Source organism: Somniosus microcephalus, chromosome 14, assembly GCF_052327205.1.
Source record: "Somniosus microcephalus isolate GS21.2 chromosome 14, FLI_Smic_1.0, whole genome shotgun sequence".
Taxonomy (NCBI): domain Eukaryota; kingdom Metazoa; phylum Chordata; class Chondrichthyes; order Squaliformes; family Somniosidae; genus Somniosus; species Somniosus microcephalus.
The window spans coordinates 12,370,717-12,442,805 of NC_141000.1; the positions used below are offsets into that span (position 1 = coordinate 12,370,717).

At 47.2% G+C, this 72,089-nt stretch overlaps 1 long non-coding RNA gene across 1 annotated transcript; it reads left to right on the forward strand.

Moving 5' to 3' along the window:
* The first annotated feature begins 16,370 nt into the window (after window positions 1-16,370).
* LOC147107335 (uncharacterized) lies at window positions 16,371-30,631 on the forward strand. Its single transcript, XR_015080917.1, has 2 exons — window positions 16,371-16,488; window positions 30,211-30,631. It is a non-coding gene; the product is annotated as an uncharacterized LOC147107335 (long non-coding RNA).
* The last annotated feature ends 41,458 nt before the right edge of the window (window positions 30,632-72,089 follow it).

The window sequence follows — 72,089 nt, forward strand, 5'->3', positions numbered from 1 at the left end:
AATGATAAAAGTGTGGACATTAACCGGAATAATGGACTATTGATTAAATATTAATATAGATGGTTAGTGGCATTTAAACCAAATGGTGCTAAAATTATCGAGGTAAATCATTATCTTAAGCAGTCCCGGTACAGAGCTTCATGTGCCAGGTACGCATATCAGTAATTTGGGCACTGGCTTCCAATGGAAAGTCATCGTACAATCTCAATAAATATAGGATCATAAAATTCACAAAGATTGACTGTAGCCAAGAATATTTTGGAAGTAGCTATTGAAAACACTGTGGATCTCAAAAGTTCAAAGAACTAAAGGTGAAATGGTTTGGCTTGTGTTCATGGACATTTGGTAGAAACTTACATGTTACAAATTTAATAAAAGCTTTTAATTAGTGAGCTAGCTACAAATCGGTGTACAAAAATTAATGGGTTACAATTCAATTCTGTTTGGATAAAATTTGGCGTAACTAATGATAGATTCAGAATCAAGCCATAGGGGAAGAAATTGGCCTCCTTTGTGCCTCCTGTTAGCACCTCCGGGGGGCGATAATGGGCCGCTAAGGGCTTACCGACTGGGCGCGGCGAAATTACCGACACCCGCGAACTTCCATGGCCGGTTAGCGCTGGCGCTAAAACTTACCGCCTGGATCGCCTGCACCCCAGAGATCGTGACGTCATCCGGTGCGCAGCGCCCCGTTATCGCCCTGGTTGTAAAATTCGCTTCCGCTCCCCCTGCAGCATCGCCAGGCGTCAACAACGGCAGCTGCAGGAGGCGTTGTCCCCTCGGCCGGCCACTTGGGAAGCGCTAATTAAAGGCAGTGGTGGTCAGGTAGGGCAACATTTAATAATGTCTCCAGTGTGCTGTATTTTGATTTTTTTCCAGCCCGCGATTGATCAGCCCTGCGCTCTCTCAGAGCGCTCGGGGCTGCTGTGCGCGTATCGCAGGTTCTGTCAACGACCATTCCCAGCCTCAGCCTTCAATGACCGCAGCATTGGCCCTTCCCTTTAAGGGAGGGACGGAGCCTGTAAAACCGGCGGCACTGCTCGGAACATTGCTCAGCGCTCTGCCGCTCCCACCCCTCTCGCTCCCTGTAGCGCTCTAAGGGAAGTGATAGCGCTTGATTTAGTGCTCCATTTCCCTCTTGGAGCGCTGAACCGGAAGTTCCTGTCGGAATCAGTTGTGTAGCGCCCGGCGATACTTTTGTGCTCCCGCAAAATTTATCGCCCCAAACGGGGCGCTACGCGATTTCTAGTCCATAGAGTTTAATTTACATGTACTTTCTTTATTGGTTCATGTCATGTTCTATTGCTGTTTTAGAAAATTATTCTCAGATTGGGTACTATTTTTAAATTGTAGGCTCAGCACAGGAATAAAGTGACTGGAATTGCTGACATAATTGCTTGGGAGACCAATGGTATATCAACCAAACTCATTAAAAATAATTCTTAATCATCTTTAATGCATCGGCACCTTGTGGGATTCAACACTCAGTACTGTACTATGATTAAAATTTGACTACGCTCTTTTTTTTTAGAGGTTATTCTGTTTAACCCTCAACCTCCTGAATAAACAGGAAGGTTGCATTATACCAGTAGGTTCTTTGCTCTAAGTCAGCTGATGAGCCATTTTAATAAGGACAGGAATGTTAGACAACCCGTTTAATAATAACACCAGGTAACATAAAAAGTGACACTTTGCTGTCAAGGTGGTCTGTACCTTCAATGCCACAAAATTTATCTCCTTTAAATCCTGTGGTCAGTTAGGGGTTAATTGCTGCTGGTGAGAGAAGCTTGCAGATTAGCAGCTGCATATATATTTCATGCTGCAAGACAGAAGAAACCCACAAAAAATAACTGTCTCTCTCTTTTATAAATATTTTTCACACTTTTAAGTGGGACATCTGAGGTGGGACATAAGAACATAAGAACATAAGAAATAGGAGCAGGAGTAGGCCATTTGACCTCTCGTGCCTGCTCCACCATTTAATGAGATCATGGCTGATCTGATCTTGGGCTCAGCTCCATTTCCCTGCCCACTCCCCATAACCCTTGACTCCCTTATCGTTCAAATATCTGTCTATCTCCACCTTAAATATATTCAATGACCCAGCCTCCACAGCTCTCTGGGGCAGAGAATTCCACAGACTTACGACCGTCTGAGAGAAGAAATTCCTCCTCATCTCAGTTTTAAATAGGCGACACCTTATTTTGAAACTATGCCCCCTAGTCCTAGATTCCCCCATGAGGGGAAACATCTTCTCTGCATCTACCTTGTCGAGCCCCCTCAGTATCTTATATGTTTCAGTAAGATCACCTCTCATTTTTCTAAACTCCAATGAGTATAGGCCCAACCTGCTCAACCTTTCTTCATAAGTCAACCCCTTCATCTCAGGAATCAACCTCGTGAACCTTCTCTGAACTGCCTCCAATGCAAGTATATCCCTCCTTAAATAAGGAGACCAAAACTGTACGTAGTACTCCAGGTGTGGTCTCACCAATACCCTGTACAGTTGTAGCAGGACTTCCCTGCTTTTATACTCCAGCCCCCTTGCAATAAAGGCCAACATTCCATTTGCCTTCCTGCTTACTTGCTGTACCTGCATGCTAACTTTTTGTGTTTCATGTACAAGGACCCCCAGATCCCTCTGTACTGCAGCATTTTGTAATCTCTCTCCATTTAAATAATAATTTGCTTTTTTATTTTTCTTACCAAAGTGGATAACCTCACACTTCCCCACATTATATTCCATCTGCCAAATGTTTGCCCACTCACTTAGCCTGTCTATATCCCTTTGCAGATCCTTTGTGTCCTCTTCATAACTTGCTTGCCCACCTATCTTTGTATCATCAGCAAATTTGGCTACATTACACTCGGTCCCTTCATCCAAATCATTAATATAGATTGTAAATAGCTGAGGCCCCAGCACTGATCCCTGTGACACCCCACTAGTTACAGTTTGCCAAACGGAAAATGTCCCATTTATCCCGACTCTCTGTTTTCTGTTAGTTAGCCAATCCTCTATCCATGCTAATATATTACCCCCAACCCCGTGAGCTCTTATCTTCTGCAGTAACCTTTTATGTGGCACCTTATTAAATGCCTTCTGGAAATCCAAATACACCACATCTACTGGTTCCTCTTTAGCCACCCTGCTCGTTACAGCCTCAAAGAACTCCAGCAAATTTGTCAAACATGATTTTCCTTTCATAAAACCATGCTGACTCTGCTTGACTGCATTATGATTTTCTAAATGTCCTGCTACTGCTTCCTTAATAATGGACAGACGCAAGATATTTATGTGGATAGATACAAGGGTACATTTTACAATTATCAGGGAAAGTTCTGGATAACCAATCCTGGATATTCAAATTAAATGAAACTCTAGAACATTTATCCAACATTACTTAAATCCTGCCTCCACAATTATTCTTGTTCCCCCAGAGCCAACAGAACAGGAAGTCTCATGTAAAGTTTGCCCCTCCTGGATTGGTGTAGTGAAGCATTGGAGAGAAGACAAAGAGAACTGACCTATCCCCGCTCCTCGTTCAATTGGAATGCGGTCCATAGAAAGATTGTTGAAGGCTATAGAGCTGATTTGCCCTCTCGTTGAGTGCAACTCTGTGCCAGAAGTACATCTCACAAAACCAGCCCTATCAAGTTGTCATTTAGTTTATAACAATAATACAATGAATTCATAATAAACACAGGTTTGATTAAGAGTAAGAGATGTGAGCATAACTGCCCTCAACATCAAGGCAGTATTCAACCAGGTATGGAACCAAGGAGCTCTAGCAAAACTGAGGTCAATAGAAAAATGCTCCAGTGGCTGGAGTCAAACCTGGCACAAAGATGGAAATGGTTGTTGGGGACCATTCATTGCAGCCCCAGGACATTGCCGCAGACATTCCTCAGGGCAGTATCCTGGGCTCAACCATCTTCAGTTGCTTCATCAAATACCTTCCTCCCATCATAAGGTCAGGAGGGGGCATGTTCATTGCTGATTTGACTTGTGCTCACAATTTCTCCAGTAATGATGTAGCCTATAGCATGACTTAGACAACAAGGCTTAAACTGACAAGTGCCGTGCAATGACTATCTTCAACAAGGAAAAGTCCATCCGCTGTCTTCTGACCTTCAAAAGCACCATCATCTACAACTTGGGGGTCACCAATGACCAGATGCTTAATTGGGCAAACAACATAGCTACAAAAGCAGGGTAGAGGCTGGGTGCTCTGTGATAACTGGCTGCTGACCTCTCATAGTCTCTCTAGAACCCTCAAATCAATGGTATGATGGAATACCCATCACTCGCCTGGATGGGTACAGCCACATCAACACTCAAGAAGCTGAACACCAGTCAGTCAGCTTGATTGGTGCTCTGTGACTGGATTCAATATCTTCCCCCTCCACCACTGGCGCACTGTGGTTGCAGTATGTACTATCTACAGAATGCATTGTAGCAACTCATCAAGCTTACTTTAATAGCATCTCCCAGCCCTGCGACCTCTACTATCAAGAAGGGCAAGAGTGTCAATGTCATAGCAAGTCATAAATCATCCTGACTATGACATATATCGCCATTCCTTCACAATCTTGTAATTCCCTACCTGACAACATTATGGGAGCACCGTCAGTACAAGAACTGCAGCAGTTTAAGGAGAAAGCACACCATCACCTTTTTAAGGGAAAATTCGGGATAAGCAATAAATATGGTTTTGCCAGCAGCATCCACAGCCCGAGAACAAATTTAAAAAAATTAGGACTAAGCAATTTGTTGGGGGATTCTATGAAGATACCACTTCAAATAGGTGAAGGCTAAATAAAGTTGAATGAATTCCATTCATTTCTTGTGGAATCATTCATAACCATTTTGTCAGATTAACTGCTTGAGAAGATTAGCATCATCTGATGGGAATTGTGCATAGCTGCATTATTTTTGTTGATTACCATCTATTTGAATTGGATGTAGCTTATGTAGATTATGTTTTCCTTTCTTTTTTCCTGCTAATTTTCTCTCTCCTCTTTGTTGGGGAATGGCTTCAGGCATGCTGCTCATTACCATTACTTCTCTGAAGTAGCGATTCTTCATGTGAACTGAGACAGTGGCCGGGATCTTACCTGAAGAGGCATGTTGGGAGCGGAACTGCTACCTTTCGGGTTCTAGTCCCGTCCCTAGCAACGTCCGACGCACAGACACTACTTTGCATCAATTGGCCTTGTTAAGCCTGCCCTGCGGGCTTGCCGGCCAATGAAGAGAAAGCCGGTGTCAGATGACCTCAGTTGATGACGCGTCATCTGCCGGTTTTCTTAAAGGGGCCACCACCATTTCTTTTTGACAGATGATTTTTTTCAAAGTTTGACAGCATTGAGGTGCTGCAAACACTGACAATCACTGTAAAAAGGTGAGCGCTTGCACCCAGGCTCTCCAGTGACTCTCTCCTTAGGCTAAAACAGATGGCAGCTACAGGTGAGGTTACAGAAGTGATCTGTCACTGGTGAGAGAGGTTCTCCCAATGGGGTGGGACTACACAAACACTTCAAAGCTTGGCACGTACAGAAAATTCTAAACGCATGAAAAATGACTTTCCCAACATTTTCTTACCTCTGCAACTCACCAGTGTCCCATTGGATCCTTCACACTACTTCTGCAGCTGTCATCTGTACACAAACATTACAGTAGACCCACAGTACGCCACACTTACCCTGGCGGGGTTTCCTGATATCGGGAAGCCCGCAGTAGAAGTGTCAAAACTGGAAAAAGCCTCTTAACTGCTGGTTAACTACCTGTTAACAAGCAGTTAAGTGGCTATAATCCTCTTCCTGCCGCTCGGAGTCAGGCCCCTGCGCAAATTGGGGACTGGACTCCCGGGAAGATTGATTGGAGGCATGTTGGAAACGGGTTTGGGACCCACTGACAATCTTTTTGATTTTTCCAGCAGTCCCGCCTCCAAACCCGACCCCTGAGCGCCGGCCAAATCGCCCCCAATGTGTGTTGGTAGGTTATTCAAGCGTGATGACATCACAGCCACGCCTGGCCTTTCACACTGTCCTCCAAGAGAAGAGAGTGAAGAGACAAAAACAACCATTGTAATGCAGGGAAATGCAGCAGCCAATTTGTGCCCAGCAACCTCTCATAAACATCAATGAGATGAACAATAAGACAATCTGTATTGGTGATGTTAGTTGGGGGATAAATATTGGCCAGGACACCAGGAGAACTCCCCAGCTCTTCTTCAAAAAGTGCCATATGATCTTTTAAGTCCATCTGAGACGGCAGATGGGGCCTCGGTTTAAATGTCTCATCTGAAAGATGGCACTTCCAACAGTACAGCACTCCCACAGCACTCCCTCAGTACTACACTGGAGCTCATGGGCAGGATTTTCATTGGGCCGTGGAGGCGGGATTGGAGGCATGTGGGGGGGTTGAAATCTCAAAATTGGGGGGCACGAACCCATCCCGCCCCCAACCCGTCTCCATGCCAATTTCAAAGAAGGTGGATACCCGACCTGTGCTGGGACCCGCCTCCCCAAGGCGGGAAGGGGATTAGTGCCAATTAACTACCTGTTAACAGGTAGTTAACAGGCAGTTTTTAGCCTAATCCCTATTTTTATTCCTGAAGTGTGGGATTCCCGACGGCTCCAAACCACGCCAAGTTAGCGAGGCGGGCCGTCGGGATGAAAGGCTTGGAGGGTTCGAGATGTCCGGTGTTCAGGTGAGTGATGGGTGCATGAGTGAAGAGGTAAGTGTGTTTGGTGTGTGTAAAGTGTTTAAAGAAGTTTAATTACCTTTACTTACCTTTACAGCCTTCCTTCCTTCAGGTCTCGGGGGTCCCTCATCTCACCGGCACAGAAAGCAGAATGGCCGTGAGCTGTCAAAAGTTGCAGCATTCAGCTTTCTGTTCTGGAGAGATCTCTAAATCAGCCTGGGAGGAAGGAATTAACTTCGTGTACAGATTGTCAGCCGAGAGCGAGAGTCCCGAAGGCTGTGTTGCCTGCCAGGGTTAAGGACATCTCCTCTGGACTGGAGAGAAACTTGGAGTGGGAGGGGGAGGATCCAGTTGTCGTGGTCCATGTTGGTACCAACGACATAGATAGGACAAGGAAAGAGGTTCTGCTGAGGGAGTTTGAGCAGCTAGGGGCCAAATTAAAAAGCAGAACCACAAGGGTAATAATCTCTGGATTATTACCTGAGCCACGAGCGAATTTGGCTAGGACAAATAAAATTAGAGAGTTAAATGCGTGGCTCAAAGACTGGTGTGGGAGAAATGGGTTTTGCTTCCTGGGACACTGGCACCAGTACTGGGGCAGGAGGGAGCTGTTCCGTTGGGACGGGCTTCACTTGGCCAGTGCTGGGACTAGAGTCCTGGCGGATCATATAACTAGGGCTGTAGAGAGGGCTTTAAACTAACTAGTGGGGGGGAGGTTTCTAGAGAGCAAATAATAAAAATGACAACAGAGAAGGTCATAGACTTAGGTAGCAGTGAGGAAATTAAAAACCAGAGCGTGTCAGGAAGGGGCAGAAGGTATGGAGTAAAAGGTAAAGTAATAAAAAGGGCAAAAGCAGGAACTAAGTGTCACAAAACATCTTTGAAAGTTTTCTATCTGAATGCACGTAGCATTCGTAACAAAATAGATGAGTTAATGGCACAAATAACTACATATGGGTATGATCTTGTGGCCATTACAGAAACATGGCTGCAGGGTGACAATGCCTGGGAATTAAACATACCAGGTTATTTAATGATCAGGAAGGACAGGCAGGAAGGAAGGGGAGGTGGGGTGGCTATGTTAATAAAGGAAGGAACCACTGTAATACAGAGAAAGGATATTGGGTCAAAAGATCAGGATAATTAAACAGTTTGGGTGGAGGTAAGGAATAATAAGGGGAAAAAAACACTAGTGGGCGTAGTCTATAGGCCTCCGAACAGTGGCAACTCTGTTGGACGGAGTATCAATCAGGAAATAGTTGAGGCTTGTAATAAGGGAACATCTATAATTATGGGGGATTTTAACTATCATATTAATTGGACAAATCAAATTGGGCAGGGCTGCCTTGAGGATGAGTTCATTGAGTGTATTAGGGATGGGTTTCTTGAGCAGTATGTAACTGAACCGGCCAGGGGGCAAGCAACCTTAGATCTGGTCCTGTGTAATGAGACAGGATTAATTAAAAATGTCCTAGTAAAGGATCCCCTTGGAATGAGTGACCATAACATGGTTGAATTCCATATTCAATTAGAGGGTGAGAAGGTTGGATCTCAAACAAGCGTGCTAAGCTTGAATAAAGGAGACTATGAAGGTATGAGAGCGGAATTGAGTAGAGTGGATTGGGAAAATAGATTAAAGGGTAAGACGATACATGATCAGTGGTGTACATTTAAGGAGTTATTTTACAACTTCCAAAAAATATATATTCCACTGAGAAGAAAAGGGTGTAAAAGAAAAGACAGCCATCCGTGGCTAAGTAAAGAAATTAAGGATAGTATTCAACTAAAAACAAGGGCATATAAGGTAGCCAAATCTAGTGGGAGGATAGAGGATTGGGAAAACTTTAAAAGACAGCAAAAATAACAAAAAGATTGATTAAGAAAGGGAAGATAGATTATGAAAGTAAATTAGCAAAAAATATAAAAACAGATAGTAAGACTTTTTACAGTTATATAAAAAGAAAAAGGGTGGCTAAAGTAAATGTTGGCCCCTTAGAGGATGAGACCGGGAAATTAATGGTGGGAAATATGGAGATGGCAAAAACACTGAATGAATATTTTACATCAGTCTTTACAGTAGAAGACACTAAGAATATCCCAACACTGGACAAACAGGGGGCTAAAGGGGGGGAGGAGCTAAACACGATCAAAATCACTAAGGAAGTGGTACTCAGTAAATTAATGGGACTCAAGGCGGATAAATCACCTGGACCTGATGGCTTACATCCTAGGGTCTTGAGGGAAGTGGCGGTAGGGATTGTGGATGCATTGGTAATAATTTTCCAAAACTCCCTGGACTCGGCAAAGGTCCCGGCAGACTGGAAAACTGCTAATGTAACACCCTTATTTAAAAAGGGCAGTAGACAGAAGGCTGGAAACTATAGACCGGTTAGCCTAACATCTGTGGTAGGTAAAATTTTGGAGTCCATTATTAAGGAGACAGTAACAGGACATTTGGATAATCATAATTTAATAGGACAAAGTCAGCATGGTTTTATGAAGGGGAAGTCATGTTTGATAAATTTGCTGGAGTTCTTTGAGGAAGTAACATATAGGGTGGATAAAGGGGAACCAGTGGACGTAGTGTATTTAGACTTCCAAAAGGCATTTGACAAGGTGCCACACAAAAGATTATTGCTTAAGATAAAAAATCACGGGATTGGGGGTAATATTCTGGCATGGATAGAGGATTGGCTACCTAACAGAAGGCAGAGAGTTGGGATAAATGGTTCATTCTCAGACTGGCAATCAGTAACTAGTGGTGTTCCACAGGGGTCAGTGCTGGGTCCCCAACTCTTTACAATCTATATTAACGATTTGGAGGAGGGGACCGAGTGTAACATATCAAAGTTTGCAGATGATACTAAGATGGGAGGGAAAGTAGTGAGTGAGGAGGACATAAAAAACCTGCAAGGGGACATAGACAGGCTAAGTAAGTGGGCAGAGATTTGGCAGATGGAATACAATACTGGAAAGTGTGAGGTTATGCACTTTGGCAGGAAAAATCATAGAGCAAGTTATTATCTTAATGGCAAGAAACTGGAAAATACTGAAGTACAAAGGGATCTGGGGGTCCTGGTGCACGAAACTCAAAAGGTTAGTATGCAGGTGCAGCAAGTGATTAAGAAGTCCAATGGAATGTTGGCTTTCATTGCTAGGGGGATAGAATATAAAAATAGGGAGGTATTGCTTCAGTTGTACAAGGTATTGGTGAGACCGCACCTGGAATACTGCGTACAGTTTTGGTGTCCATACTTAAGAAAGGACATACTTGCTCTCGAGTCAGTACAAAGAAGGTTCACTCGGTTAATCCCGGGGATGAGGGGATGGACATATGAGGAGAGGTTGAGTAGATTGGGACTCTACTCATTGGAGTTCAGAAGAATGAGAGGCGATCTTATTGAAACATATAAGATTGTGAAGGGGTTGGATCGGGTGGATGCGGGGAAGATGTTCCCGATGATGGGTGAAACTAGAACTAGGGGGCATAGTCTTAGAATAAGGGGCTGCTCTTTCAAAACTGAGATGAGGAGGAACTACTTCACTCAGAGGGTGGTAGGTCCATGGAATATGCTGCCCCAAAAAGCTGTAGAAGCTACATCATTACATAAATTTAAAACAGAAATAGACAGTTTCCTAGAAGTAAAGGGAATTAAGGGTTACGGGGAGCGGGCAGGAATTTGGACATGAGTCTAGGTTCGGATCGGTCATGGCCCTGTGGGTAGCGGAGCGGGCCCAGGGGCCGTGTAGCCTGATCCTGCTCCTATTTCGTGTGTCTAATTCTGTTAGATTCAGGAGATGGTTCTGTGATAGTGGATTGGCGGTTAGGATCAGATCAGCCATGATCTTATTGAATGGCGGAGCAGGCTCGAGGGGCCGATTGGCCTACTCCTGCTCCTATTTCTCATGTTCTTATGTTCTTATGTTCTTATGATATTTCATCTGTCAAAAGCTCTTGACAGATGAAATGTCAATCTGTGACGTCACCTGTTGCCGGGTGGCCCTTAATTGGCCTGCTGAGCCCACTGGGCGGGCTCAACAAGGTCAATCAAGTGAAAATCGCGTGGGTTGGCCACAACTCAATGGAGGCGGGACTACAACCCCAAACGTTGTAGTCCCGCCTCCTACACGCCTCCAGAATCAAAATCCAGCCCCATGTCTCTGGAGTGGGGCTAGAACCCACAACCTTCTGACTCAGAATGCTGCTACAGAGCTAAAGCAGATGTCCTACAAGTATAAAATGCAACTATTTTGTGGTTTAGAGTAATATTTTACGACTTTCAAAACTTGTAACTAGTTTAATAATTTGAGGGGGAAATACTAGCACATACAAAAATCTCCTATTGCCTCTTTTTTTTATTTCCCCATTATAATAGTTCTTATGAGGGATGTGCTGTTGTATCACCACGAGTCAAAATATTTCAGTGGTATAAGGGTTACAATTACACAAAAAAGCAGTATTGGAAGCCTATTGTTCTCAGTGACTGTTGCGTACCTCATTAAAACTTGAATCTGGTCTAGGGGGACCTACATGATGATAAAAGATGTGAACCTGTATTCATTGCAGTTTTTGGTATGAAGGATTATTTTTGTTATGTTCCCACAGCGCTGGCAGTTTTGGATTTCATTTGTTGTTTAGCTGACTGGGACTGGTGTAGGTCAGAGTCACATTCACACATAGAAGATGGCAGGCTCAAATTACTGGCTTGGGCGAAGCTGTCAGCTATGAGACGTGGGTAATTTAACTGAGAAGCTCCCTGTGAAAAGCTTTGTTCAATACAATCATGGCTTTTCTAAACTTATGTTGTCATTAGATATCATTTGAGTCTTTAACAATGTGGGATGTTTTAATGAGCTGTACAATGACTAAAAAATTTGGCTGTCTAATGTATTTTAAGAATCAGATAATATGGCAATTTGGACTTTATGTTTGAATCTCTCCATTCAGGTTTCTGTCCCTACCACAACATCGAAACAGCTCTAACCAAACTCATACATGAACTCATCCTCTATGACTGTGATTGTGGTGTATTGGGCCCAGATATTCTGATGCCTACAGGTGATTACGCGCTGTGTACCCACCCGTAGGGACATCGGAAATGCCGGTTTCAGGCGTGCACTGCGCATGCGCTGGAAACTCGCATTTCCGATCTGTCAAGAAAGCTCTTGACAGATCCTCCTACTGCCCTGGAGAAGGGCCTCTGCGGGCGGATAGTTCCGCTTTTTGGAGACTCTCTGCCCGCAGAAAACCCTTACAATTATTGCGCCTGGTAAAAGCAGGTGCAAGGCCTGCTTTTACCAGGATAAGAATTGAAAAAAGTAAAAAAAACAAATTTTTTCCACTGATTTATCATTTAAAAATACTTTAAAAAAAGGTAAGTTTATTTTTAGCCCTGTAAAAAACTTCAATTATTTTTTCAAAAATTTAAAGTTTTGTTTAAAATGCTTAATTTATTGTAATTTCAAGTCATTTTAAAAATGTGATTTTTAAAAAATTTATTTAAAGTTTTACTATGTTTTTGGGGTGATCTCCATTCATATATTTGACAGGTCTTCCTGTCAAATGTATGAAGGGAGATTCCCTTCTGTGATTGGCTCCCCATGGCCCACATGATCACAGGGACGCTGCGAACTACCTGCGCCTCTGGGATACGTGTGCCCTGCACACCGGCAGTTTGGAGAGGCCCAGGAGCGGAACTCTGTGCCTCCTGTGAGCCCTCCAGTAAGGGCACAGATTTTTCCAGATCGCAGGCCTGCCCCCGCGGAAGGCCGGCGATCGGAATATCTGGGCCAGTATCTCTCCACATTTTGCTTGACCTCTCTGCAGCCTTTTACAGTCGACCACACCATCCTCCTCCAATGCCTCTCCTCGGTTGTCAAGTTCAGTTTGATTGCCCTCATTTGGTTCCACTCTTACCTATCTGATTGTAGCCAGATCAACCAATCAGCAATGTCTTCTCTTCCTGCTCCCATGGAATCCTCCAAAGATCTATCTTCTCCTCTACATGCTGCCCTTTGGCAGCATCATCTGCAGATGGAGGTTAGCTTCCACGTGTATAATGTCGAAACCCAGCTCTACCTCTCCACCATCTCTCTCCAACCCTCCACTCCGTGTTGCCAGACTGCTTGTGTGATATCCAGGCATGGATGAGCTGCAATTTCCTCCGATTAAATGTTGGGAAGATTGAAGGCATCGTCTTTGGCCCCTTCCACAAAGCTCCATACCCTTGCCGCTGATTCCATCCCCCTCCACGGCTACTGTTTTAGGCTGAGCCAGGCTGTTCGTAATCTTGGCATCCTACTCAAACTTGAGCTGTGCTTTTGACCCCACATCCTCGCCATTACAAAGACCTCCTACTGCCACCTCCATAACATTGTCTACCTCAGTCCCTGCCTCAGCCCTGCTGCTGCTGAAGCCCTCACCTTTGCCTTTAGCACCTCCAGGATCAACTATTCATAGAAACATAGAAACATAGAAGACAGGAGCAGGAGTAGGCCATTCGGCCCCTCGAGCCTGCTCCGCCATTCAATGTGATCATGGCTGATCATCCAAATTCAGTACCCTGTCCCTGCTTTCTCCCCACACCCCTTGTCATAAATCGCAACTTCTACAAGAAGTAACTCAGGAAGTACTACTGAATGGCCAGCTGAGGGCGCCATCCGAGGAGTATAAATACTCGGGCGTGGGCCCACCTTGACCAGAGACAATCTGGAAACAGGAAGCTAGTGACTACTAACTAGACCTCCATGTTTTGTTACAAGTCGATTAAAGCCTTGCTTTATGTACAACCAAGTGCGTAGTGAGTCTTTATTATGTCACCCCTTGATCCCTTTAGCCTTAAGAACTATATCCAACTCCTTCTTGAATATATTTAATGTATTGGCCTCTACTGCCTTCTGTGGTAGAGAATTCCACAGGTTCACCACTCTCTGGGTGAAGAAATTCCTCCTCATTTCTGTCCTAAATGGCCTACCCCTTATCCTTAGACTGTGACCCCTGGTTCTGGACTCCCCGACCATCGGGAACATCCTTCCTGCATCTAGTCTGTCCAGTCCTGTCAGAATTTTATAAGTTTCAATGAGATCCCCTCTTATTCTTCTAAACTCCAGCGAGTACAAGCCCAATCGACCCAATCTCTCCTCATACGTCATTCCTGCCATCCCAGATATCAGCCTGGTGAATCTTCGCTGAACTCCTTCCATGGCAAGAACATCCTTCCTCAGATAAGGCGACCAAAACTGCACACAATACTCAAGATGTGGTCTCACCAAGGCCCTGTACAACTGCAGCAAGACATCCTTGTTCCTGTACTCAAACCCTCTCGCTACGAAGGCCAACATACCATTTGCCTTCTTAACCGCCTGCTGCACCTGCATGCTTACCTTCAGCGACTGGTGCACAAGGACACCCAGGTCTCGTTGCACTTCCCCTTCTCCCAATCTATTGCCATTCAGATAATAATCTGTCTTCCTGTTTTTGCCACCAAAGTGGATAACCATTCCAATGGTCTCTTGGCCAGCCTCCCATCGTCCACCCTCCATAAACTTCAGTATCCTACCCTGCACCAGGTCCCGCTCACCTATCACCCCTGTACTTGCTGACCTACATTTTCTCCTAGTTCTCCCATGCCAAATTCTCATCTTGTGTTTAAATCCCTTCATGGCCTTGCTCCTCCCTATCTCTGTAATCTCCTCCAGCTCTACAGCACCCCTCAAACACTCCATTGCTCTTACTCTGGACTTTTGTGCATCCCTCTCTCTCTTTGCCCCACCAATTGGCAGCGTGCCTTCAGCAGCCTATGCCCCACCCTCTGGAACTCCCTCCCTAAACTCCTCTGCCTCTCCCCCTTTAAGACCCTTCTTAAAACCCACCTCTTCGACCAAGCTTTTGATCACCCCATCTACTATCTCCTCCTTTGGCTTGAGTAGCCTGCATTGACAAACACAATTTCCATTTGATGATTGCTTATTCATATCCCACCCTAGATTATGAGGAAATACACAAATGGCAATTTTGGTACAGTTGAAAATGCCTTATTATTGATTTTGGTAGAAAAAGATCCCTTTGCTCCTGATCCATGCTGAGCTGAATAAACTGGTGTGCCTTCCTCACGAGAGCTGCAGTCACATCAGAAATGTACCATTTTGTTGCATACTGGCTGATTCCTCGGGCAGGATTTTCATTGGGCTGTGGAGGCGGGATTGGAGGCATGTGGGGGTTTAAAATCACAAAATCGGGGGGCACAAACCCATCCCGCCCTAACCCGCCTCCATGCCAGTTTCAACGGAGGCGGATACCCGACCTGTGCTGGGACCCGCCTCTCCGAGGCGGGAAGGGGATTAGTGCCAATTAACAGCCTGTTAACAGGTAGTTAACAGGCAGTTTTTAGCCTAATCCCTATTTTTATCCCTGAAGTGTGGGATTCCCGACAGCTCCAAACCACGCCAAGTTAGCGAGGCGGTCCGTCGGGTTGAAGGGCTTGGAGGGTTCCAGATGTCCGGTGTTCAGGTGAGTGATGGGTGCATGAGTTCAGTGGTAAGTGTGTTTGGTGTGTGTAAAGTGTTTAAAGAAGTTTAATTACCTTTACTTACCTTTACAGCCTTCCTGCAGGTCTCGGGAGTCCCTCATCTCACCGGCACAGAAAGCAGAATGGCCGCGATCTGTCAAAAATTGCAGCTTTCTGCTTTCTGTTCCGGAGAGATCTCTAAATCAGCCTGAGAGGAAGGAATTAACCTGGAGTACAGATTGTCAGTGTTTGACAGCTTCAATGAGCTGTCAAATGCTGATATTTCATCTGTCAAAAGCTCTTGACAGATGAAATGTCAATCCGTGATATCACCTGTTGCCGGGTGGCCCTTAATTGGCCTGCTGAGCCTGCTGGGCAGGCTCAACAAGGTCAATCATGTGGAAATCGAGTGGGTTGGCTAGAACTCGATGGAGGTGGGACTCCAACCCCGAAAGTTGCAGTCCCGCCTCCTACACGCCTCCAGTATCAAAATCCAGCCCCTCGAGTCTGTTGTGGATCTCTTGAAGTGCCAATGATATAGAAATTCAGTGCAGCGGTTACTTATGCTAGGAATTTCCTCAGGATTTCTCCCGCTCTGCCCCTGTAATTTTGGCAGACGTTTGGCAGATTCCCATTTTTTCCACAAGTGAACCGTTTGCTGACAAGAGTTATAGTGGCAGAATGAGAGAAGCCCTGAGGAAGTTCACCCCTGTTGACTTCCACTGGCAGTGCTGTTCCTCACTTTGACCTTGGCTACAGAGCTTCCCATGGCATGCGGAACAACCCAGTGATAAGTTCTGTGTGACACTGTTGCTTGGTGAGCTTCAGGTAGCTATGCATTGTTCAGCAGCTTCTGGGCTTGGGATAGCTGGTTGGCCCCATCACTGAGCCTCCAACAGCTTGCTGTTCCCATTCTATAGTCTCTGTTTATCTACTATTTCAGAGTTCACAATTGGTCCTGTACCAATTCTGCTGCTAGCCACTAGGCACAGGAAAAAAAAGATAATGGGCCAGTAATTCCGGTCCCAACGCGTGAGTACGGACGGGGTACTCACGCGTGGGCCCGTTGGAAGTGCCGGATTTCAGCATGGACAGCGCATGCGCGGGAAACCGGCATTTCCTGTCCTCTGAACCAAGGGGATCAGAGGACGAACGCGTGCGCGCAGGAGTCTGTGCGTGCGCGCTGAAATTCCTTTTTTTCCACAGGTTTGCGTGTGTGTAAGGGCCTCTCCTTTTTACGAATGTAAAAAGGAGATGTAAGGACTTGATTCTTTAAGGTAAGTGGTCTATTACTTAAAATTATAACATTTTTTCCACAGCTTTATTGTTTTTAAGGACTTTACAGTAAGGTAAGTAGTTTTAGACCCGATTTTTAAAAAAATTATTTTTTTCAAAAATTTGATTAATTGTTTAAAATAGTTTTTAAAAGTTATTTATAGTTTATTTAATTATTGGGATGTTTTTTAAAATTTTATTTAAAGTTAAACTAGTCTTTTGGGCGCCCGTACTTTTCATGAGTTTGACAGTTCTTACTATCAAACTCATGAATGAAGTTTCCCCTCCCCTGATTGGCTGCACAGTGCTCACCTGATCCCAGCCGGCACATCGCACTAACTACGCCGTTGGATCAGGCAAGCACATCGCGCCGACATCTGAACCGGGTCAGTGACAGGAATTCCAAGCAGGCCCGGGCTTCAGATGTCGGCGCGCCGGGTGAGTGCACATCGGGGGCTTGCACGCGCGGCAAGCCCCCAATCCTAATTTCTGGGCCATTGCCAGCACATAATCCTCAGCTGCAGCTGGTATATACTTTCCTTACAATCCGAAGAAGTGCCTCCAGCAGTTTCATGTGCCAAATATAGCTATGTTGCTCAAGTGAAGAGAAATTGTATCTGACCCATAATGATGTGTTGTGTGAAACAACTAGTGAACATTAAAGCTTCATTCATTGGACTTGATTCATAAATTTAGCCTTTTCTTCATTTCACAGAAAATCACAGAAACCCCACAGTGCAGATAGAGGCCATTTCGGCCCATCGAGCCTGCACTGACACATATCCCACCCGATCCCCATAACCCCATGTATTTAATCCCCCTAACACTAAGGGTCAATTTATCACAGCCAATCAGCCAATCAACCTAACCCGCACATCTTTGGACTGTGGGAGGAAACCGGAGCACCCGGAGGAAACCCACGCAAACACGGGGAGAATGTGCAAACTCCACACAGACAGTCACCCGAGGCCGGATTCGAACCCGCGTCCCTGGCGCTGTGAGGCAACAGCGCTAACCATTATGCCACCATGCTGCCCTTTGGGCAGCAAAGCTTATGTTTGGCATATAAATCGATTTGTTGCACTTCTTCAGATTCAGTTAAGTTAAAGGTTCAGCAGACATGTATCAAAGTATAACTGAGGTGTGATGGGTGATTAGAGTACATGACAACACGCGGCGAATTTACCGATCCTACGGTTCCAGCATGCAGCCACACTCAAATGGTTGGTGAATTTACCTATACTGCAAGTTAGTGCCTTTGTACTATTATATTATAGAAGAAGTACCACATAATAGACTTGTTAGCAAAATTAAAGCCCATGGGATTGAAGGGACAGTGGCAGCGTGGATACGAAATTGGCTACGGGACAGAAAGCAGAGAGTAGTGGGAATTTTTCCGAGAGTAGAGGGAATTATACAGTGGTATAAAAACAGAAAATGCTGGAAATACTCAGCAGGTCAGGCAGCATCGGTGGAGAGAGGAACAGAGTTAGCGTTTCAGGTCAATGACCTTTCGTCAGAACTGGAAAAAGTTAGAGGTACAACAGATTTTAAGCAAGTGCATAAACAGGGAAAGGGGGGAGGGGAGAAAAGAACTAATGGGAAGGCCTGTGATAGGGTGGAAGGCAGGAGTGATTAAAAGACAAAAGGTATGATTGTACAAGGCAAAAGGAGATGGTAATGGGACAAGTAAAGAAACAAAAGATGGGTCTAGGTGAAGTGTAAATGGGAATAGCAGAATCATCAAAAGCTGCTGTCCGAAAAAAATGGGGGCTGGGGTTATGATTTGAAATTGTTGAACTCAATGTTGAGTCCAGAAGGCTGTAAAGTGCCTAATCGAAAGATGAGGTGCTGTTCCTTGAGCTTACGTTGTGCTTCATTGGAACAATGTAATAGGCTGAGGACAGAGAGATCAGAGTGGGAGTGAAGCGGAGAATTAAAGTGACAGGCGACCGGAAGCTCGGGGTCACGCTTGCGGACTGAATGGAGGAGTTCCGCAAAGCGGTCACCCAATCTGCGTTTGGTCTCCTTAGTGTAGAGGAGACCGCATCGTGAGCAGCGAATACAGTATACTAAATTGCAAGAAGTACAAGTAAATTGCTGTTTCACCTGGAAGGAGTGTTTGGGGTCCTGAACAATGGGAAGGGAGGAGGTAAAATGGCAGGTGTTGCTTCTCCTACACTTGCACGGGAAGGTACCGTGGGAAGAGGAGAGGGTGTTGGGGGCGATTGAGGAGTGGACCAGGGTGTCGTGGAGGGAACGGTCCCTTTGGAATGCTGAAAGGGGAGGTGAGGGGAAGATGTGTTTGGTGGTGGGATCATGCTGGAGGTGGTGGAAATGGCGGAGGATGATCCATTGAATGTGGAGGCTGGTGGGGTGAAAGGTGAGGACAAGGGGAACCCTATCATGATTCTGGGAGGAAGGTGAAGGGGTGAGAACAGAAGTGTGGGAAATGGAATGGACACAGTCGAGGGCCTTGTCAACCATGGTAGAGGGGAATCCTCAGTTGGGGAAAAAGAAAGACATATTGGAAGCACTGGTATGGAAGGTGGCATCGTCAGAGCAGATGCGACAGAGACGGAGAAACTGGGAGAATGGAATAGAGTCTTTACAGGAAGCGGGGTGGGAGGAAGTGTAGTCCAGGTAACTGTGGGAGTCAGTGGGCTTATTGTGGATGTTGGTCGATAGCCCATCCCCAGAAATGGAGACAGAGAAGTCGAGGAAGGGAAGGGAAGGGAAGGGAAGGGAAGAGTCGAAGATGGGCCATGTGAAGGTGAGGGAAGGGTGGAAATTGGAAGTGAAGTGAACAAAATTATCCAGTTCAGGGCGAGAGCAGGAAACGGTACTGATACAGTCATCACTGGAAAAAGAGATGAGGGAGGGGACCTGATTGGACTGGAACAAAGAATGTTCCACATATCCCACAAAAAGGTAGGCCAAGCTAGGACCCATGCGGGCTCTCATAGCAACACCTTTTATTTGGAGGATGTGAGTGGAGTCGAAAGAGAAGTTGTTCAATGTGAGAACAAGTTCAGCCAGGCGGAGGAGGGTGGTGGTGGATGGGGACTGATTGGGCCTCTGTTCAGTGGAGTGCCCTCAGGCCATCCTGGTGGGGGATGGGGGGATTGGACGTCCATGGTGAAATGGAGATGGTTAGGGCCAGGAAACTGGAAACTGTTAAAGTGGCAGAGGGCGTCGGAAGAGTCGCAGATGTAGGTGGGAAGGGACTGGACAAGGGGAGAAAAAAATTATACAGTGGTGTTCCCCATGGGACAATATTAGGACCACTGCTCTTTTAGATATATATTAATGACCTGGACTTGGGTATACAGGGCATAATTTCAAAGTTTGCAGATGACACGAAACTCAGAAATGTAGTAAACAATGAGGCGGATAGTAACAGACTTCAGGAGGACATAGACAGACTGGTGAAATGGGCAGACACATGGCAGATGGAATTTAACACAGAGAAGTGTGAAGTGATACATTTTGGTAAGAAAAATGAGGAATATAAACTAAATGGTACAATTTTAAAGGGTGTGTGCAGGAACAGAGACACCTGTGGCTATCTGTACACAAATCTTTGAAGGTGGCAGGACAAGTTGAGAAGGCTGTTAAAAAAGCGTGTGGGATCCATGGCTTTATTAATAGAGGCACAGAGTATAAAAGCAAGGAAGTTATACTAAACCTTTATAGAACACTGGTTAGGCCTCAGCTGGAGTATTGTGTTCAATTCTGGGCACCACACTTTAGGAAGGATGTCCAGGCCTTAGAGAGGGTGCAGAAGAGATTTACTAGAATGGTTCCAGGGATGAGGGACTTCAGTTACGTGGAGAGACTGGAGAAGCTGGGGTTGTTCTCCTTAGAGCAGAGAAGGTTAAGAGGAGATTTGATAGCGGTGTTCAAAATCTTGAAGGGTTTTGATAGAGTAATTAAGGAGAAACTGTGATAGAAGGGTCGGTAACAAGAGGACACAGATTTAAGATGATTGGCAAAAGAACCATGAGGATTTTTTTTAAACACAGCGAGTTGTTGTGATCTAGAATGCGCTGCCTGAAAGGGTGGTGCAACAGATTCAATAGTAACTTTCAAAAGGGAATTTGAAGAGAAAATAATTTGCAAGGCTATGGGGAAAGATCAGGGGAGTGGGACTAATTGGATAGCTCTACCAAAGAGCCAGCACAGGCATGATGGGCCGAATGGCCTCCTTCTGAGTGGGAGGGGATGGGGGTGAGGCAGGTAAATGCTGGGACTTTCCTATTCCTGATATATATAAATAACCTGGAATTGTAGCCTCAATGAAAATTAACTAAATTGGCAGGTGAGTTAGGTGGAAATGTGGGCTCAGAGGTGTCTGCCTAAATCTTACAAAAAGAGAGCTCAACAAGGTTTGTATATGAGCAGTGGTAAATGGAGTTTAATATAGACAAATGCTAGGTACTGCATGTTAGAAGTAAAAATTGGGGGCATGTTTACTCCATGCGTGAGATAGAAGTTGTTTAGGACGAAGCTGAAAGAGACCAAATTATACTAGTTGACTCATCATTCATCACATCTAATATGAGGCAACAATAAGCAAAGTTAATTGGATGCTGTGTTATGTTGACAAATCAGTTGCTTCCAAATCTCCAGAGGTTATGCTTATGCCATATAACCCTGGGCACAGTATAAAAGGAAAGCAATGAGGCTGATCCTTGATTTCAAAAGGCATGAAATAGGAGGAATGCCTGATTAGCTCGGCTCTTCAAATCAAAAAAGACACCTCAGCGAGGTCCTTGTTGAGGTACGCAAGATATTTAATGGAATGGACACCCCAAAAATGCCTTCCAAAATGTTAGGGGACAGCAAGACAAGATGGTACAGGTTTCAGAATGTGAAGAGAAGATCTAGGACAGGTATCAGGGAGCATTTCATTGCACAGAAGTTGTTCAACAGCTGTAATGGAATGCCACGAGGAGTCACCTCCAGGACATTGGAATTATTTAACAAACAGCTCGATGCTATAACGGGAAGACAGTAAAGGATTGCTATTCTGGATCAAATGGGCCACAGAGCCTTCTTGTTCTGAGGCAGTTTTGTTGCTTGTCATTTTATTACACATGACTATGCATATTTCCTTTTTGTTAAGTGCTGAACAACTTTAAAATAGCTCTCATTGAGTAGCTTTTTAACCATGCACAGTTGGCCGTCGCTCCTCTTCGTTCCCACATATGGTACAATGAGGTCATTCTCAGTAATAGAAATGACGTATCTTTGTAATTATCCCAAGGTCAGGCATCTTCAAACTAATTTCTTTCTCTGTCTGGTGGGTATGTGAGAATCCATTGACTGACTTGGTTATATTCAGCTCCGCCTCATACATTCTTTGTTTCTGGGGAGGTGCCTGTCAGTGCCATAAATTATGTGTCTTCAGTGCATTATATCCTCCAGCAGTCCTTCCTTAACAGTGCCATCAAATCTTGCTTTCCTTTCTCTTGACTGTGTTGTGCTGCATTTCCACTCACTGTTTCAGTTGAAAGCTGGATTAAGCAATGTAAGCAATACTTAATGAAAGTAAGTAACTGTCGGATTGAGTAGTAGCTATGCTACATTATTACAGCTGTAGTCTGATTGGCTATTTTATTGTTTGTTCCTAATAACACAGTTGTGTGACAAAGAATGAAATTGGGCACAACATTGTATGATACTGCTTGAGCACTGTAGGCCACAAATAGCAAACCAAGGAAGGTCTAAACCTCAGTGAAAGAGAGGTAGAGTTGTTTTGGTTGTAATGCTGAAAATAATTTCTCTCATTTTTATCTTATTATGTCCGTGTATAATTGAGACACGGACTGCAGGAGTTGATTATAACAAGTCTTTACTGAATGGAGACAACCTGGAAACTAAAACTACAGAAGCCTGCTAGGGCCTTTTATACAGGGGTGGTCACTGCTGGTACTGCAGTCTGAGATCAGTTATTCCCTTAAAGGTACATACACAACAATTCCTCCCCTTTTAGATAAACAGTACATAACATTCATTTAACAACTAAATAATAACAAATTACAATTACAATTACGGTTGCTAGATACATTGGTTGAAGTTAAGCAATTATAAGTTCAGTCTTTGAGGAGGCTTCCTGATTCTGTCTGGATAACGCCTCTTTGGGATATCAGGTTCTTCTGGCAAGGTTGAGTCAGGATCAATGTCGTTGTTTGGTTCATCTGCTTCCAATATCACCGATTCTGCGGTAGATGCAATTGGTACTTCGGTTTCATTGCCAGGTGTATCAGATCGTGGTGTGGAGTTGACGTTTTCCAGTGACCCTAGAATCTGGTCAGCATGGCGTCTTACAATGCTCTCTCCAACGTCCACGGTATACATTAGAGGTCCTTGCCGTGTACAGATCGTTCCTGGCTGCCATTTCTCTGTGCGGTAGTCCCGGGCCAAAACTGGTTGACCTATCTTAAAACTCCTGGTCGGCCTTTCATTCATATTCTGAAGCTGCCTGTTCTCCACATCTCTTCTGACGTTTGGCTTAACCAAATCCAAGCGGCATCGTAGTCTTCGATTGAAGAACATCATGGCTGGAGTTTGGTTGGTAACCGCATGTGTCGCATTCCGGTAGGCAAACAAGAAGTTATCCACCTTGTGTTGTAGGGGTATATCTTCATTACACATTGCCTTGATAGCCTTCTTGAATGTTTGAACAAACCTCTCGGCCAATCCATTAGTGGCTGGATGATATGGGGCGGATGTGTAATGCTTAACACGATTGTTCTTTAAGAACCTCCGGAACTCTTCAGACACAAACTGTGGTCCATTGTCAGAGCAAATCTGTTCAGGCAGCCCATTCCTGGCGAATATGGTTCATAAGACTGTGATAGCTTTTTCTGTGGTGGTTGAGGACACTTTTATTACCTCTGGCCACTTTGAATGTGCATCCACCGCAATTAAAAACATCGAGTCCATAAAGGGACCAGCAAAATCAATGTGCACCCTTTGCCATGGAGATGAGGGCCACTCCCATGGATGTAGAGGGGCTTGTGGTGGGGCGTTTTGGACCTTCTGGCATCCTGTACAGCTCTTGGTCATCTCTTCGATTTCTCTATCGATTCCCGGCCACCACACAAACGCTCTGGCTAAGTTCTTCATTTTTACCCCTCCCAGATGACCCTCATGAAGCTCATTGAGCACTCTATCCTTCAATTTGGGTGGAATTACTACTCTGGATCCACACATCAAGGTTCCTCTGCACACTGACAGCTGTTCTCTTCTCAGCGAGAATGCTGGCAGCAGTGGTTCGCCATGTGCTGGCCATCCCTTCACCGTTAAATCATAGACCCAGGAGAGTGTCGGGTCATTTCGTGTTTCCTTTTCTATGTTTGCATTTGTCACAGGGAGACATTCGACTATAGTCGAGTGGAATAACTCCACTGGATCCACTGCCAGTTCTTCTTCCACCGTCGGCAACGGTAGGCGCGACAATCCATCAGCATTCCCATGCTATTTAGTTCCTTTGTACTCGATGTCATATTGGTGTGCCCCTAGGAAAAGGGACCACCTCTGTAGCCGTTGTGCCGTCATTATCGGTACGCCCTTCTGAGGGTTGAAAATGGAGACGAGAGGTTGATGATCAGTTAGTAGAGTAAATTTCTGACCGTGCAGGTAGTGATTGAACTTCTTCACCCCCCACACCAGGCTGAGGGCCTCTCTGTCAATCTGGGCGTAGTTACGCTCGGCTGAAGTTAACGAGCGTGACGCAAAAGCTATCGGCCTCTCTGAACCATCAAGGAATTTATGTGACAGTACCACCCCAATGCCGTAGGGAGACGCATCACACGCCAGTCTTATCAGTAGTGATGGGTTGTAGTGAGCCAATACTTCTCTTGAAGTGATTAGGTCCTTACTCTTCTGAAAGGCCCGCTTACATTCATCGCTCCAGTTCCATGCTACTCCCGTTTGTAGTAGGGCGTTCAGTGGATGCAGAATTGTGGACAAATTCGGCAAAAACTTATGGTAGTAATGCACCAATCCGAGGAATGACCTCAGTTGCGACACATTTTCAGGTGCTGGAGCCTTAACTACCGCTTCAATTTTGTCAGGGGACTTATGCAACCCCTCTTCATCAATCACGTGGCCACAATACGATATCTGTTTCTTAAAAAACTCGCACTTGGGGCGATTGGCTTGTAGCCCATGTTCACGTAGTCTAGTGAGCACCTGCTCTAGGTTGGCAAGGTGTTCACTGTCATCTTCACCTGTCACTAGGATGTCGTCCAAGTAACACTGAGTCCCCGGAATCCCTTGCAGGACTTGTTCCATCGCTCTTTGCCATATCGCCGGAGCTGATGCTACGCCGAATACCAGTCGATTATACTGGTAAAGACCTTTGTGAGTGTTTATCGTGAGATACTTCCGAGAGGATTCTTCAACCTCCATCTGCAAATATGCTTGTGCTAGGTCAATTTTTGTAAAACGCTTCCCTCCAGATAGTGAGGCGAAGGTATCTTCTATCTTTGGAAGAGGATATTGTACTGTGTGAAGGACTGGGTTCACCGTCACCTTGAAGTCCCCACAGATGCGAACCTTCCTTGGCTCCTCAGACTTATTGTTTAACGTTTTCTTCATGACAGGAACGATGGGTGTCACCCACTCGCTCCAGTCTACCTTAGATAACACGCCTGCATTCTCCAGATTCTCCAGCTCTGCCTCGACGGCTGGGCGAATTGCATATGGCACCAGTCTTGCTTTGAAAAACTTGGGAATTGCATTATCCTCTATTTTTATCGAGGCGGTTACGCCTTTAAGAGTGCCCAGTTCTTGTTGAAATACCTCTTTGGCGTCAGCTAAGATTGTTGACAATCGTCCAGGAGTGACGTCGTCATCCTTTTTACCAGCCACCGTCAGTGCCTGAATGGAGTGCCAGTCTAAACTTATCTTTCTGATCCATTCACGTCCAAATAACGGTGGTCCACCATCTTGCAGAATGTAGAGATACAATTTCCGTATTTTCTTGCCGTTGTATTCGACAGGCACCCTTATTTTTCCTCTGGGGTATACTTTTTGCCCCGTATATGTCCGCAAGACAATGGATGTCTCTCTCAAGGGTATGTGTGAGAATAGCCGCTCGTAGTCTCGTCGATTCATGACGGTTAGAGCTGATCCTGTATCCAATTCCATTTTGACTTGGGACCCTGCTATCGTGAGGGTGACCCAAATGGTTTGGTGATCCTCTTTTGCGATTACGTTGTGAAGTTTGAGACAGCTTAGTCTCTTGTTCCCGGATTCACTATCACTCATCTGGTCTTCGGAACTACTGCCCGTCATCTTTTGAACTTTCCTGTACGGTTCCTTAGTAGCCTTTTTGTTGTCGTTGGTCTTCTTCCCAGACCTGCAAACTCGTGCAATGTGTCCCATCTTTCCACATTGCCTGCATATTTTGTCCTTGGACCAGCAGTCCTTCTGGTCATGGTTTGTTCTGCCGCAGCAATAACATTTTGCAAATCCCCGTGTCATTTCGTGGGTGCCGTATTCCTGTGGCTTTTGTTGTATTTCCGCAGCTCCCCTTGCTGCTGCTTCGTACGATACTGCCACGCTGAAAGCCTTATCTAGCATCAGCTCTTTCTCTGAGAGTAACCTCTTCTGGGTTCCTTCACTCAGGAGTCCACAGACATATTTGTCCTGTAAGGTATCTGCCAGTCCTGCTCCGAACTGGCAGTGCTTTGATAGCTTGCGTAGTTCCGTAAGGTAATCAGCATTGCTCTCATTTTTATGCTGATTTCTCCTGTGGAATTTAAATCTTTCTGCTATCAGCAGCGGTGTAGGATTTAGGTGTTCCTGTAGGATAGCAACAATTTTGTTAAAACTCTTCGCCTTCGGTTTGGCTGGAGTAATCAGGTCCCGCAATAGGCCGTACATTCTTGCACCCATTAAATTTAGCAATACCGTTGCCTTTTTCTCATCGGCTATTTCGTTTGCCTCGCAATATACCTCGACTCTTTCCACATACGTGGTCCAGTCTTCTATTGCATTATCGAAGGCAGTGATATCGCCAGTCTTTGGCATCTTGAAAATCTAAGATGGTGCCTCCCGCGCTTTGCCTTCGTTCCCGATGGATCAAAATGGCGCCTCCCGCGCTTTTCTTCTTCCCCGCCGAGTTAAAATGGCGCCTCCCGTGCTTTCCCGCCGCTGCCGCTGCCAACGCCGCTCTCCGCGGTATTTTTATTTTTCTATCGCGCTTCAATATTTGCTCCGTTAATTGAAGAACCATTCCTGTTGTGGAGCGGACCCTCTGGGAGACTTCCCTCCCTCTCCTTAGGTCCGAACGCTGCCCGGCTGCGAAGCACCGGCCGCGCCCTGTGTGCTCCACCCTCTCTCTCTCTCTTTGCTTCCCGACTCGCTGCCCGGCCCCGTTGCAGAGCCACCCGATCGAGCTCTAGCCCGCCGCAGCCCAGGAAGGATCAGTGCACTACCTGCCACCAGCCCGATTAGCTGGGAAACCACAGACTGGAGAACCAAGCCTGGCTCTCGACAGTCTCTCCTGCACTTTTCAATTCGATGATTTGGAGGGCGATTGCCCACGGTTGACGCCCGTTTCTCGAGTTTCTTTGGATTATTTTTTTTTCTTTCTTCTGGCTTCGACCTTCAATAACGTCGTCTGAGGTGCTGCCGAGTTGCAGGTAAGTTCGTTTCTTACTCGTCGTCAGTATTATGTCCGTGTATAATTGAGACACGGACTGCAGGAGTTGATTATAACAAGTCTTTACTGAATGGAGACAACCTGGAAACTGAAACTACAGAAGCCTGCTAGGGCCTTTTATACAGGGGTGGTCACTGCCGGTACTGCAGTCTGAGACCAGTTATTCCCTTAAAGGTACATACACAACATATCTCTTTTAGCCCAATGTTTCTTTCTGCCTTTTTTACCTCTCTCTCTTAATCCAATCTTTCTTTCCCTCACTTTATTTCATTTTCTGTACCTGATTTGACATTGAATTCAATATTCCAACTTACACTTTCTAGTTCAGATTCTGCGCTACTCATTAATGATTCTTCATCTGTTTGGTTGAGGAGATACACAGTTGCTTGCCCTATCCACACAGGTCCCAGATGCCCTGTAGAGGGCGCCGTGCTTTTTGGATGGCTGGCTGACAGGCCCTGGCCATGCAAAAGCCCATCGGAGGACGAGAGCAAGTCTAATGAACGGCTAGCGCCATTTGTTCGCCGCTGACCACAAAATCCAGCCCATTATCCTTGCAAACTGTACACAATGTGACTTGCTGTAGTTGCAAGATTAATCAGGGCAGTTTTCACAACTAGGAGTGAATTCCTGATGCAATTTACCGCTATGAAGCCTTCAGATGGAATCATATACAAAGAGAAAGATGGGAGAAATCCTTTTCAACAAGCGTAACAGAACCGATTTACATTTTATATAACAAATTAAAATTTATTCTGACCCCCCACAATAATTATAATTTAAATGCAACATATCAAAAGTTAAAATGAACAGAATAAGGAGAAATTTCATGCCCATCAGCACATTACACACCCTCTAATTGTATATCAAACACTATTTCCTTTCATTAAGACAATATAATTTCTAATGAGGCAACCAAATTCCTGGACTACAATTATTTCTTAATTTGATCCAGTCTGATATCTTGAGCCTTACCCTGTAGTCATTTTATTGTCTGAAATAAATTAAGAAATATTAATAACTGAAAGTTTAGCCAGTTGTATCTTATGCAGCTTTAAAATCTGAGCACTCATTTTCACTTTATATGATTATAATTATAATAAGAACAAACACAATACTAAACTGACAACTTAGAAGGTAAATAAATCACCTGGCATAACACTGAGCCAGAGAGACCAAGGGCTAAAAATCCGGGTGTTTTACGACACCCGTTACCGGCATAGTAGGACCACTGCATTTCTTGATATATATCAATGACTTGGACTTGGGGGTACAGGGCACAATTTCAAAATTTGCAGATGACACAAAACTTGGAAGTACAGGAAACTCTTGTTTAAACGGCACCTAAATATCCGGAATTCTCTAATAACCGGCAAAATTCATACTCCGAAAACAACACCTCAATAACCGGCAATGTTGCCGAGTCTGAGTCTCCCGCGGTGTCCGAGTTAGTCAGTGGGGGTAGTTCTCCAAACTGCCACTACTCGGCTTCTTGGCGCTGTTGGAAGTCCGAACACCTCAATAACAGGAGCCTGACTCTCCCGTGCTGCCAGTAGTCTCTTCCGATCTGCCATTTTTCTGTGTGTCTCTCCATCTTTATCATGAATTATCTCCCCCATCTTGCATTATGGAATTCCCAAAAGTTGATCAAAGCAAAAGGAAGAGAGTGGTGTTAACTTTAAAACAGAAAATCGAGATATGCCAAAGACTAGAAAGGGGAGAGAAGCGTATCAACATTATGAATGAATTCAAAATCAGTTCGTCAACAATCTACGACATCAAATCGCAGAAGGATAAGCTGCTCAAGTTTTATTCAAGCTCGGAGACATCTAAGAGTGTAGAGAAACGGCGTACGCTTCATAAGCCTAAGCTTGAAGAGCTGGATACCGTGCTTTATGAGTGGTTTTCTCTTAAGCGTTCAGAGGGTGTTCCGCTTTCCGGACCCATGCTAATCGAGAAAGCGAAGGATTTCTACGCAAAGATGGAGCTCACTGACAAGTGTGCTATCTCCGAGGGATGGCTAACGTACTTCAAGTTACGGCACGGGATACGACGACTCGATATTTCCGGGGAGAAGAAATCAGCTGATCACGACGCCGCTGAAGAATACTGCGATTATTTCAATCGGATTGTGCAGCAACATGATTTGTCGCCAGCACAGCTATACAATGCTGATGAAACTGGCTTATTTTGGAGGTTTTTGCCAGAATCAACGCTTGCTGGGGCTAGTGAGGCTAATGCTTCAGGTTACAAGAAAAATAAAGATCGTGTAACTGTGCTAACATGTGAGAACGCTGCTGGGTCACATCGGGTTAAACTTCTTGTTATCGGGAAGTATAAAAATCCCCGTGCATTTAAAAATGTGAGGCACTTACCTGTTGAGTACAAAGCTCAAAGAAATGCTTGGATGGATAAGGAAATCTTTTTGTATTGGTTCCATCATATTTTTGTTCCATCTGTGAGGGAACATTTCCGTAAAATAGGGAAACCTGAAGATAGCAAATGCATTTCATTGCTTGATAATTGTAGAGCCCATCCGCATGAATCCGAGTTGGTTTCTGGAAATATTTTCACCATTTATTTGCCACCAAATGTAACTTCTCTCAGACAACCCATGGACCAGGGCGTTATCCAAAATCTCAAGTGTCATTACAAGAAAGACTTCCTACGTAAGCTGATAAACCAAGATGACACTTCACAATTTCAGAAGGAATACAATCTTAAAGATGCCATCTTTATTGCTGCATGTTCCTGGAACTTGGTGAAAGGTCACACTTTGAGGCAAGCCTGGTGCAAATTGTGGCCTTCTGTAATGTTTGCCAAAGGTTCTTCTTCAGAGGAGGAATTTCATGGGTTCAATGTTCATCCCAAGAAGAGTACAATAATGGAAATGGCTGGCATGGTGAAAAATGTAGGCCCAGCAAACCCTCTACGTAACCTCAGTGAAAGTGATATTGAGCAGTGGGTTGATGCAGATAGTGAAGTTGGTGTTGTGCATATGCTAAGTGATGATGAAATAATTGAGATTTTTTTGAATCCAAAGAAAGAAAAAGAAAGTGAGATGGAAAGTGAAGAGGATGAGACTTCTGAAGAGAAGAAGATTTCTTGGGCTAAAGCTGCAGAAGGATTGGCTTTAATCCTCCAATTTGCTGAAAGGCATCCTTGCTACTCTGCCTAAGAAGTTATGCACCTCCATATTCTGCACTCCACCTTTCTACAAAAAAGGCAAGAGTCCACTAAGCAAGCAGACATCCGGGACATGTTTAAGAAAGCTTCCAAAAGAGTTGAAGCAGTGGAAGTGCCTGAAGAATCTGTTGAAGTGCATGATCCTGATGAACCAGCTGGCATGGATATTCCTGATGAACCAGCTGACTTGGAATAAGTGTACAGTCAACTACAGTATACAGTCATTTATAAGTTTTGTTTTACTGTTAAGTAATTAAAGAGTTATGGATTACCCTCAACTGGCAGTACTGTACTTAATCAAGCATCTTCCACCGTCCATTTTACACAACATTCTGTAGGAGAGTACCCAATTATACTGCACATTTCTTGATTTTTTAATTTTTGTTTGTTAAAAATAGCCTCGGTAGATAACCCTCTCCGTCATCCGGAATTTTTAATCCACCGGCACCATCCCGGTCCTGTCGATGCCGGATACCAAAGAGTTTCCTGTATAGTGAACAGTGAGGAAGATAGTGATAGACTTCAAGAGGACATAGACAGGCTGGTGAGATGGGCGGACACGTGGCAGATGAAATTTAATGCAGAAAAGTGCGAAGTGATACATTTTGGTAGGAAGAACGAGGAGAGGCAATATAAACTAAAGGGTACAATCCTAAAGGGGGTGCACAAACAGAGAGACCTGGGTTTTTTAATGCACAAATCATTGAAGGTGGCAGGGCAGATAGAGAAAGCAGTTAAAAAAGCAGACGTGATCCTGGGCTTCATAAATAGAGGCACAGGGCTGGAGTTTGTCAATGGGGACGTGATGGAGACGGGACTCCCACTTTTTGGGTTGTAGCCCCGCCTCCATCGATTTGTGGCCAACCCACGTGATTTTCCCTTGATTGACCTTGTTGAGCCCGCCCAGTGGGCTCAGCAGGCCATTTAAGGGACACCCGGTTACAGGTAATGTCAGGGATTGACATTTCATCTGTCAAGAGCTTTTGACAGATGAAATATCAGCGTTTGACAGCTCTGTGAGGCTGTCAAACACTGACAATCTGACTTCTAACTTGAGTCCTTCTCCACAGACTCAGTTAGAAATCTCTCCAGAACAGAAAGCAGAATGCTGCAACTTTTGACAGCTCACGGCCATTCTGCTTTCTGTGCCGGTGAGATGAGGGACTCCCGAGACCTGAAGGAAGGAAGCCTGCATTAGTAAGTAAAGGTAAGTAAAACTTATTTAAACACTTTACACACACTTACCTCTGCACTCATGCACCCATCACTCACCTGAACACCGGACATCTCGAACCCTCCAAGCCCTCAGCCCGACGGTCCGCCTCGCTAACTTGACGTGGTTTGGAGCCATCGGGAAGCCCACATTTCAGGGATAAAAATAGGGATTAGGCCAAAAACTGCCTGTTAACTACCTGTTAACAGGCAGTTAATTGGCACTAATCCCATTCCTCCCTCGGGGAGGCGGCTCCCAGCACAGGTCGGGTACCCGCCTCCTGGGAAACAGGCATGGAGGCGGGTTGGGGGCGGGAAGGATTCATGCCCCCCGATTCTGCAATTTTAACACCCCACACGCCTCCATTCCCGCCTCCATGGCCCTGGGAAATTTGAGCCCATAGAATACAAAAGCAAGGTACAGGAAACTTTCTGTTATCCGGCACGGACGGGACCGACGTTGCGCCGGTTCATCAACAATTCCGGATAACCGAACGCTATAGTAAAAGATATGGAGCTCAGAGCTCCGTATAAAGCAACAAACCCTGCTTCAGAACAATCGACACAAGTTGCAAGCGTCTCTGTAGCTTAGCAATAGCTGCAGCTACACCCTTGCACAGCAGCAAATGGAGTAAAAAAAGTAATAAAAGTAATAAAAGTTACCTGAACCTACTCCTGAATTTTGCTGGTTAACTGACATTTCCGGTTATTTAGGGGCCGGTTAATCAAAAGTTTCCTGTAGTTATGATGAACATTTATAAAACACCGGTTCGGCCCCAACTGGAATATTGTGTCCAATTCTGGGCACCTCACTTTAGGAAGGATGTGAAGGCCTTAGCGAGGGTGCAGAAAAGATTTACGAGAATTATTCCAGGGATGAGGGACTTCGGTTATGTGGATAGACTGGAGAAGCTGGGGTTGTTCTCCTTAGAGCAGAGAAGGTTGAGAGAAGATTTGATAGAGGTGTTCAAAATCATGAGAGGTCGAGACAGAGTAGATAGAGAGAAACTGTTCCCATTAGCAGAAGGGTCGAGAACCAGAGGACACAGATTTAAGGTGATTGGCAGAAGAACCAAAGGCGACATGAGGAAAAACTTTTTTATGTAGCGAGTGGTTAGAATCCGGAATGTACTGCCTGAAAGGGTGGTGAAAGCAGATTCAATCACGGCTTTCAAAAGGTAATTGGATAAGTACCTGAAGGAAAACAATTTGCAGGGCTACGGGGAAAGGGCGGGGGAGTGGGACTAGCTGAAGTGCTCTTGCAGAGAGCTGGCACGGGCTCGACGGGCCGAATGGCCTCCTTCTGTGCTGTAACCATTCTATGATTCAGCTAGTGGCCGGTCCCGCGGCGTCCGCCATTTGCCAAGGACCATCAGTGCTGCTGGTACAATCAATGGCCCTGCAAATGTAAATTAGGGAGAGGGTGACGTTAGTTGCCGTGCAACTCTGACTTAACATCACCTTGGCGAACTTGGACCTTAGGCCTGACTTCAGCACTGGGTCCTAAGCCATGAAAAACCAGCATTCAGCAGACTGACAAAGGCGCTGCTAGCACCTCTTAAAGGGACACACAGGGCTGCATTTTGCCAATGGGAAGCTTTGGAGGCGGGACTCCCACTTGTCGGGTTTTAGTCCCGCCTCCATCGACTTCTGGCCAACCCACGCTATTTTCCCTTGATTGACCTTGTTAAGCCCGCCCAGCGGGCTCAGCAGGCCAATTAAGGGAAAACCGGTGACAGAGAACGTCAGCGTATGACGTTTCTTCTGTCAGAAATTTTTGACAGATGAATTGTCATCGTTTGACAGCCCTGTGAAGCTGTCAAACACTGACATTCTCTGTTGTTTGATGAGTCCTTGTATTCAAGACTCATTAAACCTATCTGCTGAGCAGAAATTAGATGGTTGTTGCATTGGAGAATGCAGCAGCCATTCTGTCATCTCTGCCGGTGAGATGCGAGACTCTCCGCATCCCCAACTGTTGAAGTCTGCAGGAAGAAACAAAGGTAAATAAACATTTCCTATCACTTTACACTCATCTCACACACTTACCTCTCCACACTTGCACCCATCACTCACCTCCGCAGCGCACTTTTGGACCCCTCCGACCCCCGCAGACCCACTGCTCGCCTCGCTGACCCTGGCAGGGTTTCCAGATATCGGGAAGCCTGCACTTGCAGGGATAAAATGGGGATAATCCTCTTAACTGCCTGATAACTACCTGTTAACAGGCAGTTAAGTGGTTGTAATCCCCTTCCCGCTTCGGGGAGGCGGCTCCCAGCACGGGTCGGGTACCCGCCTCCTGGGAAGATGGCACGGAGGCAGGTTGGGGGGCGGGATGGGCACCCGCCCCCTGATTCTGCCATTTCCTGGCAGTCCTGCCTCCCCAGGGCTGGCAAAATCCCCCCCCCCCCACATCTTTCAGGTAAGTTTGCATTTAAGCTTTTGGATTGGATTTTTTTGATTTTGTTGAAGTAGTAGCTTGCTGCAATATATTTTAAAAGTTTTTTTTAAGTGTGCAGGGAGCGCTGCTGGACACTTGCAAGGCCTCGGATGGTAAAGGAAGGCCTCTGAGAAGATAGAAAATGCTGCAAATACTCAGCAGGTCAGGCAACATCTGTCGAGAGAGAAACAGAGGTCACGTCTCAGGCTGAGATGCTGCCTGACCTGTTGAGTGTTTCCAGTACTTTGTGCATTTATTTCAGATTTACAGCATTCGCTCGCATAGGGAAGAGGAAGACACAGAAGAGGAAGGCACAGAAGAGGAGGAAGCAGAAGGAAGGATACAACCCAGACAGCCCCTTTCTGGCTGGGATATCCGGGATGGAATCATCTGCCTGCAGTGCCAGTGAACACAACCCCAATTCCACTTTCAACGTTTGTCCCACACCTTACCTTCCATTTTCGGTGGGTGTTAACCCGCGGCTGCGGTGGCACAGATAGCTTTTGTGTCGCAATTGAAGTTACCTGTTTTAACAACAGAAGATGTTGGAAAAACTCAGCAGGCCAGGCAACATCCGTGGAGAGGGAAATAGAGTCAACGTTTCAAGTCAAAACCCTTCTTCAGAACTGAGAAAAAAGGCAGGAAATGAAACAGATTAAAAGGCAGTTTGGGGACTGGGAAACGGGGGAGGGGATGAAAGAAGAGACATTAAGAGATAGTCAAGGTGAGATGAGATGGTAATAGGACAGGTAAAGAAACAAACAATGGCTCTAAATGAAGTGTGAAATGCGCTGGCAGAGTGAAAGACAGCTGCCATGTGGGAGAGAGAAAAAAAAGGAAAACGCACAAACCAAAAGTGTGGATAAAAAATATGAAAATATAATAGGGGCCGAGGTTATGATCTGAAATTGTTGAACTCGATATTGAGTCCGGAAGGCTGCAAGTTACCTGTTTTGATCCCTTGTCTATAGTTAAGTTAGCTGATCTTATCTGGGATGGTTGTAGATGATACAATTAGTCTGAGTGCCCTTAGATGAGAAACAGGAGGGGAAAAAAATCAACGATCCACTGAACCCTCCTGGAAAGTGTGGACATCAACTAGGGACAAAATCTGGCTCAGCTGTGACATTTCCCATGAATTAGTCTGCTGTGGCTCAGTGGGTAGCACACTCGCCTCTGACTCATGAAGGTTGTTGGTTCAAGTCCCACTCCAAGAACTTGAGCACATAAAGCTAGGCTGACACTCCAGTGCAATGCTGAGGGAGTGCTGCACTGTCAGGAGATGCCATCTTTCGGATGCGATGTTAAACCGAGGCCCTGTCTGTTCTCTCAGGTGGATGTGAAAAAGCCCATGGCACTATCTTGAAGAAGAGTAGGGGAGTTATTACCCGGTGTCCTGGCCAATATTTATCCCTCAACCAACGTAACAAAAACAGGTTATCTGGTCATTATCACATTGCTGTTTGTGGGAGCTTGCTGTGTGCAAACTGGCTGCTGCGTTTCCTACATTACAACAGTGACTACACTTCAAAAGTACTTCATTGGCTGTAAAGCACTTTGAGATGTCCGATGGTCGTGAAAGTCGCTCTATAAATGCAAGTCTTTCTTTCTTTTTGCTAATGCTCATTTTATAGGCTGTCACATGAAGAACAGCCATTTGGGTGAAATACAGCTGGGCTACCAGCACCCAAACACTGCCTGAAGGAGAGAAGAGCAGAACAGGAAAGAACCATTGAGAAAACCAAACATCACCATTAAAATAACAGACCAATTGACCTTGTACACGATTTATATTAAAAGTCTGCAGTTGGGTTTTCTACTGCCATCGACAGGGAACTGCCAGTGGTGGTAGTAAAAGAAAGAAAGACTTGCATTTATATAGTGCATTTTATGATATCAGGATGTCCCACAGTACTTTACAGCTAATGAAGTACTTTTGAAGTACTGTTGGAAACGCAGCAGTCAATGTGTACACAGCAAGGTTCCACAAACAGCAATGAGATCTGTTTTCGTGATTTTGATTGAGGGATAAATATTGGCCAGGTCACTGGGGAGAACTCTCCTGCTCTTTTTCGAAATAGTGCCATGGGACCTTCGTCCACCTGAAAGGGCAGACGGAGCCTCAGTTTGACGCCTTGTCCGAAAGACGGCACCTCCGACAGTGCAGCACTCCCTCAGCACTACATTGGGGAGTCCGTCTAGATTTTTGTGCTCAAGTCTCTGGAGTGGGGCTTGAACCCACAACCATCTGAGATCAGAGGTGAGAGTGCTGCCCACTGAGCAACTATTGCAAGCTATTGAAACAAATGCTTGTTTAGCCCTACCTTTGATTGCAGCACTGCCTCAGCCTCGAATATAAACAGAAGAGTGGCATTCCATTGGAGACAAAAGCAGCCAAAAGAAATGCCTGCCATTGGGTTGAAGTACTCTTACTTGCCTTGCTACTGTAAGTTTTACTGCCACTGCACGGAACAGACAGTCCCCAGACATTGGAGAAAATGGTGCCAATGAAATAGTCACAAAGAGCAATTTTCAAGCATGCACATATGAAAGCTTGTGGATTCACAATTGTTTAAATTTGATTTGATGCTGCTGGAACTGCCCTGCTGGATAAATGGGACCGTTTTCGACAGTCGTGACACCGGGAACTAGCACAAAACAACCACTTCAGGAAGCCCCTCGCCAATATTTAAGGCGATTAAGGACTCATCGAAGCATGTTGTTATAAATCTCATCATCATAAAGAAACTACTCATGAAATAACACTGGACAGCCAGCTGGTGGCGCCGTCCAAGGAGTATAAATACTCGGGCGTGGGCCCAGCTTGCTCAGGGACATTTTGTAAGACAGGAACTAGTGAAGTACAACTAGACCTCCATGTTCTGAAACAAGTTGATTAAAGCCTTGCTTTATACTCAAACCAAGTGTGTAGTGAGTTTTATTACATCACACGTCTTCCTCAAATGGCTGGTGCAGTAGCAGCTGTTCACCAGAAGGAAGCTGAGGAGGAGGTGGTATCACGTGACAAAGAGAACTCGTAAGGCCTGCATGACTCACCAGGCTGTAACTGAAAGTCATGCTTAACATACTTCTGGTTCAGCATATAAAGCCTGAGAAGGTTATTCCAGGAACTGCAGAGTGAATTACAACTTATCCATATTGAAAAAAAAACACCTTGCATGTAATGCACATCTGTTGGGCATTACATTTCAAAGCAGTTGTCACACATTTGGCAAAAAGAAAATCATAATTAGCTCAAATATCATAAGGACTAAGAAAGGAGAAATCACTATTTGTTAATTGAACAATGTTGATTGGGTGAACTCTACCGAGCAATGAATCCTTCCATTTATTCCATGAATAAATTTAAAAAAACTATTAGGAGAGAGCTACAAATCAGCAACCAACAAGCAGCAGAAAATAGCCAATCAAATCACTGAAAAGATTTCTTGCTGAGTAAGCCAATGCAGTTTATATCCACATAAATAATATTCCAATTATAATAAATATACATAGAAAATTCACACCAGAAAGAATAAATTTACCCATACACTGTCTCCACGGTGTTGCTAATGCCCGCCATGTTTTCTTCTAGCGGCCTATCCTTGTGTCAGACAGCTGGGACTAGAGTTTCAATGCTGACCTGACGTTCAGTTGCTTATCTAGGGTTTGCTGTCTTCCTCAAAAGGTTGAAAAATCTGACAGAGAATTGCAATTGGTTTTCTACGGTTTCATTTTATATTTATGCTTTATTTAGAATGTATGAAAATACTTACTTTCATTTTCTTATATATTAAACTATTATTTATTAGAAAAATGAAAATATTATATTTTACTTTTTTCTTTGTACAATAACATTTGCCATATTTTATAGAGTTCTTCCTCTTACTAATATTTGTCCTTCCAGTCCATTGAACTTAGAAAATCATAATATGAATAGGCAGAGTCAACATGGTTTTATGAAAGATAAATTGAGTTTCACAAATTTATTAGAGTTTTTTGAGGATGTAACTAGCAGGGTAGATAAAGGGGAACCAGTGGATGTAGTATATTTGGATTTTCAAAAGGCATTCGATAAGGTGTCACATATAAGGTTGTTATGCAAGATAAGGGCACATGGGGTTGGGGGTAATGTATTAGCATGGATAGAGGATTGGTTAACGGACAGAAAACAGAGAGTAGGGATAAACGGGTCATTTTCAGATTGGCAGGCTATAACTAGTGGGGTGCCGCAAGGATCAGTGCTTGGGCTTCAGCTATTTTCACTCTATATTAATGACTTAGATGAAGGGACCGAGTGTGATGTATCCAAGTTCGAATCCGGCCTCGGGCGACTGTCTGTGTGGAGTTTGCACATTCTCCCCGTGTTTGCGTGGGTTTTCTCCGGGTGCTCCGGTTTCCTCCCACAGTCCAAAGATGTGCGGGTTAGGTTGATTGGCTATGATAAATTGATCCTTAGTGTTAGGGGGATTAAATACATGGGGTTACGGGGATAGGGTGGGATATGTGTTGGTGTAGGGGTTACGGGGATCGGGTGGGATATGTGTCGGTGCAGGCTCGATGGGCCGAAATGGCCTCTATCTGCACTGTGGGGTTTCTGTGATTCTGTGACACAAAGAGCCTGCAAAGGGTTATAGACAGGTTAAGCGAGTGGGCAATAAGGTGGCAGATGGAGTATAATGTGGGGAAATGTGAGGTTATTCACCTTGGTAGGAAGAATAGGAAGACAGAATATTTTTTAAATGGTGAGAAACTATTAAATGTTGGTGTTCAGAGAGATTTGGGTGTCCTAATACAAGAAACAGACAGTTAGCATGCATGTACAGCAAGCAATTAGGAAGGCAAATGGCATGTTGGCCTATATTGTTAGGGGAGTTGAAGTACAATAGTAAGGAAGTCTTGCTACAGTTGTATAGGGCTTTGGTGAGACCACACCTGGAGTACTGTGCTCAGTTTTGGTCACCTTATCTAAGGAAGGATATACTTACCTTAGAGGCGACACAACAAAGGTTCACTAGGTTGATTCCTGGGATGAGAGGGTTATCCTATGATGAGAGATTGTGTAGAATGGGCCAATACTCTCTGGAGTTCAGAAGAATGAGAGGTGGTCTCATTGAAACATACAAGATTCTGAAGGGGATTGACAGGGTAGATGCTGAGAGATTGTTTCCCCTGGTTGGAGTGTCTAGAACTAGGGGGCATAGTCTCGGGATAAGGGGTCGGTCATTTAAGACTGAGATGAGGAGGAATTTCTTCACTCAGAGGGTTGTGAATCTTTGGAATTCTCTGTCCCAGAGGGATGTGAATGCTCGGTCGTTGAGTATATTCAAGGCTGAGATAGATAGATTTTTGGATTCTAGAGGAATCAAGGGATATAGGGATAGGGCAGGAAAGTGGAGTTGAGGTCAAAGATCAGCCATGAACTTATTGAATGGCAGAGCAGGCTCGAGGGGCCGTATGGCTTACTTCTGCTCTTAATTCTTATGTTCTTACAAACTCTCATCATTGTAATTTGTCCGAATTTTTCTGAGCAACGTATGTCTCTGAATAGCACTTGGCTCCTGAAGAGCCACAGAGAAATGGAAGCATGCATAAATGTAGTTATATGTTACAGTACACTGTATTAAATGATGTAAGTGCTTAGGAAACAAGCTGTGAGTATTACAGTCCACACATCCGTGGCACCCTCACAATCCTGTTCTTATATATTCCCTTGATTGCCTGCTTCCACCATCTATCATTGTTGGCCTCTGAGAGGTCAACAGTATACTACAAAGTGTTGCTACATTGGGGAGAACACAAAAAATGATCCATGGCCTTTTTCAAGCTATGCTGTGATCTGCTCCCCCATGAAATCCAAATATCTGAACCTCACTTTTAAAATGCCATGTGCATATGCTGTTGCTACTCCTGTGGTGGCCATTCAGCCCATTCTTCCTGTGCTAGAGTCCGTGCACAGCAGAACTATCTACTCTAATCCTGTGTTCATGTAGCCTTTAATACTTTGGCCTAGAAATTCACTTTGGGGCGGCCAGCTCGCTCGCGCCCAAAAGTTAGCGCTGGGCGGGGAGCCATTAGCGATCGTCAGATATTCAGTGTTTGCGCCCCAATTCGGAACCGGGCGCTATACCAGGGTGTGCCCGCCTCCGCTTGGAGCGCTGACACTGAATTTCAGCGCTCTTGGCGCCGCTGCGCCAGCCGCTGCGGAGTGGCAGGCTGCGGTACTGCAGGCCTCCTCCTTCTCTTAAGGGGGAGCTGCCTGCAACGGGGAGATCGCCGCTGGAGAGTGCCGGCAAATGAGCCCGGCACCACGGAGAAGTGCCGGGTTCGCGGAAAGCAGCCGGCAATGCCGCGGGGGGGGGGGCGTGGTGGAGGCCGGGGAAGGAGGTGCGGGCAGGTGGCCGCCGAAAAAGCGGCCGGCCGCACCTTCCCCTTTAAAGCGCCCCACTAAGGCTACAGCACGGCCCCGTTTTCTGGTCGCTGTTTGCGGCCGCTTCGGAGGAGGCGGCCGCTACTAAATATGGGGATCGGGCCGGTTTCGGGGCGGAACCGGGGCACTGCGCACACCGATGACGTCATCGGTGCCGGCACAGCGCTAACGGCTACCGCCGCCAATACTGCTGCGCTGAATATCAGCACAAACTCATTTTTGGCGCAGAAGCCCTCTTTAGGCGGTAACTGGCCGCAAAGCTGGCAGCGCCTTAATGAATTTCTTGGCCTTTATCTTTTCGTCGGAGTATCTAATTGACTTTTAAACGTGATTAACTCAGTCTCAATCTTGTGATAATGATTCCACACAGGTTGATTGTTGTTTCTGAATCAGAAACTTGTAAGTTCAAGACTCACTATAGACTTAAGTACCTAATCTAGGTTGACATTTCAGTGCAATGCTGAAGAAGTGCTGCATTGCTGGAAGTAATGTTTTTTGGATGAGATGTGAAATTGAGACCTTGTCTGTCTGCTCAAGTGGATGTAAAAGGTCCCATTGGCACCATTTAACACAAAAAGGAGCTTTTCTTGGTGTCATGCCAACAATCATCCTTCAAACACCACTAAAATAGAATATGTGGTCATTCTTTTGCTGTTTGTGGGACTTGGCTGTGTGCAGATTGGCTGCCTGATTAGCCTACAATAATACTAAACCTTGGTCGTAAAGCTTTTTGGATGTGATGAGACACTATTTAAATACAAGGGGCTAGAAATTCATTATAGCCAAGGAATAGTTTAACATCAGTGGTGGGTAAAGTTTTAGAAACAATAATCAAGGAAAAAATTAACGGGCACTTGGAGAGGTTTAAGCTAATAAAGGGGAGCCAACACAGATTTGTAAAAGGCAGATCGTGTTTGACTAATCTAATTTATTTTTTTGATTAATTAACAAAGAGGATTGATGAAGGGAATGCAAAGGATGTTGTCTACATGGATTTTCGGAAGGCATTTGACAAAGTACCACATAGAAGGCTGGTTAACAAAATTGAGGCTCATGGAATAGGTGGGTCAGTGGCAGCTTGGAATTGACTTAAGGACGGAAAACAGCGAGTTGTGGTAAATGGCTGTTTTTAAGACTGGAAGATGGTAGACAGTGGTGTTCCCCAAGGGTCAGTGCTGGGGCCACTGTTTTTTTGATATATATCTAAATGACCTGGATATAGGAATACAGAGTAAAATTTCTAAATTTGCTGATGACACCAAACTTGGGGGTGTGGCAAATAGTGATGATGATACTAATCAACTGCAACAGGACATAGAAAGACTAGCAGAATGGGCAGACAAGTGGCAGATGGAATTTAATACAGAGAAGTGTGGGGTGATGCATTTTGGCAGAAGGAACAGGGAGAGGCAATATACACTTAATGGCACAGTTTTAAAGAGTGTGCAGGGACAGAGAGACCTGTGAGTTAATGTGCATAGGTCCCTGAAGGTGGCGGGACATATTGAGAGCGTGGTTAACAAAGCATATGGGATCTTGGGCTTCATAAATAGAGGTACTGAGTACAAAAGTAGATAAGTTATGCTGAATCTTTATAAAGCTCTGGTTAGGCCACAACTGGAGTATTGCATCCAGTACTGGTCACCACACTTTAGGAAGGATGTGAAGGCCCTTGAGAGGGTGCAGAGGAGATTTACCAAAATGGTTCCGGGGATGGAGGATCTTAGCTACAAGGACAGGTTGGAGAAGCTGGATTTGTTTTCATTACAGCAAAGGAGGTTGAGGGGTGATTTGATAGAGGTGTACAAGATTGTGATGTGTTTGGATAGGCTAGACGGGGAAAGGCTGCTCCCACTAGTTGATGGTACAAGGACTAGGGGACACAGATTTAAGGTTTTGGGCAAGAGATACAGGGGGGAATGTGAGGAAAAACGATTTACGCGGCGAGTGGTGATGACCTGGAACTCGCTGCCGACGGAAGTGGTGGAAGCGGAGACACTCAATGTTTTCAAGGGGAGACTAGATAGGCACTTGAGGGAAATAAACTTGCAGGGCTACGGGGATAGAGCGGGGGAATGGGACTGACTGGATTGCTCTACAGAGAGCTGGCACAGACATCCCTGGGCCGAATAGCCTCCTTCTGTGCCGTTATGAATCTATGAATCTATGACTATGAATAGTTGGTGTCAGTAGAAAAGTTGGAGAATTAGCACCAGGCGCTAATGCTTTAGACTGCATGTGAAATTCGTGCTCACTGCTGAAAAAATGATTATTGTCTTAATTCAAGTCTTAAAGCCCAAGCTCATTGGTGTTACATTCAAACAGCAGACCAATATCAAGTGCAGTCTAATCACAAGTTATGATTGCTACAGGCATTTTTCAGTACTTAAAGCGGAAATTAATTGATACTGCAGCACCTCATTCTCAGCATTGTTGGCTGTGCGGCTGCCTCAGCAAGCAGAAGCAGAAGCAGAAGCAGAAGCAGAAGCAGAAGCAGAAGCAGAAGCAGAAGCAGAAGCAGGTGTAAGCTTTTTATTTCAACTGCCATTAAATTGACAGCAAGACCAAGGGGGAAAAATTCAGTTGTTTGCGCCTCGTTAGCGTCTTAAGAGGGCGCTAATGGGACGCAAAGTAACTAGCACACGGGCGCAGCGATATTTGCGCCGCTCGTGAAATTAACTAGACATTTTGTGGCGGTGCTAAACACTACCGCCACGATCTCCTGTGCCGGCAGATTGTGATGTCAGTCGAGTGCGCAACGCCCCGTTAGCGCCCCGGACCGGAAATTGAGTGGCGCCCCCTGGCTTACCGCCTGCCGCTTGCAACGACAGGTTGAGGGGAGCGTTATACTGTCAGAAAGGGACTAGGGGAGTGCTATTTAAAGGCGACCGCTTCCTGCCTTTTTTTGTCGGTGACATTTTTGCACCACGCATTCTGAGAGAGAGAGACTTCTGGAGAGATTCAACGCTGTGTGAAGGAGTTTTGGGTACTGAGCAGCACTTTGCAGGTTCATTTTGATTTGCCCTTCCTTGTATCGTTTTAGAAGAGACTGTGGGGGCTGCACTCTGAGCTCTTTCCCTGGGCCTCTCCATTGTTCTTTCCAACAGATTTGATGTACAGGTCTCTCCAGGCCGAGATTCAGGCTGAGATTCAAGGCTGCAATGAGCAGGATGTGGATGGAGAGCAAGATCAACCCTCCCCTTTAAGATAAAAACAGAAAATGCAGGAGAAACTCAGCAGGTCAAGCAGCATCTGTGAAGAGAGAAACAGAGTTAACGTTTCAGGTCAATGACCATTCATCAGAACTCCCCTTTAAGAATTGGACGATGCCAGTGTGTCTGTATTCCATTGCTGACTGACATCACATGAGCTTTGCCAGCGCTGTGAGGTAGCGCCTCGCTCCTCGGCCTTTGTGCCTTAAGACAGGTGTGAAGCGCCTGATTTAGCGCTCCAATCACCTCCAGGGGCGATAAAAGCCATGTTTGCCATCGGAGGCAATAATTAGCGCCAGGCGCTAAACTTTGCGCATGGCCGCTAATGGCGCCCCAAACAGGGCTATACCAAATTTCTCCCCCCAATTCTTTTGAAACAATTTGGAATAAGTTTATTAAACACACAAACTCATGCAAGTTTATTAAACACACACACTCACACACATCAAAACAATAGCCTACTGGTATTTATGGACTCTACTTGATTACAACACGTAAGGTAATGGGTTAGATTTACACAGACTGGTACCTCCCTGAGTCAAGCAATGCACGCGGCCTTTTTCCTTGCTTCTTTTTCTGGTCTGTAGAGGGAGGGCTTCTTGTTCTTCTGCGTGGTCATCCAGAGAAAGAGAGCGAGAGTCTTTGGCTTCCTTGTTTTATATCTTTTTAAGTCCATTGGCCTAGAAATTCGGTGGGCTGCACCACCAGTTAGCACCTAAAGAGGGCACTCAGTGGCTTTAACGCCACTGGCCACGCCTCCCGGGAAATTTAGCAGGGTGCTAATGGCGGCGTTAGCCTGTAGCGCTGCGCCGCCACCGATGACATCATCGGTGTGCGCAGCGCCCCGCTACCGCCCCAAATGCGATATTGGGTCGCGCCCCCCCCCCGTAGCGCCGGTCGCAAATCGCGACCAGTTCAGGGGGGCCTACCTGTGGCGGTAGTGGCGCAAATTAAAGGGGAGGTGCGGGGCGGCCATTTTTTTCGGTGGCCGCCTGCCAGCACCTCCTCGCGCCGCCCTCCCCGGCCTCCTGATTCCACCCCCCCGGGCAGTGCCGGCTGTGTCCCGAGAGCCCGGCACTTCTCCTCGGTGCCGGGCTCTTTTGCCGGCACTTGCGATCGGTGATCGTGCTGGTGCAGGCCCCTCCCCTTTAAGAAGGGGAGGAAGGCCTGCAGTACCGCAGCGCGCCGTGCCACAGCATGTGGCGCTGCGGCACGTTGCGCTGCGATATTCAGTTTCAACGCCCCAAGAGGGACGCGGGGCTCCTCGAGCAGTGCCCCGCATCCCTCTTGGGGTGCTGAAACTGAATATCGGGCTGGCACTCCCGGCTCCTTCCGGGGCGGGACTTCCGGCGCCCAGGCGAGCTTGGCGCCCCAAACGCGGCGCCACCAAATTTTTAGCCCATTGTCTATTGCTAAAGCCCTAGGATTGGGTCTTAGATTCATGGCAGTTCTTGCTTGGCTTTCCTTTGAGCATGTGTCTGTCTGCAGTGGCTGGTGCCATTTCTTGCTTAAGTTAATTGTTTGTTGACACCTTTTAGTGGCTCTTGAGTTTCGATGGTGAGTTTTGTAGCTGTCTCTATGGGGGGTTATCCTGTTATGCAGGTTTCCTTTGTTAAGTTTCGCGCCGTTGCCTTGACCCAGTGCAGATTCATACACATTAAATTTATCTTTATTACATACATCTTATATTAATAGTCTTGAGTCCATCACACATACAAAACATTTATTTTTATTCTTACACAGGAGAAGGACACGGAGCCAAAGGAATGAAGCAACTGTACTCATGGCAGATCCACACCCCAGGGAGAGAGCCCGCAGATTCTGTGATCAAGCTTTGGAGGTGTTGGTTTTCACTGTGGAGAGACGGAGGGCGGTGCTCTACCCAGCAAGTGGCAGGAGGCCCTCGCCGCAAGTCTTCGGCACCATGTGGAGGGAGGTAGCGCAGCAGGTCTCGGGCAGCACTGTGGCCCCCAGGACCCACACACAGTGCAGGAAGAAATTTAACGACCTCACTCGGGTGGTCAGGGTCCTCACAGCCTGCGGAAAATATCAGGGCATCAGGGAGAATTTCTACCAAAAATTCTCACAAATATGCCCTGATTTCAGAAATCTGAATGACAACCAAAAACTCCCATTCCTACTGGGAGAGGAGAGAAGCTGTATAACACTGGCGGCACACTATGTTACAGCTTGCCATGAACAGAGGGACAACCAGTAAACTAAGAAAAGAATATATATAAACAATGCGAATGTATATTTATACACTCAGGGATATACCTGTTTATACACTGTATGAATAGAACTGCGTTTATGTGCTAAACCATAAATGTATTTTGATGCTTTGGCAACATAAGATGTAACTTATCATGCCAATAAAGCGATTTGAATCGTGAATCGTGAATCGAGTGCTTCACCGAATGATACATACCACCATCTGAGCCACAGTCTTCACACACTGCCCAAAGCCCCACACCCCCAGCACTCACCCACCAACAATCTCTACCTACCAACACTCACACCCACATCTCACACCTTGCACACAATGACAGCTATTCAACTATGGCAGGCACATCACCCAAACACATTGCTCCACACTCACTCTCACACTTTCCTTTCTCTTGCAGGCCAAGGTGGCTCACAACAGGAGGGAGCAGGAGCGCACAGGCGGGGGACAGGCCGACACCCAACCACTGCCTGTGCTGGAAAATCGAGTGCTGCAGATTATTGGGCGCCAGGTGGTGGGAGCCGTGGCCACCGGCGACGTTGACCCCCTTGGGGACAACAATGGTATGTTCATCCCTACTCCTTCTTCTCACATCACACTTCCCCCTCACCCCACAAGCATTTCGCACTTTCCAGCTAATCATGCAGTATGCATGCCTTTCTCCCTTTGTGCCTTTACGCTTTCAGATAATCAGCAAGTACCTGAGCAGCCTGTCCCTGAGGGTACCGTAGAGAGCGAGGCAGGGGAATAGGAGGAGGAAGAACACACCGTGTCACTGCATCTCTCATCCGCAGACACCAGCTCAGATACTGGCACTACGTGTTCTTTAGAGGCTTGTATAGTAACGGGATTTGCACAGGGTGAGGCACCAGGGATGAGTGGGCTGCAGCAAAGCCAGGGGAAAAGGGTAGCTCGGGGCCAGCTCCCCAGAGGGTGAGTTCGTGTGCACGTTCTGCTGCACAGGACTCAGATGAGGACCTCGATGGGGAGGCCTTTAGAAGAAGGGTGATGGGTATGCACATAGAGATGATAGGTGCAATGGCAAGGGTGCCCGAGAGCCTCTCGGCAATGATAAGGAGCATGGAGGTGTCAGCCTTCAACACTGCACAGGGCTCTGCACACACCATGGAGCCCATCGTTTCCATTCTGCAAGGGATGGTAGACTCCCAGAGAGACCATGGCGATCCAGACCTGGTGCCGTGTGTGATGGGCGATCTGGCAGCTTCCACTGCAGCAAAGGCGGAAGCGATGCAATGTTTTAGTGCTGTAATGCAGGGTGCGAGTCTAGGTGGGGTAGAGGAACAAAGGGATCTCAGAGTACAAATAAACACAGATTAGCAAGGCCATAAAAAAAGCAAACCAAGCACTAGGGTTTATTTCTAGAGCGATAGAATTGAATAGTAGGGAAGTTATGCTAAACCTCTACCGCACCTTGGTTAGACCACACTTAAAGTACTGCAAACAGTTCTGGTCGCCATATTATAAAACAGATATAGAGGCACTGGAGAGGATGCAGAGAAAATTTACAAGGATGATAACAGAAATGCGAGGATACATATCAGGAAAGGATGAACAGGCTGGGTCTCTTTTCTCTTGAAAAAACAAGGCTGAGGGGTGACCTAATAGAGGTCTTTAAAATTATGAAAGATTTTGATAGAGTGGATACAGAGAGAATGTTTCCACTTGTGGAGAAAAGCAAAACTAGAGGCCATCAATATAAGACAGTCACCAAGAAATCAAATAGGGAATTCAGGAGAAACTTCTTTGCCCAGAGAGTGGTGAGAATGTGGAACTCGCTACCACAGGGAATGGTTGAAACAAAAAGTAGAGATGCATTTAAGGGGAGTGCTAGAAACTAGAGGTTCCTAAAAATGTATATGTCTACGCGAATAATACTGTGTTTAAATGATTGTATGTTTCTGCTCGAGACATGTAAGGGGTTAATGTATAAGTTATATTTTACTGGGACTGCATAAGTTTTGTTTTCCTGGAGGCTTATATTAGACTTTGAGACAACATTTCTTCAGTTAGTTAGATTAGATGAGGCATAACATTCCACACAGGGGCCCATAGCATGGCCTTGCCCTGCCAGGCTTGCTGTCTGTTGTTTGTAAGTTAGGGTTTTGACTTTGTTCATGTATCTTTAATTTGGCCAATGAAGGCCCAACCCATGTTTCTTCCATTATTACTAATAACCATATTATACTGCGAAGGTAAAATTTGGAGTTTGTTTAACAGAACTGCTTGTGAAGATAAATAAAAGTTAATGAATATAAAAGACTTAGGCCTAGAAATTCATTAAGGAGATGGTACTCAGTAAAATAATGGGACTTAAGGCGGATAAATTCCCCGGACCTGATGGCCTACATCCTAGGGTCTTGAGAGAAGTGGCGGTAGGGATTGTGGAGGCATTGGTGATTATTTTCCAGAACTCCCTGGACTCAGGAAAGGTCCCGGCAGATTGGAAAACTGCTAATGTAACACCCTTATTTAAGAAGGGAAGTAGACAAAAAGCTGGAAACTATAGACCAGTTTGCCTAACATCTGTGGTTGGCAAAATGTTGGAGTCCATTATTAAGAAAACAGTAACAGAGCATTTGGATAAACATAATTTAATAGGACAGAGTCAGCATGGTTTTATGAAGGGGAATTCATGTTTGACAAATTTGCTCGAATTCTTTGAGGATGTAACATACAGGGTGGATAAAGGGGAACCAGTGGATGTAGTGTATTTGGACTTCCAAAAGGCATTTGACAAGGTTCCACACAAAAGATTACTGATCAAGATAAGAAATCACGGGATTGGGGGTAATATACTGGCATGGGTGGAAGATTGGCTATCTAACAGAAAACAAAGAGTTGGGATAAATGGTTCATTCTCGGGCTGGCAATCAGTAACTAGTGGTGTTCCGCAGGGGTCAGTGCTGGGACCCCAACTCTTTACAATCTATATTAACAATTTGGAGGAAGGGACCGAGTGCAACATATCCAAGTTTGCCGACGATACAAAGATGGGAGGGAAAGCAGTGAGTGAGGAGGACATAAAAAACCTGCAAAAGGGCATAGACAGGCTAAGTGAGTGGGCGGAGATTTGGCAGATGCAATATAATGTTGGAAAGTGTGAGGTTATGCACTTTGGCAGAAAAAATCAAAGAGCAAGTTATTATCTAAATGGAGAGAAACTGCAAAGTGCTACAGTACAAAGGGATCTGGGGGTCCTGGTGCATGAAACACAAAAAGTTAGTAGGCAGGTGCAGCAGGTGATCAGGAAGGCCAATGGAATCTTGGCTTTTATTGCAAGGGGGATGGAGTATAAAAACAGGGAAGTCTTGCTGCAGTTATACAGGGTATTGGTGAGGCCACACCTGGAATACTGCGTGCAGTTTTGGTTTCCATATTTAAGAAAAGATATACTTGCTCTCGAGGCGGTTCAGAGAAGGTTCACTTGGTTGATTCCGGAGATGAGGGGGTTGACGTATGAGGAAAGGTTGAGTAGGTTGGGACTCTACTCATTGGAGTTCAGAAGAATGAGAGGCGATCTTATCGAAACATATAAGATTGTGAGGGGGCTTGATCGGGTGGATGCGGTGAGGATGTTTCCACTGATGGGTGAGACTAGAACTAGGGGGCATAATCTAAGAATAAGGGGCTGCCCTTTTAAAACTGAGATGAGGAGAAAGTTCTTCACTTAGAGGGTAGTAAATCTATGGAATTTGCTACCCCAGAGAGCTGTGGAAGCTGCAACATTAAATAAATTTAAAATGGAGATAGACAGTTTCCTAGCAGATAAGGGAATTAGGGGTTACGGGGAGCGGGCAGGGAAGTGGACGTGAGTCTAGATTCGGATCAGCCATGATCCTACTGAATGGCGGAGCAGGCCCGAGGGGCCGTATGGGCTACTGCTGCTCCTACTTCTTATGTTCTTATGTTCTATTGCCACGTTTGGGGCACTACAGTTGAGCGTGCGCTAAATTTAGCGCCCGGCGCAAGTTAGCGCCACTTTCACCGAACTTGAGTTGCATCGCCCCAAGAGGTTGTTGCTGCGCTAAAGCAGGCGGTGCTCGACTATCCTAAGGCACCAAGCCGGCGAGCTGAGGCGCTACCACCGAGGGCGGGCGCAGTGCAGGTGTGGCCAGTTAGCGATTGCAGGCAGACACGCTGGCGCCGGTGACCTCTTAAAGGGGGAGGGTCGATTTGGCTTGCAGCCATGCCGTGCACATTGGAGCCCTGATTCTAGGCCTGGACAGACCTGCTGCGACATCGTTATGCCTACGACCATGGAGAAGGCCAGGGAGTGAGCGCAGCGCTTCAGTGAGGGGGCCCTGAAGGTTCTGGTTGGCGCAGTGGAGCGCAGGCGACCTATCCTCTTTCCTGACAGTGGCAGGAGGCCGCTGCCCAGCGAATATAGAAAAGCTTGGAGGGAGGTGGCACACAGAGTGACCTCCAGCAGCATGGTCCCTAGGACCCCAACGCAAAGCAGGAAGAAGTTCAATGACCTCACTCGGGTTGTCAGGGTGAGTACGCTTTCCAGTATCCTTTTCATCCCTGCAAGTGCACCTCACTTTATGGCCAAAGGGTCCTGAAAGCCCCAATGCCCAGCCCTCATCCAACACCTATGGGGCTCTCATGACAATCACATGCACATTCACCACTTTACACACTGTCAGGGCTATTCAACCATGGGAGGCAGTGCAGCCAAGATCAGGGCTTCACACTGTCAGGGCTATTCGACCATGGGAGGCAGTGCAGCCAAGATCAGGGCTTCACACTGTACTCAGAGCCCGTCCTTTCTCTTGCAGGGCAAGCTGGCGCACAATAGGAGGCAGCAGCAATGGACCAGGGGAGGCCGTCCTGAACTTAAAGACCTCAGCGATCTGGAGCAGCGAGTGGAACGGATTATGGCAGGCCGGCTGATTGGCCCCGTCGCCACTGGAGATGCCGACCCGGTTCTGGACAGCAATGGTAAGGTCATCACCTTTTTGACCTCTCTCTTTCCACTTGTGCCTCACACCAGCATCCTTTGCCACTATCGAACCAATGCAGTGCATTGCAGCACTCATGCCTCCCTCGCTGCCACCCTGTCCTCACACTAAAGCAACTCTTGTACCTCCCTGCTTTCAGATGCTGATTCGCCAGGTGAGGAGGCGGGCCCTCAAGCTGGCACTGTGAGTGAATCGGAAGGCGAGGAGGAGGAAGAGGAAGCCGGAACATCAGTGCCACCCTCAGCCGAGGCAACCCATGGCCATGATGGGGACACATCTTCCCTGGAGGGGAGCAGGGGGGAAGGGTCTGAGGAGGGTGAAGCTCCAGGGCCCAGCGGGCTGCAGCAACGCGGGGGGCTAGGGAAGCTCGGCGGCCTTCTCCCCGGAGGGTGAGTGCGGCCTCCAGTCCTGCTACAGTGATCGCAGAGGAGGTGCGGCTCCTTGGTGAAATGGGCGCCCAGGCGGAGCGCAGGTACACTGAGCTCATGGCTGCAGTGGCAAGGATGCCTGACTCCATAGAGTCACTGGCAAGGAGTGTACAGGAATTTGGGGCAGCACAGGCAAGGAGTCTGCAGGACTTCGGGGCAGCACAGGCGGCTTCCAGCCAAGTGCTTAGTTGTGCCATGCAGTCACTGGCTGGTCTGATGCAGACACAGATCAGGGCCACATGAGCACTAACTGCTGCCACCCTTGCTGGATCGGCCAGGATTCGCCGGGGCCCTCGCCGCGCCGCAGCAGGCCAGCAGTCTGTGCTTTATCAGATTGCTGCGCATGCTTCAGTGCTGCCCCATGCGAGTGTCAGTGTCTCGTCCAACCAGGGTGTGCCTGTGCTCTGTCAGGTTGGCAGCAGTCCTGCTGCCAACACTGTCATTCCTCCACTGCAGCTGCCACCACCCATAGGACAGACTGCTGCCGCCCAAGCAGAGTTGGAGCAGTCAGCAGCTGGGCCCTCCAGGCCCAGAGCTGGTCCAGGCCGTCCCCCAAGGGCATCTGCCGACTCACTATCTGACCCTCAGCAGCTTTCCCCCAGCCTTGCTGCAGCCACTGGGGTCTCATTGTGGAGGAGCTGCAGGGCGGGAAGGGGCCAATCTCGCAAGCGAGGCAGATCATCCTCGCAGGCCAAAACGTAGGAAGTGTGGCAAAATGTTGTTTTTTTTTGTGAAGGCCGAGGATCATGGCCATTTTTGTTTAACTCTTTTGTTCATTGTCTCCAGGTTGTGAGAGCCAGTTATGTGTCTGATTGTTTTTTGGGGGGTTTCTCTGTATTTGTTTGTCATGCGGGAAGCGCACAGAGTTTGTTAAATAAATAATTGTCTTTATTCAGATTGTGCATGTTTTCACTTTGAACTATTTGTTGCCTTGACCGGCTCAGGGTTTGCAGAGTGGGTCCATTCATGTTCTTTCAATGGCACAAGCCATTCCCTGAGAGGGGGCCTAGAACCGACTTGCAATAAGCCGCTGACGGACGGCCCTTGCACTTTGTGCCTCCCTCCCGTCTTGGTGCTCCTCCTCCTCCTCCTCCTCTGGTGGTCCTCCAATGTCTGTTGGCAGTGGCTGAGTCCTGAGGATAGCCAGGTTGTGCAGCATGCAGCACACTACAACGAAATGGGAGACTCGCTCAGGCGAGTACTGTAGGGCTCCCCCGGAATGGTCCAGACAGCGGAACCATTGCTTTAGCACACCGATTGTGTGCTCAGTGATGTTCCTGGTCGCTTGATGGCTGTCATTGTATCGCTCTTCAGCAGGGGTGGTGGGTGCACGGAGCGGGGTCATCAGCCAGGTGCACAAAGGATAGCCCTTGTCCCCGAGAAGCCAGCCTCCTGGGTGAGCCGGTGTAATGTATATACCTTTAAGTGGGGAACTATCTTTTACAGCTCATTTATACTGCAGTACCGGCAGTGACCACACCTGTATATAGCCCTGAGTAGTAATCTGTACAGATCAGTTCCACTGTGAGCCACGTTGAGTAAGCACCTGTGGTACCGTTCTCCACAGTCTGTGTCTTATTATACACGGACACTACATTGGCGACGAGGCAAGTTCGAACCTACCTGCAACTCTGCCTCACCTCCCAGGGATTCGTTCCTGGAGATCAGTGGATTGGAGGTCAAGGCCAGAGACTCGGGCATCGACCACGGGCAACCGCCCAGTCATCCAGCAGAGACTCGAGAATTGCAGGGGAGGCTGTCGAGAGCCAGGCTTGGCTTTCCAGTCGAGGTGGTCCAGCGAAACGGGCTGGCAACAGGTAGTGCGCAGACCCTTCCCGGACAGCGGCGGGCTAGAGCCCGACCGAGTGGCACAGCAAAGGGCTGAGCAGTGTCAACGGGGGAGAGAGAGAGAGGGCAGAGCGCACAGGGCGCAGCCGGTGTTCAGGGGCCGAGCAGCATCGGAGAGAGGGAGAGAGAGACGCGCAGAAACCCGCGAGGCGCCGCCATTGCCACGAGGACCGCCGAGAGCGGCGTTGGCAGCAGCGCAGGAGAAGCGTGCGAAACCTACAGGGCGCCGCCATTGCCACGAGAACCGCTGGGAGCGGCGTTGGCAGCAGCGCGGGAGGAAGGAAAGCGCGGGAGACGCCATTTTAAGCCATTGGGAGATGCCATTTTAAACCACACCCAAAATGCCGAAGAGTGGCAGTATCACCGCATTTGACAATGAAGTCGAAGATTGGACTACATATGTCGAACGAATAGAGTTGTACTGCAAGGCAAATGAGGTGTCAGATGACAAGAAAGCTTCGGTATTGTTAAATTTAATGGGTGCAAAGACGTATGGTTTATTACGAAACCTAGTAACCCCAACGAAGCCAATGGTAAAGAGTTTTGAAGACACAGTAACAATACTAAAGGAACATTTAAACCCCACACCGCTGCTGATAGCAGAAAGATTCAAGTTTCACAAACGGAACCAGCATAAGGATGAAAGCAATGCTGATTATTTAACAGAACTGCGCAAACTATCGAAACACTGCCAGTTTGGAGCGGGACTGGCAGATACCTTAAGGGACAAGTTTGTGTGTGGGCTTCAAAGTGAAGGAACCCAGAAACGGCTTTTATCTGAAAAGGACCTTACGCTGGAAAAGGCTTTCAGCATTGCGGTATCATATGAAGCAGCAGCACAGGGCGTTGCAGAGATACAACAGAGACCGCAAGAATATGGCACAAACGCAATGTCATATGGAACAGAGAAGTGCTGTCGCTGCGGCAGAACAACACACGACCAGATTGATTGCTGGTTCAAAGACAAAGTGTGCAGACAGTGTGGAAAAGTAGGACACATAGCACGAGTCTGCAGGTCGGGAAAGAAAACCAGCAATAAGAAACCTATCAAAGAAAAGTACAAGAAGGTACATAAGATGACGGAGAATAGTTCAGACGAACAAAAGAGTGATAACGACTCCAAAAGCAGGGAACTGAGTTGTCTGAAACTAAATAATGTGATCACAACGGAGGATCACCGAACCATTTGGGTCACTCTCAAGATAGCAGGAGTCCAGGTAAAGATGGAATTGGACACAGGATCAGCCCTAACAGTCATAAACTGACGGGACTACGAGCGGCTATTCTCACACATACCCTTGAGAGACGCAAAAATTATTTTGAAGATGTACACGGGGCAAGAAGTCTACCCCAAAGGAAAAATAAGGGTGAAGGTTATATATAACGGTAAGGAAACACCAAAATTAGACCTGTATGTATTACAAGATGGAGGACCACCATTACTGGGACGTGAATGGATCCGGAAAATACAACTGGATTGGCATTCCATACAGGCACTGACTGTGGCTGACAAAAAGGATGACGACGTCACACCTGGGCGACTGTCAAAGATCCTAACTGACGCGAAAGAAGTGTTCCAGCAAGGACTCGGAACACTAAGAGGCATGACAGCGACGATTAAAATTGAAGAAAACGCAAGCCCAAACTTTTTAAGGCCAGACCGGTACCTTATGCGATCCGCCCAGCCATCGAAGCAGAGCTGGAGAGTCTGGAACGTTCAGGTGTACTGTCCAAGGTAGACTGGAGCAAGTGGACTACACTCATCATCCCTGTGATGAAAAAGTCGTTGAGCAGCACCCCTGGGGAACCAAGGAAGGTTCGCATCTGTGGGGACTTTAAGGTAACAGTGAACCCGGTCCTTCACACCGTACAATATCCACTTCCGCGGATTGAAGATATTTTCGCCTCGCTATCTGGAGGGAAACGCTTCACTAAGATTGATCTGGCCCAGGCGTATCTGCAAATGGAGGTAGAAGAAGCATCAAAAAAATACCTCACAATCAACACCCATAAAGGTCTCTACCAATACAACCGGCTGGTATTCGGGGTAGCATCAGCTCCGGCTATTTGGCAGAGGGCAATGGAACAAGTCCTGCAAGGGATCCCAGTGACCCAGTGTTATTTGGACGACATCCTGGTCACGGGCGAAAATGACAGTGATCACCTTGCCAACCTGGAGCAGGTGCTCACTAGATTGCAGGAATATGGGCTCCGAGCTAACCGCCCCAAATGCGAGTTTTTTAGAGAACAGATCTCGTATTGTGGCCACGTTATCGATAAAGAGGGGTTACATAAGTCCCCAGAGAAGATTGAGGCAGTCGTCAAGGCTCCAGCACCGGAAAATGTGTCACAACTGAGGTCGTTCCTCGGGTTGGTAAACTACTACCATAAGTTCTTGCCAAATTTGTCTACAATACTACACCCACTGAACACCCTACTGCAAACTGGGGTGCCATGGAAGTGGAGTGACGAATGTAGACGAGCTTTCCAGAAGAGCAAAACACTAATCACATCGAAAGAGGTATTGGCCCATTACAACCCAGCATTACCAATTCGGTTGGCATGTGATGCGTCACCCTACGGCATTGGAGCGGTGCTGTCGCACAAATTCTCGGACGGCTCAGAGAGGCCAATATCCTTTGCGTCACGATCATTAACCTCAGCCGAGCGTAACTACGCCCAGATTGACAGGGAGGCCCTCAGCCTAGTGTGGGGAGTGAAAAAGTTCAATCACTATCTCCACGGGCAGAAATTCACCTTGCTGACGGATCACCAATCTCTTGTCTCCATTTTTAATCCGAAGAAGGGCGTTCTGGTGATGACTGCACAACGACTACAAAGATGGTCACTTTTTCTAGGGGCGCACCACTATGAGATTGAATATAAGGGCACGAAACAGCATGGAAATGCTGATGGGCTATCACGCCTGCCACTGCCTACTGCGGAGGAAGCACCAGCAGTGGATCCTGTCGAAATATTCCATTCGACTATAGTTGAATACCTACCGGTAACTAACGCTTGTATCGAAAAGGAAACCCGAAATGACCCGACACTGTCTCGGGTATATGATTTGACGGTGAAGGGATGGCCAGCACATGGCGACTCACTGTTGCCAGCATTTTCGACAAGGAGAGAACAGCTGTCAGTGTGCCGGGGGACCTTGATGTGTGGATCCCGAGTGGTAATTCCACCCAAGTTAAGGGATAGAGTCCTCAATGAGCTTCATGAGGGTCATCTGGGAGGGGTAAAAATGAAAAGCCTAGCCAGGGCTTATGTGTGGTGGCCAGGAATCGATAAACAAATCGAGGACCTGACCAAGAGTTGCTCAGGATGCCAGAAAGTCCAAAATGCACCACCACAGGCCCCTCTACACCCATGGGAGTGGCCCTCATCTCCATGGCAATGGGTGCATATTGATTTTGCTGGTCCATTCATGGACTCAATGTTTTTAATAGCCGTGGATGCGCACTCGAAATGGCCTGAGGTCATCAAAATGTCCTCCACCACCACGGAGAAAACTATTGCAGTCCTACGGACCATTTTTGCCAGGAATGGCTTGCCAGAACAGATTTGCTCCGACAACGAACCACAGTTTGTGTCCGAAGAGTTCCGGAGGTTCTTGAAAAAGAATGGGGTAAGGCATTACACATTCGCCCCGTATCATCCAGCCACAAATGGATTGGCTGAGAGGTTCGTAAAACCTTTAAGAAGGCAATAAAGGCAATGTACAATGACAACATTCCGCTGCAGCACAAGGTGGACAATTTCCTGTTCGCCTACCGGAATGCGACACATGCAGTCACCAACCAGGCCCCAGCCATGATGTTCTTTAACCGAAGGTTAAGATCTCGCCTGGATTTGCTCAGACCAAACGTACGAAGAGATGTTGAGAGTAAGCAATTCCAGCACATCCATGAGAAGCCGACAAGGAGCTTCAATGTAGGGCAACCAGTCTTGGCCCGCGACTACCGAACAGAAAAATGGCAGCCAGGAACGATATGCACACGGCAGGGCCCACTAATGTACACAGTGGACGTTGGGGAGAGCATCGTGAGACGCCATGCTGACCAGATCCTAGAGTCACAGGAACAAGTCAACCCCATGCCTCGCCCATACGTACCTGGTGATGAACCCGACGTACAGGTCGCATCTACCCCAGAAACAGTAGCATCGGAAGCTGATGAACCAACCGACGACGGGGGGCCAGAATCACCTCCGCACCAAGAGCAAGACACTTGGGAAAGGCGCTATCCAGAAAGGATCAGGAAGCCTCCCCAAAGACTGAATTTATAAATAGACTATTTTCAGCTAATGTTGCATGTTAAAAGTGTTAATTGTAATTAGTTTTATTTAATTGTTAAATGAGTGTTATGGTACTGTTAATCTAAAAGGGGTGGAATTGTAATGTATATACCTTTAAGTGGGGAACTATCTTTTACAGCTCATGTATACTGCAGTACCGGCAGTGACCACACCTGTATATAGCCCTGAGTAGTAATCTGTACAGATCAGTTCCACTGTGAGCCACGTTGAGTAAACACCTGTTGTACCGTTCTCCGCAGTCTGTGTTTTATTATACACGGACACTACAGCCGGGGCTTCAAAAAGGTCTGCCACAGAAGTCTGGCGCAGGATGAAGGCGTCGTGGCTGCTGCCTGGAAAGCGGGCATTGACAGCTAGTATCAGCTGTCTGTGGTCACACACCAACTGCACGTTCAACGAATAGAACCCCGTCCAGTTGCGGTAATCCTCGGCATTCTCTAGAAGCGCCCGCAAAGCCACATGCATGCAGTCAATGGCGTCCTGGACCATGGCGAAGCCCGCTATTCTTGCAAATCCCATTGCACGCTCTTGCTGCTTGTCCAGGGTCATGGGGAAGGAAATGTGCTACGTCTCCTTTTGAAGAGGGCATTCGTGACCTGGCAGATGCAGCAATGCACCGCGAACTGCGAGACATTGGCAATGTCCCCAGTAGCGGATTGGAAGGAGCCGGTGGCATAGAAGTTGAGAGCCACTGTCACCTTCACTGCCACCGACAGAGACGTCCTGCTGCTCAGCTGAGGCTGCAGATCTCTCTGAAGCAGGTGGCAGATCTCAGTGACCACCTCCCTTCTGATCCGAAGCCTCCGAATGCACTGCTCCTCAGACATGTTGAGGTAGGAGAAGTGCTGGCGGTATACCCTGGGAGGGTAAGGCCTCCTGTGCTGATGCCTGTTGGCCCTCCTCCGTCTGGCCATGATTGGCACTCTCTCTTGGCGTCTCTGAGCCCTCTCAATGCAATGGAGAAACCCAACGTTTCCACCCATTGCAGCCCCCATTATATGTGGCCACTCAAGGCTATGGCACTGAAAAACCAATCCAACTGCAAAGCTCTGGGCTGAAGCCAGAAGTACCTGTGCGAGCGCTGAGTCAAAGCAGAAAGCTCTCTCCCTTTGTCTCTCTGCAAATCTCTCTCTTTCTCATACAGGAGTGGTCCAAAATGGCTACCACAAAGAATGCAGGAAGAGTCCCCTTTAAATAGCGCCCCCCCCAGCCCCACAGCGACTGGGAACCGTTCGACTCAACCAGTTGCTGGGAGCGCCAGGCGGAAAGGGGGGCGCCACTGAAGTTCCGGTTCGGGGCGCATCAAGGGCGTTGCACCATGAAATAACGTCAGGATCTGCGCGCGCAGCTGAGCGGGCGTTGCGGTTTTGCGCCGCCGCTAAATCTTCACTCAAGTTTGTGAGAGGCGCAGATCGCGCCGCGCCCGGGCGCTATCCGCTTCGTGCCCCACTTAGCACCCTCTTGAGGCGCTAGCGGCTGGTGCTAACAACTGAATTTCTAGGCCTTAGAATTGTACCAGGGAGGATAGGGACCAGGGAGATAAGACAAGAATTCCAATGGAAGGACCTTCAGAAAGATTAAACAATAAGACAAATTGGCTGAGATCATGAGCCCCCTTAGGGGAGGGCTTTCATCCAAGAATTGAGACAAAGAACTCGACACCCCATTGGATACTAAGGTTTTGGGGGAATCGCTATAGGTTAAATGGTCTTGTCAATAATTTGGCCTCAGGCCCACCCCTAAAAAGAGAATAAAAGTAACACCCTGAGTGCTTGCCCACACAGACGGTGGAGGGAAGAGCCAAGAAGAAGTTGGGCTGGTCGAACGCTCTTTCAAGAGTGATCCCGTGCTCACCAACTTGGAGGTTCGAGACGAGAGGAAGAGAGGCCGCAAGCCAGAGAACTGTTCATGCACACCAGCCGTCTGTCCAATCGGGTCTAGCTGCTTGTCACGGCCATATGTTTTTGCTGTATTACTAGTGTGTTATATTCCACCTTAAACTCCGATTGAACACAATATACCCACCATATTGGTTTGCACTCGATCCTGTTTACCAGAGATACGCGAATCTCTACAGGAGGCTCGACAAGCATATGAGGGAGAAGGGAATAGAGGGCTATGCTGGTAGATTTAGATGAGGAAAGACAGGAGGAGGCTCGAGTGGAGCATAAACGCTGGCATAGACTGGTTGGGCCGAATGGCCTGTTTCTGTGCCGTATATCCTATGTCATCCTATGTAATGCTTGGTGGCATCCAATCTCAGACTGCTCTCATGCAGTCTCAGCTTGATGCCATGCAAGCTCTGACTGATGTCATCATGGCTGGGCCTACCACCATCAACTGGGGCTTTCATGGTGTTGCAGTAGGGCAGCAATCTGTGCTCCAACAGATTGCCAGAGATACTGAGGTGCTGCCCCGGGGGAGTTGCAGTGGGTCAGTGGAGCAGGAACCTGCTGTCCTCTCTCAGGACGACAGCATTCCTGCTCCCACCACTGCTACTCCGCCATTGCTCTTGTCGCTGCCTGTCATCCAGCCAGCCCAGACTGCTGCTGTTTATGCTGAGGTGGTGCAGTCTACAGCAGGGCCTTCCAGGTCCAGAGCTGGTCGAGGACATCCTGCAAGGCCATCTGATGTCTCCCGCCTAGACACTCAGCAGCTTCCACCAGCCGTGTTGCAGCCACTGGACCAATACTTCGTAGGAGCACTAGAGTAGGCAAAGACACAGTAACAACAGGCGCTGAGAGATTGCACAAGTGTGAATAGTTAATATTTTTGTTGTAAATATGTGTTCAATGATTTTTGATAAATTTATGAATTCTGTTTGGATTCTTTTGTGGTGTCTCTCATTTCAGCTTTGCGCTGTGATATGGCCTGCGACAGGGATGGAATAATGGGGATGTGGTGAGGAACAGGGATCTGGGGTTTAATTTATTGGAACCGCAGTCTGATGAGGTGGTCACGGACTGCCCTTCTGGAAGGCTGATTGAGTGGCTGCCTCCTCGCTCGCATCTGTTCCTCCTCCTCCTCGTCCTCCTCCTCATCCTCCTCTCTGTCTTCCTCCTCTTGAGGTGGTCCCACATTCCCTGTTGGCAAGGGCTGGGCCCTCATGATGGCCAAGTTGCGAAGCATGCAGCAGACCACCACGAAACGGGACACCCGCTCAGCCGAGTACTGGAGGGCTCCTCCAAGCGGTCAAGGCAGCGGAACCGTTGCTTCAGTAGGCCGATGGTCTGCTCAATAATGTTCGTGGTGGAAGCATGGCTCTCATTATATGAGTGCTGCGCAGGAGTGTTGGGGTTGTGGAGGGTAGTCATGAGCCAGGTGGATAGCAAGCCTGACATGGTAGTTGGAAGAGTGCTGGCACAGGATGAAGTCATCGTGGCTGCTGCACACCAACTGCACCTTAAGTGAGTGGTAGCCTTTGCGGTTACGGAAGATCTCAGGATTGTTATGCTGTGCCCGCAAAGCCACATGGGTACAGTCAATGGCACCCTGCACCATGGGGAATCCCGCTATCCTGGCAAAGCCACATGCACGCTCATCCTGCTTCTCTCTGGTGATGGGGAAGGAAATGTTGTCCCTTCTCCTACTGTAGATAACCTCTGTGACCTCCCAGATGCAGCGATGGATGGCAAACTGCGAATTGTTAGCTGTCTCCTGTTGCAGACTGGAAGGATCCGCTGGCGAAGAAATTGAGGGTGACGGTGACCTTGATTGCCACTGGGAGTGCCGTGGTCACCCTGGTCTGAGGCTGGAGGGCTGGTTGCAGAAGGTGGCAGAGTTCTGTGACCACCTCCTTGGTGAAGCGGAGCATTCTAATACACTGCTCCTGACTTAATTGGAGGAAGGAGAAGTGCTCTTGGAATACCCTCGGAGGGTAAGGCCCCCTATTGAGAGCGCTGATTGCCCTCCTCCTTCCTCCGGACACATGTTCCAGTCTTTCCCTCTGCCTCCGCACCCTCTGCCATAGATCCGGGAGGGTGAGGTTGACTGTCAGTACAGCCCCGATTAATGTTAACAAGTGTAGCAGTTTGATTCTTTGAAGAATAAATGTAGCTACTTTTTAGTTGCCACAACACTCCTAATGCAAAAGAACCTTGAAATTACTGAATGAAACTGTTGGAGTATGTGAAACTGACAAGAAACCATTGAAACTGCACTAACCTGACAGCTGCGAGTCATTACTGATGAACTCTTTAACGTCCCTGGAGCTGGCATCCTGGTGTTTCATGCCAGCTCTCCTTGTCAGTGTTTACTTCAGGCGCTAAGTTAGGTGGTGACAATCAATTTAGCAGACTGGGCGGCCATTGAGCGTGGCACACTCACTGACATCACAATCCACCTGCCGTTGATGTTCCCGACGATAACTCTTACCGCCGGCGCTACGGGGGGTGGGGGCGGGATTTGCCGTGCAGCGCTGGATTCTCCTCGCCCCGCCGATACTACTCTAGTGCCCTGTTAGCGCCATCTGCTGGCACTAATGGGAGGTGCTAAGGTACTGAATTTTTCCCCCAAGGTATTTTTTTACTAATAACTGTTGGTGTGAAAAAAAAATTTCTAACCTTTTCCCTTATGCTTCTCATATTAAATTTCAGTCCCCCGTTACTGATTCATCAACTTTCACTGCTTACTCTTTCTAATTCTTTCAAAATAGTAAATAATTCTATTAGATCTCCCTTTATCCTCCTTTACTGCAGTGAATACAGCCTGAGTGTTTTTTTTTAAATCTCTCATCATATCTATATCCTCTCATTCCTGGTATAATCTGAGTAAATCACACCTTTACTGTGACACCAATTTGCTTTCTATCATTAGGTGCCCAAAACAGCATAGGACTCTAACTGTGGCCTAACCAATATCTTATACACATTCATTACTGCTTCCTTGCCTGTCTATTTGTTGCCCAATAGATAAAACCCAAACTCCCATGTAGTCTTTAATGACATTTTCCACCAGCAACCTGCTTTTAAAGATTTGTGTAGCCACATGTTTCCTCCTCCGCAATGGGAATTGTACCATTTAGGACATATTTTCATTCTCTGTTCTTTTCCCCAAAATACCTTTATCGATAGATAACATCTATCTACATTGAAATACATATATCCCATGTTTTCCTGCTTCCTTAACCTATATCCTCCATGATTTTTCACATAGATCCCTGGGATTTTTGAGTATGTTTTTGAGTAATATACTTAGTTTAAAAAAAGCACTAAATCACTTGGATGTTCAGTGAATATTGTTTAATTGCATGGCATTGATTACCCGAGCATCATTAACAGCTGCAGAAAGACTAATCTCACTGTAGGTTGTAAATCCAGTGCTTTCAGTGCAAAGCAATTCTTACTTCGCACATGAAAAAAAAATCTGCAATTCTGTGAATTTTTGCTGTTGCATATCATTCCTGAGAAAAACCTGCCATTTCAGGCTTGGTGAAACCCCTAGGACGTGGTAGGGGAGCGATTCGACCTCCACCCAAAATGGTCCCGAGATGGTCGGTAATGTGGCCGCTCCGCCTTGCCATTGGTGCTGGTGTGAGGCCCAAACCAAATCTGGGTACAGGCCACATTACCATGCTGCCAGTGCCAAACGAGTGTCCCACTACAACTCACCATCTCCGGGTGGCGCAATATCGGGCAGTCAGCAGTCCGACCTGGCCAACAGGAATGTAACTCCAGGTGATGGCGGGGGGGCGGGTGAGAGACAACCAATTGTGAAGGTGGGGCTGGGGGGGAGGGATCCTGGAGGCATATTATTCTTGTGGAGCCTGGAAGAGCCCTCCTGTTCCTCTTGACAAGACAAATATAATTTTTCCACTTATTTTTTGGGATCTCTTCTTCACTGCCTGGTACAACTGCATGACAGATGCTTCACCCATTTGTAACTGAATGTAGTCGGAGTCTTACAACCCAAATTTGCATATTTGCATATTTCCACTTGCCTGGATGAGTGCAGCTCCGACAACACTCAAGAAGCTCGACTCCATCCAGGACAAAGCAGCCCGCTTGATTGGCACCCCATCCACCACCTTAAACATCCACTCCCTCCACCACCGGCGTACCGTGGCTGCAGTGTGTACCATCTACAAGATGCACTGCAGCAACTCGCTAAGGCTTCTTCGGTAGCACCTCCCAAACCCGCAACCTCTTCCACCTAGAACGACAAGGGCAGCAGGCGCATGGGAACACCACCACCTCCAAGTTCCCCTCCAAGTCACACACCATCCTGACTTAGAAGTGTATCGCCGATCCTTCATTGTCGCTGGGTCAAAATCCTGAAACTCCCTCCCTAACAGCACTGTGGGAGTACCTTCACCACACGGACTGCAGCGGTTCAAGAAGGCAGCTCACCAGCACCTTCTCAAGGGCAACTAGGGATGGGCAATAAATACTGATCTTGGCAGCGACGCCCAGATCCCATAAATGAATAAAAACAAAAATTTAAACAGCCTGTTTCAGGTGGTCATTTACAGGTCTGCTTGTATATTGCATCAAGAGGGTCTTGGGCATCGCTGGGCCAGCCAGGTTTATCCCCCCACCCCACCCCTGCCCATTTTCATCTGCTGGCTGCCCGTTTTCCAGGTGCAAAACTGACAGCGCTGAGTTGATCTCCTCCCCTGACGTCAGTGGCACCAGTGATAGGCTTTATCAGTGATAATAGCGATCTGAATGCTTTGCATTATTTAGTTCCAAATGGGAACAATGAATCAATCTCCCCAAAATTGTAACATACTTGTATCACCTGTAGCCATCAGCTATTTCCAAAATAACATTTTATACAGTGCTTTATCTAAAGTAATCTGCAATGGAGGGGTAATAATTAGCTCTTAATGTTATTAGTTGATCAGTGCTAACATTTTGAATCATTGTGAGATTGGGGAAAGAGCCTTTGCTCCCGATGTAACTGCAGAGCAAAATGGCAGTGTTGTGCATTGGAGCTTCCTTCTGTACTGAAAGCAGTGATATGATTCTAGATCAAACACCAGAGAATGTAGCAGATGGCAGTAACAGAAATCTGGTAGACCATATGTTGCTCAACAGGAAATCACACAGTTCCTTGCTGGAAGCAGTCACAGGAGTAGATGCAAACTCTTGGTAGCAAGAATGTACTTCACACTGAAGATAATGGAAGCAATGGAAAATGCACTAATATGCATGAGGTGAAAGCATGATGTGAAATCCAGGAGAAATACAAGCTTGAAGCAGAATAGCTGCTTGTTGAGTCTTCCTAAGCAGCTGAAATTAATGAAGCACATGTATGAGTTATTGATGTGCGCAGACAACCAATCAATAGAGGACACAACTAAAATCACAAAACATTTCAAGATCAGTGACGATTTAAAAATAAAATTAAAATCAGTACACTATCTGATCAGTGATATTAAACTATCTGACAAAAAGAGATGGGGGAAATGTTGAACAAGAAGTATAATAGTGATATTGTAGGAATTGACGAATTCCTAACCAATAACTGAGGTCGACTCAGGAGATCAATCAAACAGGTCTTTAATGTAAGACTAAACGAGTTCAACCAGTTTGTTGAGAGCGACACAGGAGAACCACGAAAACAGGTCTTAACAAGATGGAGATTCCACGAGGACTGCTTGGGCAGTCACGTGGTTTGCGACATGATGTCATCGCGTTTACCCGCGTTTTCCCGCGCTCTTAAAGGGGCCACGCCCCGTACATACAAACACTATATACAAAACGAAGTAATGTCTAACACAATGGTACAGGCTTAGGCTGGTGTTAGAACATCGTTAAAGGGAATTATATACAGTTGCCCAGAGTCATTCAGTGGCTCTGCCACATGCGCCCCCCCAGAATTCGCTTTAACGTACAAAGTCAAACGGTGAGGGGGTCTGATGAGCCTGTTGGAACGGCTCCTGTACTCCTGAGGTGGAGGCTGCTGGGCGGCTGGCGGTCTGGTGGGCGGTTGCGCTTGGTCCGCCGTAACGGCGATGGGTGGCTGACCTCGTCTCGGCGGTTGTGCTGTCTCGACGGGGCGGTCGAGGTCCAGATGTGCTGGCTTTAAGCGATCGACCGAAATGTGGTCCGGTTTACCACCGACATCTACCGTGAAGGTTTTGTCCCCTGCCTCCAACACGCGGAAGGGACCAGTATATGGGGCCTTGAGTGGATCCCTATGTGCATCGTGGCGAATAAAGACGTATTACACCTTGTGAAGCTCCGTGGGAACGTGCGAACTCTGCAGCCCGTGGTGCGAAGTGGGCACCGGCGCGAAACATCTGGCCGCCTCTTGGTGACAAGTAAGCTGGTCAGACGCAGACCAAGGCTTCGTCGCTGCTGGTAGGAAATCCCCTGGGACTCGCAGCGGTTGACCGTACACCAGCTCCGCTGATGAAGAGTGAAGGTCTTCCTTGGGGGCCGTGTGAAGGCCCAACAGGACCCACGGTAGCTTGTCTGCCCATCCAGCGTCCTGGAGGCTGGCCCTCAGGGCGGCTTTCAGTGACCGGTGGAAATGTTCACAGAGACCATTTGCCTATGGGTGATAGGCTGTGGTGTGGTGTAATTTGACACCGAGTCCTTGGGCCACTGCATTCCAGAGTTCGGAGGAAAACTGCAGTCCCCTGTCTGAAGAAATATCTGTGGGCACTCCGAAACGGGCGACCCAGGTGGAAATGAACGCCCTGGCCACGTCCGCCGAAGTACTGGATGATAGGAGAACCGCCTCCAACCATCTGGTGGTGCGGTCAACCATGGTCAGGATGTGTGAAAAATCATGGGAGGGTGGGCGTGGACCCACCAGGTCCACATTGACATGGTCAAAACGTCGCTCCGGAACTGTGAAGGTGGCCAACGGAGCTTTGATGTGGCGCTGTACTTTGGCCTTTTGGCAGACCACACAGGTGTTGGTCCAGTCGCGGACATCCTTGTGCATGCCGTGCCATATGAATTTTGCGGACTTCAGCTTCTGAGAGGCCTTCATTTCTGGCTGTGACAACCCATGTATGGCGTCGAACACTTTGCGGCGCCAAACGACCGGTACAACAGGGCGAGGGTCCCGTACGGAGACGTCACACAAGAGCATGGTACCTGCCGAATGGAACTTGACGTCAGCCAACCGGAGGCCAGTGACGGTCGTTCTGTAGGCTTGGACGTCTGGGTCTGAGGCTTGATCCGCTGCCATGAGGGCATAATCGATGCCTAAATGAATCGTATTGACGGTCGCACGGGAGAGGCAGTCGGCCACCAGGTTGTCCTTACCGGCCACGTGCTGTATATCCGTGGTGAATTCGGATATGTAGGTCAGCTGACGTTGCTGTCGGGATGACCACGGTTCGGCGGTCTTGGCCATGGCGAAGGTGAGCGGCTTATGATCCACAAAAGCGGTGAAGGGACGTCCTTCCAGGAGGAAGCGAAAATGGCGGAGGCCAGAAAAAGGGCGAGCAACTCCCGGTCGAACGTGCGATATGCTCTCTCGTTCCGCCGTAGTTGACGGCTGAAGAATGCCAATGGCTGCCACGTCCCGTTCACCCACTGCTCTTGCACGGCGCCAATTGCGTAGTCTGACGCGTCAGTGGTGAGGGCGATGGTGACTCCTGGCAGTGGGTGCGCCAGCATAGTCGCGTTGGCCAAGGCGCTTTTGGTGTCGGCGAACGCCCAGGCCATGTCAACCGTCCAGTCTACCGTATTCTTGCCAGTCTTGCCCTTGAGAGCCTCGTACAGGGGCTGCATGAGTAGTGCTGCCTTAGGCACGAAACGGTGGTAAAACTTTACCATGCCTAGGAATTCCTGCAGGGCCTTAATGTTTTGCGGGCGTGGAAAGGATGTCACCGCCTCCACCTTCGCTTGTAAAGGAACCGCTCCCTCTGAAGTAATGCGGTGCCCCAGGAAATCAATTTGGTGCAGGCCAAACTGACACTTGGCCGGGTTGATAATCAGGCCGTGTTGGCTGAGACGTCGAAAAAGGGTGCGTAGGTGACAGAGATGTTCTTCTTTAGTGGGACTGGCAATGAGAATATCATCCAGGTAGACGAAGAGGAACTTGAGGTCCCGCAGCACGGAGTCCATCAGGCGTTGGAAAGCCTGGGCGGCATTCTTTAACCCAAACGGCATTCGTAAAAACTCGAAAAGGCCGAATGGGGTGATGACTGCGATCTTCTGGACATCTTGGGGATGAACTGGGACCTGGTGGTAGCCCCGGATGAGGTCGACTTTCGAGAAGACAGTGTTCCCTGCCAAATGGGCGGAGAAATCCTGGATGTGGGGGATCGGGTACCGATCAGGAGTGGTGGCGTCGTTTAGGCGTCGATACTCGCCGCATGGCCGCCATCCGCCGCCAGGCTTCAGGACGATGTGGAGAGGTGAAGACCAGGGACTATTCGATCGGCGAATAATCCCTAACCGTTCCATGGTCGCGAACTCCGCTTTTGCGACCGCCAGCTTGCCAGGTTCCAGGCGCCGGGCCCGCGCGTAGACCGGGGGGCCGTTGGTGGTGATGTGGTGTTCCACACCATGTTTCGTGGCCATGGAGGAGAATGTGGGTCTTGTCAGGTCGGGGAATTCACCGAGCAGGCGAGCGAACTCATCCGGAGTCGGAAAAGCACAGGCGATGGTGCGCGACGTAGTGTTCCTGCGGTAACAAGGGATAGAATGAAAAGTTGCCGCGTTGATCAACCGCCGGTTCCGCACATCGACCAGGAGGCTGTTGGCACACAGGAAATCCGCACCGAGAATGGGTTGCGAAACCTTAGCCGTAACAAACTCCCAGTGAAAACGTTGGCCCCCGAAACACACCTGCACTCGCCGTCTGCCGAAGGTCCGAATTGCTCCGCCATTGGCCGCTTCAAGGGCGAGGCCGTGAATCCTGGCCTGCACGTCGAGGGCGGACGCGGGTAAAAAGCTGCACTGCGCTCCGGTGTCGCACAGAAAACGACGACCGGAGAGAGTATCGGTGATAAACAGCAACTTGCCTGCGTTGCCGATCGCCAGCGCGGCCGCGGGGCACCCGTTAGACCCATTCCTCGGTGGTCGCAGTTGGTTTTTTTGGGGAAAGCTGCAGGGAGGGCGGCAACGTCTTGCTTTCGCGCCAAACTGCGCGTGGTAGAAACACAGCCCAGCAGGCTGACGAGCTGGGGCGGCATCTGTGGGGGATGGGCGCCTCTTGGCGGCACAGTGCTGCTGAGTAACCGCGAAAACTTTGTCCGCCTCTGCCGCGAGTGCTGCGCAGTCCTCAACTTCGGATCTGGCCAGGGCAGCTTGCACCTGTTCCGGCAGCTGACTGAGGAATAGTTCACGGAATAGGAAGCATTCCGGTTCTGAGCCAAGGAGTGTGAGCATTTGGCTCATTAACTCCGAAGGCTTGGAAGCTCCGAGCCCGGGCATAGCGAGCAATCGGCAGGCGCACACCGATTTAGTGAGCCCGAAAACTTGCAGCAACCGCGCCTTGAGGGTTTCATACTTGCGCTCCGTTGGAGGGTTCTCGAGGAGGCTGACGATCCGCGAGGCGGTAGAGCTGTCGAGTGCGGAGACCACATAGAGATATTTGGTCTGATCCGCAACGATGTCCCTCAGGGCGAATTGGGCCTCGACCTGAATGAACCACGAGGTCGCTTGCTGCTCCCAGAACTGCGGTAGCTTCAACAAAATGGCGTTGGCCTCCATGTTGTGTCCTGTTTGCGAAAAACGTTCACAAAAAAACGGGGTCACCAATGTAGGAATTGACGAATTCCTAACTAATAACTGAGGTCGACTCAGGAGATCAATCAAACAGGTCTTTAATGTGAGACTAAATGAGTTCAAACAGTTTGTTGAGATCGATACAGGAGAACAACGAAAACAGGTCTTAGCAAGATGGAGATTCCACGAGGACTGCTTGGGCAGTCACGTGGTTTGCGACGTGACATCATCGCGTTTACCCGCGTTCTTAAAGGGGCCACGCCCCGTACATACAAAACACTATATACAAAACAAAGTAATGTCTAACACCATGGTACAGGCTTAGGCTGGTGTTAGAACATCGTTAAAGGGAATTATATACAGTTGCCCACAGTCATTCAGTGGCTCCGCCACAATATCAAAGTTGTTTGGAAGACTGACCATGGAATAAGCAAAAAGACTTTTAGGGTGATTCAAAGTCAGAATAATGGCCCCTATGTGTGGCTAGTTCATCTTAAGTCCTGACATTTCCCTATTACAATTGTTTGACACATTGGAAGGGATTCATATGACTCAGTTAACCCTTTTTAACTAGATATTGAAATTTGATCTTAGAGCATCTTAGAACCACAGCTGATGGCAGTTTTTGCTGGAATCTTAAAGGTACTTCATTAAGGTATTATGCAGCAAGTCATTACTTTACTTCGGATTGGTTTTTTTGGAAAATGTTTTGCACTTTATTTGGAAGGCTGTAAAATATTTTTCCTCATGGGCACCCACCTCCTTATGATTTATTTGTCGGAGAAGGAAGAGGAGGAGGAAGACGAGGAGGAACAGTGGACAACCTAGTAAGTTACGCTCATAAGGCAGCACTGCAGGAAATCTAGACCCTACTACAGATACCCAGCCACCCAGAAGATTATTCCTCAATATATTCATGGCGTTATGTATCAGAGGGCTTCTGTGTTCTATGGGACATATGCAGAGGTTCCTCGAGCTGGCACTCGCTCCAAGATGCTCTGCATGGTGGCGAAGCCCTCTGATGGTATCACAAAGGATGGCATTGAACTCTGCTGCCAACATGCCATCAGCTGCACATCTTCAGAGAATCTTTGCAGGGCATTCGTCTTTCTCCTGAGAACATTGCCTTGCCCAAATCGTCAACAGCCAGGATCACCTCCTAAGCCTCCGATGAGGTACATCATGCTCCATCTCCAAAACCTCGTTCTCTGACTTCCTAGTGACTTATGAATCATCCTGTATCACTTCCTCAACTGGACTATCTGTATTACCCTAAGGAGACCTATCTAGGCTGGTGTGTGCAAATGAGAGCGATCAAGATGGGGTGGACCAGTTTCTGCTCGCAGTGCCAGTTACTGAAGATTTGGACATTGGCTCCTCTCTCTTTCTGTAGCATCTTTCTCGCTCCTGTCTTCTGTAGAGATGAGAAATACAATGCATTTCCTGTTGTCCACTTTTTCCTTCCTGTTAGGTTCATCTAAGGTATCCTCAGAGCAAGAGCCTCAAAAAAGAGAAAACATTTCTGATCTTTGTCCATTAGCACTTTGTCGGGCACAAACTATCTGTGGTTGCAGGTCCTCCTGTGACTCCATCCCCTACAGCATCGGCTGAGTGAGTTGTCAGGATTTGCCGTGCTCCCTCCTCCTGTGCCCTGTCCTCTCGGGAACTGTGTGCAATCTTTTCCTACATGATAAAAGACTGCTTGTTATTGTCAGTCACAGAGAATTGCTTGAGCATTATCATCACTTAGCTTCGGAATCCGTGCAGTGAGTTGTGATCTGGATGCGCTGCCTGAAAGTGTGATGGAAGCAGATTCAATAGGAACATTTAAAAGAGAATTGGATAAATAATTGAAGGGGGAAAAAAATCGCAGGGCTATGGTTAAAGAAGGGGGGAGTGGGACTAATTGGATAGCTCGTTCTAAGAGTCAGCACCGGCACGATGGGCTGAATGGCCTGCTTCTGTGCTGTACGATTCTATGAATTCCCACAGACATGGTGAGGTTTGTATTACAGGATGCCATATCTATTTCATTGAAGCCTTCCACGTGCAGGTGTCACTACAGTTCATTTTGCGAATGTACTTTCAGGGCCCTTTCTTTTTTCTGTAATCTTCTTCAGCCCCACAACCCCGCCGAGATATCTGCGCTCCTCTAATTCTTCCCTCTTGAGCATCCCTGATTATAATCGCTCAACCATTGGTGGCCGTGCCTTCTGTTGCCTAGGCCCTAAGCTGGGGAATTCCCTCCCTAAACCTCTCTACCTCTCTTTCCTCCTTTAAGGCACTCCTTAAAACCTACCTCTTTAACCAAGCTTTTGGTCACCTGCCCTAATTTGTCCTTATGTGGCTTGGTGTCATTTTTTTTTGTCTTCTAACACTCCTGTGAAGCGCCTTGGGACGTTTTACTATGTTAAAGGTGCTATATAAATACAAGTTGTTGTTGTTGTTGTAAATATAGTCGGCTGTCTGAAATGAACAAAATATACATCAACAGCAGCCATCATTTTGAGGACCTTGTGAGGCCAGTAAACCTTGTCCTGCATTGGAGAAGGGTTCTGGGGGTTAGGGAGTTGTTGCTCATGACATGTGCTGCTTCCTTCCTCATGTTTCTGGCACTCCCACTATTGCATATCCTCCCCGCCCGATCCCCATGCCTAATTTCAGTATGAATAATATACCGATCACTCTTTGAAAAGTATGGTGCTTGTTCCTGTTTTAACCATGTCTTCACCTTCCTGTATGCTGGTTCTGAATGGAGGCGTGTTGGAGGCGAGACTGCTGCTTGCCAGGCCTCAGTCCCGCCTCCATCATCTTCTGGCCAGTCAGCGGGATCTTCCCCTGATTGATCTTGTTAAGCCCGCCCTGCGGGCTCAGCAGGCCAATTAGAGGAAAGTCAGTGACAGAGCACGTCAACGTCTGACGTGCCATCTGTCAAGGTTTCTTGAAAGAAGAAATGTCAGCATTTGACAGCTCTGTGAAGCTGTCAAACACTGACATT